Source organism: Talpa europaea (genome assembly GCF_964194135.1).
Source record: "Talpa europaea genome assembly, chromosome: 1".
Taxonomy (NCBI): Eukaryota; Metazoa; Chordata; class Mammalia; order Eulipotyphla; family Talpidae; genus Talpa; species Talpa europaea.
In genome coordinates, this window is record NC_140073.1 from 4503177 (window position 1) to 4563211 (window position 60035).

A 60035-nucleotide genomic window follows, 5' to 3' on the forward strand; every position below is an offset into this window, starting at 1 on the left:
GTGTCTGCCTTTTCTATCCACCTGGCTGCTTAACCCCAGCCTCAGGTCCCAGCCACCTTCCCTTTGGTGGTGATGGGATTTGGAGTTCCCAGTGTCTTTGGCTTTGGCCTGGGGTGGGGGTGGAGTCCACAAAGCCTGTATGGAATTAGCTTTAGGACAGCCTTTTCCCCCTAACACATGCAGGCCTCTCTTAGCAAACCCCGCTTCCTGGCCAGCCCCTTCTGCTCGCTGGTGTCTGTGCAAGTGTCCTTTATTCTTCTCTCCCTTTTATAACAAACCTGCCCTTTTGGGTACAACCAACGTTTCTGTCTAGTGAAGAAACTTGCCTGGGAAACTTGCCGATACCGCTGAAAGGGGAGCTGAGCCAAAACGTCCCAGAGTGAACCCAAAGACCCGCTCTCTGAAGACATGTCCAAAAATAATGATTTTAGTTATAAGACAAAAGTTGTAATGTAACAGGGTGGTCCCCAGGAAAGGGGGAGGTTCCAGGTTTCCTGCCCCACCCAAGGGAGGGTGGAGCTGAGCAGGGAGAGAAGAAGCTGCAGAAGAGACTGAGGAAGGAAGGAAGCAGGATGGAGCCTAGAGATGTAATTGTAACAGGGTGGTCCTAAGATTACACCATGAGATCTGTGCCACCATAGATATGGTGGAATAAAAATTAAAAGGGGGGATTGTAACAGGGTGGTCCCCAGGAAAGGGGGAGGTTCCCTGCTCCACCCAAGGGAGGGTGGAGCTGAGCAGGAAGAAGAGAAGCAGCAGAAGAGACTGAGGGAGGAAGGAAGCAGGATGGAGCCAGGAGACACCTGAAGAAACTGCACTTGTCTTTTGGTCGTGGACTGGGTGATACAGATGTGGGTGAGACCCGTGGGGAGGTGGGGAGGTGGGAAGGTGGGAAGGTGGGAAGGTGGCTGGGACCTGAGGGTGGGGTTAAGCAGCCAGGTTTGGTATAAAACCAGACAGGTGGGCTTTGGAGGGGGGTTCCCTTTTTGGCTCTCCACCAGCTCGCAGCTCGGCCAGCTCTGAGAGTGCCTTTGGGTTTCCAGGTCGGCGGATCGGGTAGGATGCATTAAAGACTTTATTTCCCTATTTTCTCCCTGTGTTGTACATTTCCTCATTTCCCCTTCCCTTGTAAATAAACCTTTTATGAACCTTTTGTGTGTGCCTGCAGTGGAGTATTAATAAGTCCTTTTTAAGCGTGTGGGTGAGGACCCACAGGCAGGCACCCCGTTTTATATCGGGGCTGCTCTGTAAGAGTGGGCCAGAGGAAAAGGATCGCAAAACTGTAGTGATAAGAGGGCAGCACAACCCACAACAGGAAGGGGCAGCTGCTGAGCAGAGCCTGCTGTTGTTAACTTGGGCACATGACAGTGCTGGGGCTCCTGGCGCTACTTTGGATAAGGGGGTGCATGTGTGGGCACCCAGGACCCAGGGTGCACTGTTGGAGAGCTGTAAGGGTTGGGGTGCACAGCAAAGATTACTGGCTTGAGCCCGAGGCTGTCAATATAGAATAACCAGAGCCTGAATTGGCCGGTCAGATCACCTGTGTCTCCTCCTACAAGAGCAGGCTACTTGAAGTGGAGGCTGGGATGTTGAAAACACCTGCCGCCCTCGACCCAGGGCTAACCCCAAATCACAAAGGAACTCTCATGATTAAACTAGAGCGTCAGCACCTGTTTATAGCAGGAGCCAATATGCCGCGGACCAGCACAGCGATGGACTATGAGGCCGTCTCAGGGTTGAGAGATTGTGTGTAGTGGTCAGGGAGTCGGCGAGTAAACGACACACAGACACACTTCAAGAGAGTGAAAATCTGAGTGTAATTTTATTTAAGTTAGTGGCCAGTATATATATGTTTTTCTAAAGGCATAGGATCGGTTATCAGTGCACTAAACCAGTTGGCTCATAGGTTTAACTTATCATTGACAAGGCAGTGATCTATGTCCAGAGTCACATTTGGATCTAGGCACATTCCTAAGCAGACAGACCATTAGTTTTGTCTTTTGTGTTACAGAATTACATTTTCTCCTCGCTAACCACTAAATTCCGTAATCATTATTAATTATAACAGGTGCACTTATTTTTTTACGCAATAACACTTTTTCATGAAGGATCAAAGCTAAGGAATTTTAACATAGAACAGAGCAATTATTGAACTAACAATTTTGTTGTTACACAAGGTTTAGTGGTGTTTCATTTGAGTCATCCTTGTTACTAGATTTCATGTTTCTTTCATTTAGCAATCAATGACCTTTATAGAAGAGCAGGAAGAAGTTTTAGAAAGAGAGTGAAGGGATAAAGTTTGTGGGTCTGAGGAGACGAGATAAGGCTCCTTTTGGTCAGTATTCTTGTGGTGGCTCCTGGGGGTCGTTATCTTTTGATAGGCGTCTGTCTTATCTGTGTCTTCAGGGAACTTTGCTGTACTCCCCTGCGAGCTGGTTCCTTGCCCAGCCGGACCTAGGGACCGTGGCGAAAACCATTAGCCCTAAAGGTCACTGCAGGGGGAGGTGCAGCAGGTCCCCCTTTGTTTTTAGAACGGAGCTGGAAGGCGTACATATCTCGCTGAAGATGATAGATGGACCTGTGAAGGGAGCGAACACAGAGGGGAATAAAAAGACAAAGGACAAGTAGGGAAAGAGCAATGAAAGAGAGAACAAGATGATACCAGTGAGTAGGAGACAAAGATTGGAGAGTGGAAGCCAGAGAATGGGCAAAGGAAGAGACTGAAGTATCCAGATGAGATTTACTGACAGCAGAGATTTGGGTTTGGAGAGATGAAAGGTCATGAGAGAGGTCATTGTCATGCCATATTCCCAATAGGTGATGTTTGGTGAGATTCCAATGTAAGGAAGAGTTATAATGCAAAGGCGTAACACAAATGAAACGAAATTGAACATGGCAACAAGTAGACAGTTGTTGTTTGAGAAGTTGAACCTCATCGCCAATAGCAATAACAATTTCTTCTAGGGCATTTAACTAATAGTCAATGTCCCGCTGTGTTGCGAGCGCCATGGACACGTTTTTGGTAAGGTCATTTACAAAAGAAGCCGTCTTAGCTTCCTGAATTAAAGCAATGGAGGAAGCAGCCAATGAAGTAACGAGGGAAATTAGAGCAGCAATGCCTAAAATAAGGGCGACAATGAAACGTTTAGGACGAAGAAGAGCATGTACCTCATCCAAGACTTGCATGGCAGTGTTATCATACCAAGGCATATCATGTAAATCAACAGGTAACATAACATAGGGGGGTCGTTTGAGTAAAATTACAACAGGATACAGACGAGCGAGAGAGGGGGTAATGCAATTAGTAACAACACAGCCAGAGCAATGGACGGAGTAAGAAGTCCCATGCAATTGGATGAGTGTAGCTGAGGCGTTCCCCAAAAGCAGAGCAAAGGGGTATGCAATGCAGGAGCGTACAGGGATTGTGGAGGTGTTGAATTCAGGTTGTTTGAAATGCACGGCATCGAAGGCAGCAAAGAGACAAAAGAGTTCCTGCTGAAAATAAGTCTTATTGTGACGTTTAAAGGCATGCATAGGAGGTACCTGTAGGGTAAAGAAAATATCAGGCTTTTCTGCCCTCCCGCCATCAGGATAGATGATGGATCCTTGTCCTGAATGCATGCCTGATGGCGGGCACCTGGAATAGGGTGTGGGCATAGGTAGATGGGATTCAGCTGAGCTAAGACTGTGCTTTTAAGGGTGGCGTCACGGGGACGCCAGCAGCAGCAGTAGAAGCCGAAGTCAAAGCCAAAAGAGAAGCCGAGAAGCAGCAGAACGAACTCCAGAGAGCTCAGGTAGAGTGAAGACTTGCTTTGGGCTGGGAGGCCTGCCAACCTCCGAGCCCCCCAGCCAGCACCCCTGCCTGCCATATGCCTGGTGAAACCCAATAAAAAACCTGCAAAACTACTAAGGACTCTGACTCCTCCTTTACCCGGTCTGCATGGGATCAGAAAACCTGCACTGTGGCCTGTCCTGCCCTTACAGTACCCAACCAACAGAAAATTTTCTGTAGTGGAGGGCTGGAACAGCAAACGAAAAATCATACACAGTAAACTGAGACATAAGAGGGGATATAGGCATTGCTTGAGAGAAAGCACAGTGTGGCCAAACTGGGTAAGAAATAAGAGAATCCCAGTATTGGTCAACATCCCGGTATTTTTTTTTTAAGTTTTATTTTATTTTATTTATTTATTTATTTTATTATTTTTTTAAGAGGCACGTATTTTTATTTATGATTTTTATTTGTTTGTTTTGTTTATACAAGCACTGGGTACAGTCAGAAGCGCGGGAGGGTGAGAGAATCCACCAGAGCCAGAGTGGGGAGCAGAGCAGGCAGAAGGACCGAAGGACACTGCTGAGGGGAGCAGCGGGCGGCAGGAGAGGTCTGCGCGCCATGTGGGACCCTCCTCCGGTGGCCGGGGAGCAGCCGGGGATCGAACCCGCGCCGCAGAGGCCGCAGGTAGCTTCGCAACCCAGCGCTCAACCGCTGCGCCACCGAACATCCCGGTATTTTTGATTACAGTTAGGAAAAGGGGGGGTAAAAGGTAATGTGGAAAAATTACAGATTCCATTATTAGCTGTTAATTGGTCCAAGGCCATGAACGTCAAGCCCCAAACGACACGGTCCTTGTAGTTTGAGTGGGATCCTCAGGAGGGCTGCGAGGCGGTGCACCAGCGAGCATGGAAACATAATGCAGCATCACGCAACCAGGGATGGCTGCAGAGTCAGCGCAGGCACAGAGTGGAGGGTCATCAGACAGGCCCTCATAATCAACAGAGGAAGAAACCATGTGTTCAGAGTGAAAATCAGCCAATCCACCAAGAAGGTTGGTGTCATTTACATAAACTTTTATGACGGAGTTTTCAGTCCCGGGGACTGGGTGTAGAAAAGGCGGCTCGGGAACGTAAGCCCAAAAATGAGCCGATTGTGCAGGCGTGGACTGAACCGCCAGGATGGCAAACGGGGCCAAGAAAAGGGATGAGGTCTCAGCATTCAAACAAGATAAACACATGCCATTTGCAGCAACATGGATGGCGCTGGAAGGGATCATGCTCAGCGAAATAAGCCAGAAAGAAAAAGAAAAATCCCGGATGGTCTCACTCATAGCAGGAATCTAGAAAACCTAAATAAAGGACCAGGAAAATGAATAACTGTAAGAAAGTGAAAATCAAAACCAACAAAAAACTATGAACCAGAGACACTTTTTGGGGGGTGGGAGGCGGGAGGGGAGGGATTGGGGTCAGAATGGGGGGGTTGCAATTGTATGGGGAATATAAAAATTAAATTTATTATTAAAAAAAATAAAATTCTGGGCCTCCCCGGTGGCGCAGCGGTTGAGCGCTGGGTTGCGAAGCTGCCCGCGGCCTCTGCAGCGCCGGTTCGATCCCCGGCTGCTCCCCGGCCACCGGAGGAGGGTCCCACATGGCGCGCAGACCTCTCCTGCCGCCAGCTGCTCCCCTCAGCAGTGTCCTTCGGTCCTTCTGCCTGCTCTGCTCCCCGCTCTGGCTCTGGTGAATTCTCTCACCCTCCCGGCTTCTGACTGTACCCAGTGCTTGTGTAAACAAACAAACAAACAAACAAACAAATAAATAAAACATGCCTCTATAAAAAAAAATAAAATAAAATTCTAGCAAGTGAGAAAAAAAAAAAAGAAAAGAAAAAGAAAAGGGATGAGGCAGTGCGTGGAGCAGAGCAGATGACCGTTAGGCCGGATGACGTTTCTGCACGGGCACCGCGGATGCAGCCCCCTCAGACTCCGTAGCCCAAAGCCCTGGAGCCTAGTCATGCACGCTCACACACACGCAGCACCACGCGTATTTTTTCACACTTAGAAAGCCTTCCCACTGTCTCAGACTGATCACCCTTTATCAGCGAGCTCCGGACGCTCCAGGGAGGATCCTCTCCCTGGCTGTTTAAAGAAGGTATTTTTGGGAGAAATTCACTCACACACTCACACTAAGCAGGAGAGGGCTGACCCACCGCAACCTCGTCACTACTCACCTCTCCTTTGGGTGGAAACTTAATGAAATGTAAGGTCGGGCCCCACGTTCGGGCGCCACCTGCCGCGGACCAGCACAGCGATGGACGAGGAGGCCGTCCAGGGTTAGAGATGGCGAGGAGTGGTCAGGGAGTCGGCGAGTAAACGACACACAGACACACTTCAAGAGAGTGGAAATCTGAGTGTAATTTTATTTAAGTTAGTGGCCAGTATATATATGTTTTTCTAAAGGCATAGGATCGGTGATCAGTGCACTAAACCAGTTGGCTCATAGGTTTAACTTATCATTGACAAGGCAGTGATTTATGTCCAGAGTCACATTTGGATCTAGGCACATTCCTAAGCAGTCAGACCATTAGTTTTGTCTTTTGTGTTACAGAATTACATTTTCTCCTCGCTAACCACTAAATTCCTTAATCATTATTAATTATAACAGGTGCACTTATTTTTTTATGCAATAACACTTTTTCATGAAGGATCAAAGCTAAGGAATTTTAACATAGAACAGAGCAATTATTGAACTAACAATTTTGTTGTTACACAAGGTTTAGTGGTGTTTCATTTGAGTCATCCTTGTTACTAGATTTCATATGTTTCTTTCATTTAGCAATCAATGACCTTTATAGAAGAGCAGGAAGAAGTTTTAGAAAGAGAGTGAAGGGATAAAGTTTGTGGGTCTGAGGAGATGAGATAAGGCTCCTTTTGGTCAGTATTCTTGTGGTGGCTCCTGGGGGTCGTTATCTTTTGATAGGCGTCTGTCTTATCTATGTCTTCAGGGAACTTTGCTGTACTCCCCTGCGCGCTGGTTCCTTGCCCAGACGGACCTAGGGACCGTGGCGAAAGCCATTAGCCCTGAAGGTCACTTCAGGGGGAGGTGCAGCACCAATATCCCAGGATAAGGTTCTGTGCTGGAAAAGAAAACAGCTGACCGCTGTATAAACTACAGTCAACAGAATACTAACAAGTCTAATTCAATAGTAGATTGCAAGGATGAGACACTGTGATCAAGTGGTGGGTGAATCCCTTATCCCAGGGATGCAAGGATGTTTATATATATATATATATATATATATATATATATATATATATATATATATATAAATCAATCAATGCAATACAAAGGTAGATAAAAACAAAGGTAGATAAAAATCATATATCAACAGATGCAGAGGCATTTGAAAATATTCAGCACCTATTTATTATAAAAACTCTAAGGTAGATGGAAATAGAAGGAATCTTCCTTAATATACTAAAGGTTATAGACCACAAATATATGAAATCACAAAAATATGAAGTCAAGACTAAAAGGACAATAGAAAAGATGCATTAAACTAAGAGACTCGTTCTTTGAAAAAGATAAACAGGGCCTCCCTGGTGGCGCAAGGGGTTAAGACGCAACCTATAAAGCTATTCACAGCCTCTGCAGTAGGAGTTCAATGCCCTGCCAGGGAGCTACCCCCATGGCGCAGCAGACCTCTCCTGTCTCGCCTGCTGCTCCCCTCAGCAGTGTACTTTGGTCAATCTGCCTGTCTCCCACTTTGTCTCTGGTGAATCCTCTCACCCCATACCTCTGGCCTGTACCCCAGTTCTCGTATGCGTAAATAAATAAATCTTAATTTAAAAAAAGAAAAAGATAAACAAAATCGAGGAAACGTTAACTACACTCACCAAGGAAAAAAGGAGAGAAGATTCAGATAGACACCAGAAGTGAAAGCAAAGTTACAATGGATGCCACGAAAATACAAAGGACTGTAAGAGGAGAGAATGAATAGTGACATGTGAACAAATTGGACAACCTGGAGGAAGAGGATAAATTCTTCGACTCATACACTTTTCTTAGACTGAATCATGAAGAATTAGAAAATGTGAAGAAACCAATAACTAGTAAGGAGATAAAATCAATCATCAATATTACTCAGCAATCAAAAAAGATAAACACATGCAATTTGCAGCAACATGGATGGCGCTGGAAGGGATCATGCTCAGTGAAATAAGCCAGAAAGAAAAAGGAAAATATCCAATGGTATTACTCATAGCAGAAATTTAGAAGACCTAAATAAGGGACCAGGAAAAATCCTAATTATAATAAAGTAAAAATCACAATCAACAGGCAACTATAAACCAGAGACACACTATGGTGGGGGGAGGCGGGAGTAGGATCAAAACAAAGAGGGTGGGAATTGTCTGGGGACTATAACCAAGATGAAAATGCATACATTGTGCAAAAATGAAAAATGATGTAAAAAATGTATAAAATAAAAAACAAATAAATTTTAAAAATTCAATTATCAACACCCCCCACTGTGGGTTCCCATGAGCTGGCTGCTAGCTGCCACTCATGGGCAACTGTGACCTCTTTGCTATCTACAAATCCCAGCAGAGCATCCTTGACCCCCTATGGAGCACAGCAGGCCCGGGACACCTAGGCCGCTGTTGGCCTGATTACGTGATGATCTCCACGGTGGTCCTGGGATGACTCTGCCTGGGATAACATCAAATACTTTGCTGACACAAATGTTCCTTGACGTAGGATCACGATGTCCCCATCCCTGTCCCTCGTAAAACTTCATCCCCCATTCTCATCCCGCCTGCCAGACTTTATTCCTCATACCAGTGTCGCATGACCAGCTTTTGGTAGCCTGTGTGCGTTCAATAAATGGCAGAAGAACTTCTGCTCAAGGAGCAGTCTTGCCTTGCAAACCTGCTCCACGACTGCTGTGTTTCACTGCAAAGCGGCAACAAAGTTCCACCAATAAAAACAAAACTCTGGTGCCAGAAGCTGCACTGGTGAATTCTACCATATATTCAGACGTGCAATACCTAGTCTCAAATTCTTCTAAAACTTGAAGAGGAGGGAGCATGTGCAGACTCATTTCTTGAAGCCAGAATGACCCCGATGCCATAAAGACGCACACTCCCTGGTGAGTACATAGCGATGGGTTCTGATAAGACTCAAGGTCATCTCCTGGGTGTTGATAATCATCTCATCAAGAACTGTGGCTTCCCTGGACACCTCCCAGAACTTTACGGTCACCCCACACCCCCTGCCCCCAGCTCTCCCATAGGCTGACCCAGCTAATCTGCAGCACAACAGCAATCACTGTGGGTGGGGGCGTTGGGTGGCCCCGGCAGAAGGGGGCTGCACACAGAAAGGGTGCTGCAGAGAGAGGAGCTCTGCAGGCACGCTCGCTCGCATGCTCACTCTACGTGGCCCAGCTCCCCAGTGCTCCAGACCTCTTTGGGCCAATCAGTGGGCTGCGGCTTGCTGGGCAGAATTCCAAGGTAGGAGAGGTCATGGGGGTGGGGTAGAGGAGTACAGCTTGAGTCCCAGGTCCTTCCCAGCCCTGCCAGCCTGGCCTGCAGGTCTGGAAGTTCAATACTGGTGCTGAGTGCTTGGCTTGGTGTCTCCCTTCCTCTTGGTCTTGGCACCTGCTGGCCGTCAGCACGGATGGTCTGCCCCGGCCTGCTCTGCCTGCTGAGTGCTTCTCATCCTCCGAGGGTTCCTTCAGGTATCCCCTCCTAGACAGAATCTCTCATTCTCCCCACTGGGAATGTGCGACATGGTTGACCCTAAAGCCTGTCTATTCCCCTTGCTGGACTTGAATGTCTGGGCACCTTTGCTTCCCTGAGTCTAGCAAGGGTCTATCATAGAGCTAAGTGAACAGATGATGCTTGCAGGTACAAGTGAAGGAATTAATAAATGGATAGGTGATGGGTGGATGGAGGGTGGATGCATGGATGGATGGATGGATGGAGGGTGGATGCATGGATGGATGGATGGATGGAGCGTGGATGCATGGATGGATGGATGGATGGATGGAGGGTGGATGGAGGGCTGGATGGAGGGATGGAGGGTGGATGGAGGGCTGGATGGAATCCAGACATGCTCAGAGGCATGGAGGAAGAAGCCACTGTGCCAAGGAAGTGGTGCCTTCCCTCTCTCTGTCCTCGACAGCAATCTCCCTTCCCAAGAGTCCCACTTCCTCCCATAAGCTTGGGACCCTTTCAGGATAGATACAGAGAATTCCTCTGGGTTTCCCTCTTCCTGTAGTTCTAGGGCTTTGCATTTTAGAGGATCAGATGCACAGGAAATTTACTGCATTTCCATTCTGTCCCAGACACTGGACTAGATATTTCTGCAGATCTGGGCTTGTGACATGAAAGCCGCAGTACAGTTTTGTGAAATAAGTTCTATTATCCCCCAGGCTAAGAGACACTCAGTGAATGAATTGCCCAAAGCCGCACAGCTTTTGCCCAGCAAGGATGGGATTGGAACTCAAAACCTGCTCAAGCAGCCAGAGCTGGATGACCCCAGGGAAGCAGAGGTTATGACTCCGAGGTCCAGTCTGCGAGACCCAGGGAGAGACCTTGTCCCTCTCTGGACCTCAGCATTCTCGTGTGGACTTGAAGGCCTTGAAGGGCCTTTCTAGGTGAATGACCTTGAGGTGGATATGAACAGCTCCTGGCACACCCTGCAGGATGCTCCTCACTCTCCCTGAGAGCCAAAGGGCAGGGACACCCATGGGGTAATGGTTAACTAGACCCAACACCCCATCTGTAAGGAGCCTCCTCAGCTGGCCCAGTCTCCACAGGATGCAGTGGGTGAAGGTGCTTGGGGGTGTCGTGGGGGCCACGGCCCTCTTGGGGCTGGGGATCATCGTGGGCCACTTTGCCATCCCCAAAGTCTCAGACTCACAGGACCTGGACCTGGACCAGAAGCTCCTTGAGACCGTCTTGGAACAGCTGGATGCCAGTAGGATCCGGGAGAACCTTAGGTGAGAGGCCTGTCTACCCAGCCCACCCTCTGCCAGAGGCTCCCACCTGACCCCGGCCTGCCCTCCCTCGTCCACCCTGTAGAGAACTCTCCAGGAAGCCACACCTGGCCACCAGCCCCCGGGACGAGGAGCTGGTGCAGCTGCTGCTGCAGCGCTGGCGGGACCCAAAGTCAGGTCTCGACTCGGCCCAGGCCTCCCAGTACGAAGTGCTGCTCTCCTTCCCCAGTCAGGAGCAGCCAAACCACGTGGACGTTGGTGAGGTCCCCCTCAGGCTTGGGGAAACCTGTAGGTGGGAGAGCTGCCAGGGCCAGCATGACAATGCCCCTTCCCCCCCACAGTGGATCCCACTGGGAAAGTTCAATTCTCCTGCAGACGGAGTGAGCAGGATCTGACTGGGGAGCAGGGGGGCCCTGACGTGGTGCCACCCTATGCTGCTTATGCCCCCCCGGGAACCCCACAGGTGGGTCCAGAACATCCCCTCCCCATTGCCCAGCTCCCCTTGACGCCTAGCCCAGCTTCTCCCATCTTAACCCAGGGGTAAGGAAAAGTTCCTCAACTGAGCTCAGCACTCCCTAGAATTCAGTCATCTCCATAGCTAGTCCTGTCGCCCATCACTTAGTCACTCAATAAACACAAATAGCACCTGTTTGAGGTCAGGCCTGATAAAGGGTACCTGGACACGGAGGACACCAGGTATGACTGTGTCCCTGGGGAGACTGCAAGCTCTGGGTGAGGTGGGGAAGCAGACTCGAAATCCCTCATCCTGCCACCCTGCCTTCCCTCTCCTTTCCCCACTCCACCCTTCCCTGGGCCTGGCTCTAAGGATCTTCTCTTCTTGAGACTAGGGCCTCCTTGTCTATGCCAACCGGGGCACAGAAGCAGACTTTAAGGAACTACAGTCTCAAGGCATCACACTCCAGAACACCATTGCCCTGACCCGCTATGGGGGTGCAGGGCGTGGGGCTAAGGTGAGCCGCAGCTTCCAAAGCAGGGGACTGGGTGGGGAGAAGGGCCCTCGGTGGGGAGAAGGGAAGGCAAGGCAAGCTGCATCCGTGCAATGCCAGTGATGGCTGTGTGACCTTGGATGCTTCCCCTAACCTCTCTGACCCCGAGGAAAGAAAGAGATGGAACAAAATTTTCAGCTTCGGTAATCTGGCAGTCTAAGCCCTAAATTCTTCTGACTATTCAGCTTAAATTCTTACTGTTGTCTTCTCCCCACACCCCTTTTTCTTTTCTTTCTTTTTTTAAAAAAAGATTTATTTATGCATACAAGAACTGGGGTACAGGCCAGAGGTGTGGGGGGTGAGAGGATTCACCAGAGACCGAGTGGGGATCAGAACAGGCAGATCCACTGAAATACACTGCTAAAGGGAGCAGCAGGCGAGACAGGAGAGGTCTGCTGCGCCCTGTGGGTAGCTCCCTGGCCAGGGATGGAACTCGAGCTGCAGAGGCTGCGGATCGCTTCATAGGTTGTGTCTTAACCCCTTGCGCCACCAGGGAGGCCTCCCCTTTTTCTTTTCAACTTAAAAATTGGACTAAATATTATATGTCTACGGTTAAAAAATATTTTTTAAAGATTTATTTAAAAATATTTTTTAATATAAAAATTTATAGTGGGAGAGAGGAATAGGGAGTTAGTGTTAAATAGGTACTGGGTTTCAGATTTACACAAGGAAGAGAGTTCTGGAAAAGGATGGTGTTGATGGCACCCTAATCCCACTGACCTAAACACACGTTAAAATGGTTCAGACGGGGCCTCCCTGGTGGTGCAAGGGGTTAAGAGCAACCTATGAAGCGATCCGCAGCCACTGCAGCACGAGTTCCATCCCCGGCCAGGGAGCTACCCACATGGCCCAGCAGACTTCTCCTGACTTGCCCGCTGCTCCCCTCAGCAGTGTATTTCATCAGTCTGCCTGTTCTGTTCCCCACTCTGTCTCACACACACACCCCTCCCCTCACCCGCACCTCTGGCCTGTACCCCAGGTCTTGTATGCATAAATAAATAAATTTTTTAAAAATCATTAAGATGATACATTTCAAGTGATGTTTATTTTACCACAACTTTTAAAGACATGCCCCTAAGAACTGCAGAAAGGAAGAAAATAAGAAAAAGAAGAAAAGAAAGGGGAACAGGCATGGCAGATGATAGAGATTATAGAATTTCCAATTTAATAAAGGAGGAAAAGCTCTCTGGCAGCGTCTCCCTCCAAAGCCAGAACTACTTTTTTTAGTTTATGGGATTTTTTTTTCCCACCTTTTACATCCTGGAGATCATTCTTGGTCTGCACATAAATTGTATCCCTGTCCTTTTACTTATTTTTTTCGGTACAGTTTTTTTTTCTTCTGTGCTGCAATATACATAAGGTGAAATTTACCCTGGGGACGGCTTTGAAGGGTACAATGCGGGGGCATCAGCACACGCTGTTTATGGCCCCCCATGGCCACTGCCTTCCTCCCCGATCAAAGTCTGTACCATTATTTTACTTATTTTTTTAAAGATGTGTTTTTATTGGGCCTCCCCTGGTGGCGCAGCGGTTGAGCGCTGGGTTGCGAGGCTGCCCACAGCCTCTGCAGCGCCAGTTCGATCCCCAGCCGCCGGCGAGGGTTCCCCCCCCAAAAAAAAAAAGATTTATTTTTATTTATGCATACAAGAGCTGGGGTGTAGTCCAGACGTGGGGGGGGGGGTGTGTGAGTGAATTCACCAGAGACAGAGTGGGGAGCAGGGACGTCTCCATTAAACATCACTTCCTGTCCCCGCTTTCCAGCCCCCACAACCTCGAATCTACTTTCCTACTCTCCGAATCTGCCTCTTCAGGGCACCTCATGGAAGTGAACCATACAATATCTGTCCCAGGCGTCTGGCCTAGTGTATTGGGCACGGTGTTCCCACGGGCCTGGAATCGTGTCAGAACTTCGTTCCCTTGTGAGGCTGAAGAACATTCTTTTGCGCGCACCCTGCCGCGTGCTGTTCTTCCCCGGGGCGGCCCCCCCAGCCGTCCCCGCCTTTGGGTCAGGGGCTCGGTGCTGCTGCGCACACAGGGGTGCAGGCTCGGCCCCGCGCCCCCCCTGGCTCACAGGCCCGGCCGTGTGGAGGCGGGCCCTGGGGGGCCGCCCAGAGGCGCCGGCCGGGCCTGCTGCTGCCTCCGGGGGACCGTGCGGCGCGTCCTCTCGCAGGCGGGGAGGTGGCCGCGTGCGGCTTCCAGCGCGAGGGAACCGTGGACAGGCGCCCCCCCCCGCCCCCCTGAGCACAGCCTCTGCTCCCGCAGGCCGTGAACGCCGCCAAGCACGGGGTGGCGGGGGTGCTGGTGTACACCGACCCCGCGGACATCAACGACGGACACAGCCTGCCCAGCGAGACCTTCCCGCACTCCTGGCGCTTGCCTCCCTCGGGGGTGGAGCGAGGTTCCTACTACGAGTACTTCGGGGACCCCCTGACCCCTTATCTTCCAGCCAAACCCTCCTCCTTCCGACTGGACTCAGCCACGGTCCCGGGATTCCCCCCAATCCCCACTCAGCCCATCGGCTTCGAGGACGCAAAAGCGCTTCTCTGGTGAGCGGAGCGGGGTCTCCTGGGGGCTTCCACCGCGCACCGCACGTGCTCTGAAGGGCCTGCTCCTTCCAGTCAGCTCCAGGGGCCCTCGGCCCCCGCGGCCTGGCAGGGCGCGCTGGGCTGTGACTACAAGCTGGGGCCCGGCTTCCAGGCAGGTGGTAACTTCACAAGGGACAGGTGAGAGGGCCCCCCCCCCCCGCACTGCCCCGTCTGCTCCCCCAGCTCCGTCCCTGACTCTGGGGTGTCTGTCTTGTCTCAGGGAGTGTCAGGGAAGCAGCCAAGCGGCCCAAGGGGTGTCCTCCTCCTCGCCTCAGCCCCCCACCCCCGCCTTGTTCCCAAAGCAGGGCCAGGGCACTTGCTGGTCCCTGTGCCAGGAACGTGCTTCCCGCCCCCCCCCCCACCTGCGGGCCCTCCCTCCTGGCCTCGGGGCCTGTCTCCTCCGCAGTTCTTCCTCCTGCTCCCTCTGGCTGGAGCTGGGGGCCCCACCAGGGCTGGGCCTCAATTTCTCCCGCCCGAGGGAGGGGCGGGGCTAAGCCACCTGTCGCCCCTCACCGGCCCAGCAAGGTGCAGGTGAGCGTCCACAACCGCCGGGAGCTGCGGAACTCCTCCAACGTCCTGGGGATCATCCGCGGGGCCGTGGAGCCGGGTGAGCATAGCAAGCCCCCGCCCTGCCCCGCGGGTCCCTCGCGCCTCGGGGTCCACCTGCCGGCCGGCCCCGCCCCCCTGACCTGGGCTCCTCCCCAGACCGCTACGTGCTCTACGGCAACCACCGCGACAGCTGGGTGCACGGCGCCGTGGACCCCAGCAGTGGCACCGCCGTCCTCCTGGAGCTGTCCCGCGTGCTGGGGACCCTGCTGAAGAAGGGTGAGGAGGTCCTCTCCCCTGGCCCAGGGACTCCCCCCGGGGTCGCCCCAGCCCGCCCCCTCCTCCCTGAGCAGCTGGCCTTCTTGTGCCACCTCCGCCCTCCCCTTGTCCAGGGCCCACTTGTGCCAAACTGAGCGCCCTGGGGGTAGACGTTGGCGGGCACCAGCCCTGGCTCCGTCGCCATGTAGCACGGGGAAGGAGCGCTGGCTAATCGGAGCCCTGGCCGCCGGGGGCCTCCCCTGGCTCTGGAACGAGCGAGACCTGCCCTGGCCCTGAGTGTCTGCGCTCCCTCCTTGAGGCAGGGACGACAGACGAGCATTAACTCAACAAATGTGTCTGGCGTGCCAGGACGATCTAGCTCCCCCAGATCCCAGTGAACACCCCATGGCCCCCGCAGGTAACCACACCTGTGCTGCCTGCTGTAAAGATAAACACCTCAGGTGAACTGGCAGCAGTTCAGGGCAAGGGGTTCTGAGCCAGGCCAGGGGCTCAGGGATGGAAGGCAGAGCCTGGCAGCCCAGGGCGGAGTTCGGTGCTCAGTCCCAGGGCAGCGGGAGTCAGGGGAGGGGTTTTAACCAGGACAGTGGAATGGTAACCAGCTTCCTCTGGCACCGTGGCAAGGGCGTGTGGGGGAGGGGCGGCCCTGCCTGGAGGGACCAGGGGGAGACCTGTGGACCTCAGAGCCGGGAGGGGTGAGGGGGCTTGTGCCACCCAAGGGGCAGTGGGAAGGAGGCTGCGGGAAGACCTTGGGGTGTGTGGGTGACTGAGGAGGAGAGGGTGTATGGAGGGCCCCAGGATCTCTGACTTCTGCTCTGAACCACCTAGTGCCTGGCAGCGCCATTTGGGAAGAACAGACAGGGTCAGAGGGCGGGTCTGGGGATGTGCAGCGGGATCTTCACATACTGATTTTTGTGAGTGGTCAAATAGACACATCATGCGCTTTATCCTCTTCGCTATTTTCCAGTGCACTGTGCAGTGTTAAGAACAGTCTCCGGGTACCAGGTCCCCATTATCCACCTCCAGGTTTCCACCTTCCCTTCCCGATAGCATTGCAAAGTTGTGGGTGTCTCACTTGAACGCTGGAGATTAGCTTCAGCTGCAAGTACAAGGCAGCCACAGCGCGGGGCTCCTGACTTCCCTTTCCGTTATGATGTCAGGGAATTCGCCAGCGCCCTGCTCGGGTTCTGGCTTTGAGGTGCCCAGGAAACCTTGCGGGGAGAGGGCACCCGGCAGTTGAAGGTGCTGATCTCCAGGTCAGAAAAGGGAGTCTCGACATCGAGTGGGGAGTTGGTGGCAGAAAGGGCGTTGGAACTGCAGGTGTGGCGGAGATGACTGACAAGGGGGAGGAGCGAGAGCCTGGCCTTGCTTCTGGCAGGAACTGGTCTGAGGAACTCGTCTTCATGATTGTTCCAGGGTTTTTTGTTTTTATTTTTTTTAAGATTTATTTATTTATGCATACAAGAACTGGGTACAGGCCAGAGAAGCAGGGGGATGAGAGGATTCACCAGAGGCAGAGTAGGGAACAGAACAGGCAGACTGACTGAAATACACTGCTGAGGGGAGCAGCGGGAGAGGTCTGCTGCGCCATGTGGGCAGCTCCCTGGCTGGCCAGGGATCGAACTCATACTGCAGAAGCTGCAGACAGCCTCATATTGCTGTGCTTAACCCCTTGCGCCACCAGGGAGGCCCCTGTTCCAGGGTTTTATTTTATTTTATTTTTTTTAAATATTTATTTATTTATTTATACAAGCACTGGGTACAGTCAGAAGCGCAAGAGGGTGAAAGAATTCACCAGAGCCAGAGCAGGGAGCAGAACACGCAGACCGATGAGATACACTGCTGAGGGGAGCTGCAGGCGTGGCAGGAGAGGTCTGCGCGCCATGTGGGACCCTAGCCGGCAGCCGGGGATCGAACCGGCGCTGCAGAGGCTGAGGGCAGCTTCGCAGCCCAGCACTCAACCACTGCGCCACCAGGGGAGGCCCCCTGTTCCAGGGTTTTATATTGAAATATTTTCAGACTTATAAAAGAGTGGCAAGTCCAAAGAAGCTGGTCTGTCTGCTGCTTGTGCAGACACTCCTAATGTGAATGTTTCACCACTTTTGCTCTCTTTCTGCATCTTTTCCTCAAGTATTTCGAGTCTCAACTCATAAGTTGCAGGAGTGCTGCACTTTTACCCATAAACACATCACCGCAGTCTTCCTGGTTTTTTCGTCATGACTATAGGACAGTGGTAGGAGAATGTGTGGGGTTTAAATTTTTTTTTTTAATTTATTTTTGCATAGAAGAACTGGGGTGTAGGCCAGAAGTTGTGGGAGGCGGTGGGAGGATTCACCAGAGACAGAGTGGGGAGCAGAAAAGATGGATCTACTGAAATCCACTGCTGAGGAGAGCAGCAGGGAGACAGGAGAGGTCTGCTGTGCCAAGTGGGTCAGCTCCCGGGCTGGGGATCGAACTCAAGTCACAGTGGTGACAGCACTGAGACTTAATCCCTAGGCCACCAGGGAGGCTCTGCATGGGAATTTATAATTATGAGCATTTAATGGTTTTATACTTAAAAAAATATTTATTTACAACCAAAAGGAGCAGCATAATCAAAGGGGGCTGTGTGGCAGAAGCGGACCAAAGCCAGGAGCATATGGTGCAGGGGAGGAGGAGTCTGGAGGAAGTAGGGGACAAGCAAGTACCCCCAAGGCTTTCTGGAGGTGCCTCGGGACCTGACAAGTGCAGTGGAATTGATTAGCTCCTGGATTTGAAGTCTGGCTCTGCTGCCTACTAGAAGTGTGACCTTGGGCAAGTGTTCTGACTTCTCTGTGGTGCTGTGCTGAGGATTGGCTGCACATGGATAAAGCCCAAAGGAGAAGGTTAATATGCAGAAAGCGAGTGAAGAAAGGTTGTGGGAAGTTTTGTCTAGAATGCGTGGCCGAGAGAGGGGGAGGGGGAGGTCTGGAGTCTTCTCAAAACATGCCTGTAGAGAAGTGGGGAGGCAGGGCACTGGCCGAGGTACCTACCGCCGGGAGGGCGGAGGCTGGGGATGGGGGTGTCCCATCAGAAGAGCAAGGCTGGGGAAAGGAGGATGGCGTCTCAGAGAAGGCTGGGCTGAAGGGGCGCTGGTCCCAGAAGCTGTTATAGAGCAACCCCGATATTAAACGGGTTCCTGGCTGTGGGTCCTCACCCGCGCGCTTTAAAGGGACTTATGAATACTCTACTACAGACACGCGAAAGGGTTAATAAAAGGTTTATTTACAAGAGAAAAAGAAATAAGGAAAAGGTACAACTCAGGGAGAAAATAGGGAAATAAAGTCTTTAATGCGTCCTACCCGATCCGACGACCTGGAAACCCAAAGTCACTCTCAGAGCTGGCCAGACGCTGCAAGCTGGCCGAGAGCCCAAAATGGAGAGAGAGCGAGAGAGAGCCCCCCAAAGCCCACGTGTCTGCCTTTTGTATCCACCTGGCTGCTTAACCCCACCCTCAGGTCCCAGCCACCTTCCCTTTGGTGGGGATGGGATTTGGAGTTCCCAGTGTCTTTGGCTTTGACCTGGAAATAGCTTTGGGACAGCCTTTTCCCCCTAACAAACCTACCTTCCGACCGCCCCTCCTCTCCCCGTCCCCAGCCTTTCCCCCAAGCCACCCCAGGATGCGGGGCCCGCCCTGTAGCCTTTTCTCTCTTCCCAGGCACCTGGCGTCCCCGCAGATCAATCGTGTTTGCGAGCTGGGGGGCCGAGGAGTTTGGGCTCATTGGCTCCACAGAATTCACGGAGGTGAGTGGGCCCCGCAGGGGAAGGGGTCGAGGGGGTTCTGGCGGCCGCTGACGCCCCTCCCCGGCAGGAGTTCTCCAGCAAGCTGCAGGGGCGCGCGGTGGCCTACATCAACGTGGACATCTCGGTCTTCGGTAGGCGGGGTGGGCTGCCCGGGGCTGCCCGGGGAGGCGGGGAGGGAGGGGCTGGAGCTCGAACGGCGTCTTCCCTGCTCCTCCCACAGCCAACGCCACCCTGAGGGCGCAGGGGACGCCCCCGGTCCAGAGCGTCATCTTCTCCGCAGCCAGACAGGTGGGAAGGGCGGGGCCGGGCGGCGGGGCCTGAGCGGCAGGTGGGCGGGGCCGGGCGGCGGGCGGGCGGGGCCTGAGTGGCAGGTGGGCGGGGCCTGGCGGCGGGGCCTGAGTGGCAGGTGGGCGGGGCCGGGCGGCGGGCGGGCGGGGCCAGGCGGGGCGGGGCTGGACCGGATGCTTCTGAGAGGGCCTGGGGCGTGGGACTGAGACGCGGGTGGGGCCAGGACTGTGCGGAGGCTGCATTCTCGGGTGTAAGACCCACCTGGTTGTTGGGCCAGGGGAGGGGCCACCCCGAAACTAGATTCCTCCCCCCACCAGATCCCCGCCCCGGGCGCCGAGCACCTGAGCATCTACGACAACTGGATCCGGTATTTCAACCGCAGCAGCTCGGTGTACGGCCTGGTCCCCAGGTGAGCCACGGCTGGGGCGGGTCGGGAGCCCCGGGCTGGCAGGCTGGGCCAGAGCCCCTCAGCGGGGTCCTCCTCCTTCCCGCAGCCTGGGCTCTCTGGGCGCTGGCAGCGACTACGCGCCGTTTGTTCACTACCTGGGCATCTCCTCCATGGACATCGCCTACACCTATGACCGGGTGAGCGGGCACCCCTCTGTCCCCCGCCTCAATATTCTCCTCCACCAGCCCCCCTCCTTCGCGCTGCTTGGAGCAGGCTGAATCCGGTCCCATCACTCAGTAACAACGCTGCCTCCACCAAGTTTCTTAACCTCTCTGAGCATCCACTGATGCTCATCTACATGGTTTCTTAAAATGTAAGATACTAATGATTGTAAAATGCACCATTGTGATCTCACCATTGGGGGGAGACACCCGCCACCAATTCCTTATAGCATGATGGTCTCTGAGAAATATCCCGATTCCAGAATTCTTAAAATGTGAAAAAATATTAATTTCAGAATTGATTAGATAACAGTATAAAACTGGCAGGATTCAGAGCACTGGTGTGAGGGTGGACTGGGATAAGGGGTACAGAGCACCCAGCCTGTGTCTCCCTGGACAATGCTCAGCCTCCTAGCCACACTGCCCCCGGGCGCTAAGCTGGCATTTGAGTCCTGTATTTGACTCCCAAGACCCAGATTCTTCCCCATGCTAGATGGAAAACTGGCACCTGCCCTGGCTCTGCTGGGTGATATCAGGTAGGGTACTTTACCTCAGTATGAAGTGGGGATTTTAGAACCAAATTCACAGATGTGGCAGTGATTGGCTTGAGATAACACCCCTACATTGTAGCTCACTGTTGGCATACCGCCTCCCACTTCCCACCCCAACCCAGTCACCGTGGGGCCTTGTTCCTGCAGAGCAAAACCTCGGCCCGGATCTACCCCACTTACCATACAGCCTTCGACACCTTTGATTACGTGGACAAATTTCTGGATCCTGGTGAGGAGGGGCCCCTGGGCCCACAGGCATCCTGAGGCGGGGGGCTGAGCTCTGACTGAGACTGAGCTCTGACTTTGTCGTCTTCCCTGCTGTCGCCCCACCAGGCTTCAGCAGCCACCAGGCAGTGGCCCGGACTGCAGGGAGTGTGCTTCTTCGGCTCAGTGACAGCCTCTTCCTGCCTCTCAACGTCAGTGACTACCGCGAGACCCTCCGCAACTTCCTGCAGGCTGCCCAGGAGGAGCTCGGGGCCCTGTTGACACAGCACAACATCAGCCTGGGTAGGAACCTGCCTGAGTGGAGGCACTGGGAGCCCTGCGTTCCCAGGGCTAAGCTGCTGGCTCTTCCCCACAGTGCCCCTGGTGACGGCAACCGAGAAGTTTGAGAGGGCAGCTGAGGCCTTGGATCGACACAGATCAGAGCTGCAGATGGGCCAAGCAGAGTGAGGAAGGGCAGCGAGGGGTCTGGGAGGGTAGCCTCATGGCAGGATGCAGGCTGGCAGCTGGGCTGCTGGCCCCAGGGTGACCAGCAGGCCCTGTCACCTCTAGCCCCCTGCAGGTCCGGATGCTCAACGACCAGCTGATGCTCTTGGAACGAGCTTTTCTGAACTCAAGAGCCTTCCCAGAGGAGCGATACTACAGGTGAGCCTGGCTCAAGGCTCCTGAAGGTGCCATGGGGTGAGGATGGGCAGTGGCCACCCACATGCTGAGAATGTCAGTTTCCCTGGCCTTCGGGGCACAACCCAGCCGTTTGGGAATATGAGACTCACAGAGGGGAGGCAAGGCGAGTCAAGTCAGTCAGTGTCACTCTGGAACCAAAACCCACATCTCTTCCTACTTTGCTCTGTAAGAACCCCCCTTTCAGAAGTGGTGGGAAGTGCTTTCGTGCTTCGTTGTAAATAGGAGCTGAGCCTGTTCCCTTTCTCCTGCTAGCCATGTACTCTGGGCACCCCGCACCGGCTCCACAGCCACGTTCCCAGGCCTGGCCAACGCCTGTGCCAAGGCCAGGAACACAGGCTCTGGACCTGCAGAGTGGGCTGAGGTGCAGCGGCAGCTCAGCATTGTGGTGGCCGCCCTGGAGGGAGCAGCGGCCACCCTGACGCCTGTGGCTGAACTCTGACCCCAGCCCTCATTCTTCAGCTCTTTATCCTAATCCTTTCCCACTGTAGTCTCCCCTGATGCCCATAGAGGGTGTGACCACAACGTCCCTCAGGCTTCTGAGGCAACAGTAAGGGTTCCAGCAGTTGTGGACACTCAAGGGGAATGACAAGCCAGGATAAAAACCTCCCACTTCCTGGTTCTTGCTGGCAGAGGATGGAGAACAGAAGATGGGGGTGGGGGGCAGCAAAACTACCAACTGTGCTTGGTAGTGGGCGGGTGAGAATGAGAGGCCCAATGCCAAGACCAGCCCTCAGGGACCTGTAGGGAAACTGAGGCCCAGGCTGGATAGGGCTCAGTCTGCAATCCTCTCCTCCCATATTCCTTGTCCTAGTTCCTCCTTGCCCTCCCCCAAATAAAACAAGCCTAGCTGTTGTTCCTACAAAACAAGTTTCTTTTATTATCTGGGAATCATGAAAAAAGAAACACAAGCTTTCTGCTTCAGTCCTGGGGCTCCGGGAGGTCACACAGCCCCTCCTCATGATGGGACTTGGGTTTGTCCACACTCACATCTTCTTCCTCTGCCATGACCACCTCCTCCAGGGTGCGCCCTCTAAGCTTGCTCCCTACCAACAGCGTGCAGGCCCCAGCGGGCAGCAGTTCCCTCTCACTGTAGAGACCCCTCTGGAACACCACTCTCTCCTCTCCATCCAAGGGCAGCCCGTGGGCCTGGCACAGGTCCCGGGCCTCCTCCAACCCATCCAGGGCCAGCAGGTGCACCACAAAGTCCAGAGGCAAGGCTTGGCCCTTGGGAGTGCTCAGGGCACGAGCCAGGCGGGCCAGGGCTCCTCGGCGGGCACGGCCCACATGGCACTGCACTGCGCAGCTCTGCAGGTAGGGCAGCGCCCGGAGCAGACGGAAGAGGCGTGCAGCATTGCCTTCTCGGAAGGCAGCATCCACGGCCAGGGCCATGCGCAGCGCTGAGCAGGAACGCAGGGCGGCAGGCAGCTGCAGAACTTCGTGAAGGGCTTCCATGGAGCCTGCGTGGGTGGGAAGCAGGGATGAGCATGCAGGTCCTTCACTGGCCGGGCTCATCTGCCATCCCCGCCTCTGCCAACATCTCCCTTCCCACATCTCAGGGTTACCGCCCAGTACTGGCCACACGCCTGCCTCAGGGTGAGCCCACCTCTTCTACCCCTTCTCCCTATCAGTACCTTCCTAATAGTATTAAAGAGAGGGGGAACAGGTCCCACACATTTAACCACTAGCCTGGGCCTCATCCACACGATTCCAAGTTTTCTGATTTCAAACCCAGACCCTTCTCTGCACCCTCGTTGCCCCACAGACTTGGGAGTTGGCGCGGCCACACCTCCCCTCTTCCCTGTCCAGCCGCGGAGTCCCTTGCTTCCAGACCACTGGTCCCCACTTCCAGAACACAGCACTGCAACCCCGGGCTGCTTTTGTAAACTGAGGCTTCTGACCCACTCGAGGGTTCTGAAGTCAACAGCATTTGTTTACAATTAAAAGGAACAGAATTTATTGCATGCATCATCCAGCCACGGAAACGTCTCTCATACTCGTGGGCAGATGTGTTGGCTGCTTTGCTTCCCTGACTGGGGGCGGAGGTTTAACAAGTTTGAACATCACCGTCTGGGCCTACTTTCCCGCTCCAAACTCGACCCCTCCACCCAGAGGTGGACAGAGGGTTTCCCCAGCACTTGCTCCACACACGCTCAGGGGGTAAGGGCGGGGAGGAAGTAATGGTGAGGCTTTAAGGTTTCTCTTTTCTGACCCGCCTCCCCCGGCCTCCCCAGTCGACAGGAGGATCCCCGGCCCCGCCCCGTCGCCCGGGCTCGGACTCACCCAGGTTATAGAGCAAAAAGAGGCTCTGGAAAGCGGCCTGGCGGGGGTGCGGCCCGGCGCTCTGCGCGTAGCAGCGGCGAAGCGAACCGAAGCCCTCCTGCACCTGGGCCTGCAGCAGCACCGGGTCCGCGGGCCCGCCCGCCGCGTCGGGCCCGAGCCGCGCCACCACGGCCAGCAGCACGGCCAGCGCCGCCTCCAGCACCAGCGCCTTCTCGGCGTCGCCCGCGCGCTGCAGGGCCAGGTCCAAGCGCACGGCGCGCAGGCGGTCGGCCACGAAGCTGGCCACCTCGGCGCGGGACGCGTCGGCGCGCGCGGCCACGTCGCCGGCCAGGTAGCGCACGGTGGCCAGCAGCACGGCCGGCGGGCGCAGCTGGCTCGGCGGCGGTCGGCGCTGGCCCGCGGCCGGCCGGCTGTACTCCTTCACCGCGCGCTGCGGGTCGGCGCGGGGCGGGTCCCCGCGGCCGCCCGGCGTCACCTCGAAGCGGTGCAGGCGCCGCTCCTTCTCGCGCCGGGCGCGCTCGGCGGCCGGGCACATGTCCGGGCAGGTGCCCACGGGCAGCTCGCCGTCGGGCATGGGTGGGCTTCGGGCAGAGGGTGGGCGCTCGGCATGCCGGGCGCGGCGGCGGGCGCTCGCCCCATTCCTCCCGCGGGCGCGCAGGCGCGGGGGCGGGGCGGGGCCGAGCCCGGCGGGGATGGGCCCGCCCCCCCCGCCGACGTCTAGGCAACCGCCCGCCCCGCCCCCGCCCCGCCCCCGCGGCCCGCCGGCCCGCCAGGCCCCGCCCCGCCCCTCCGGCCAGCCCGGCCCCGCCCTCCTCTCCCCGACCCCGCCCCGCCCCTCCGGCCAGCCCGGCTCCTCCCTCCCCGCCCCGTCGGTCAGCCCGGGCCCGCCCCGCCCCTCCGGCCAGCCCGGCCCCTCCCCGCCCCGCCCCGCCGGTCAGCCCGGCCTCTCCCCGCCCCACCGGTCAGCTCCGCCCGGCCCCGCCTACCTCTCTCCGGGTCAAAAGCCTCAGCGGGCCTCCCGAGATGCACCGCGCGGCAGTCTCGCGCGCTCGCCTTCCCACAATGCGCCGCGCGCACCCGGCCTCTCCCAGGACGCTCCGCGCTGCGGCCTCTCCGCGCCCAGCGGCCGTCCGGGGGCGCCCGGCCGGCCTGCGGGGACCGTCTGAGCCTTCGCTCTCTTTGGAAGGAGCAGCCCCGTCCTTTGGAACAATGGATACCTGCACTCTGGGTGCCCGCATCCTCCCCTTCACCCCGGACCCTGGCCCGGTCTTTCCCAGGAGACTCGAGCCCGCGCGGCCCGCGGGCGGTTTGCGGAAGGCCGCTCGCTTGGGGTTTGCGGGCCCGGTCTGCCCGTCACCCCCGCAGGGCGGCAGAAAAGCGGCCGCAGCCAGTCCATGAATGAGCCTGGCTGTGTTCCACTCGCATTTTATTTTTAAATACTTAAATTCCATATAATTTTCACCTGTCACGATATTATTCTTTTGGTTTTATTCAACCATTAAAAAAATGTAAAAACCACCCTAGCTCACGGGGCTTACACACAGGCGGCGGCTGGGTTTGGCTGCGGACCCATTTGCAGACCCGGGTTCTAGGCGGGGAAAGGGCAGTTTAGTGTTGGGCGCTGCTGCTCCCACATCAAGAAAGAGGCAGAATCAAAAGTGTGAGTCCCCGACCCCACGGTGGCAGGTGCGGTCAGGGAGCCAAGAATGTATTCAAATATTTTTCTCATTCTTGGTCCAGTTCCGTACAGAAAAGGCCCCTGGAATCAAGACCAGAAGCCAGGGCCAGGCACCAGGGAGAGGAGAAGGGGTGACTGGCAGTGCTGGCGCTAGAGTCCCGGGAGGGTCCGCTTCCTCTCAGGGTGGGAGTTGGGACAGGTGCAGGTGCAGGATTTCCTCCGCCCGCTTCAGGTACTCAGCTGCCTTCTTCTTGACACCCTCCCGGCGAGCAGGGGACGGGTCACCTGTGGACAGAGAATGGCGCCCTTGCTGAAGTGCCTGGGCGCAGGTCCAGCCCCTTATAGGATGGGTAGGAGGCTGGGCTCATCCCTTAGGATTCACAGAGCATCAAGTGGTCTTTTCCCCATCCCTGAAGTCAGTGCTAGTCTTCCCGTTCACAAATAAGAAAACAGCCACCAGAGTTTAAAAAAAAAAACTGCCCGTTTACAGCCGGTCAGCCAGGCACAAGCCTGGTCCTCCAACTGCTTGTTTCTCCCCTGCCCCACCCCACCCTGCACCACCTGGAATCCAGGCTTGACCCTCCAAGCTCCAGTTCTACTCACTGGGTGCCCCCTCCAGCAGGATGTGTACCCCGTCCCGGTATCCCTGCAGAGCTGCGGGGTAGGCTCCGGCCTTCTCATCCCGTAGGGCCTGGGTGATGAGCTCTGTGGCGTGGTTCAGATAGGCAGGAGTGGGCCCTGCTTCCCCATCCTCTTCCTCCTCCTGCCCTCCTGGCTCCCAAGGCTCCTGGGCCAGCCTTTCAGACTCTGCCTCCATCGCAGCCAGCTCATCAACGTGAACAGGACTGGTGCCTGCACCTTCTTCAATCAGATATGGAACACTCACGCCAGTGCTTACTGCCCTCCTGATTACAGCTGACCTATAAATCCAAGACATCCTCCGCCAAGTCGCCCTGAACAGCACCAACCCAACCACACCTGGTCAAGGATGGCCTTGGGAATCGTAGGACAATGAGTTTGAGACTCTCAGGGCTTTTTTTGAGGTCTTAAAATTTCAGATAAGGCCCCAAATGTGAAGACAGACGTATCTTCAAATTCCAGAGAGAAGGGTTTCTTGTATCCCCCAGTGCTGGCAACACAGGAAGGTGAGAGATTTGGTGTCTCTTTGGGGAAAGCTCTTTGGGGGGTAAGGGGCAGGAGTAGGAAGCATCATGGCCCTCCACTGTCCTGGAGAGGGAAGGGCGGGCATCCCTCCACTCCCACTGAGAGCCCCCATGAGGAGACCAGGGCCTCCCAGCTCCACTATAGTACTCCGTGTGTGGCTGGTGGAGCAGGAGGCAGGAGGGTTCCTGGGATACCCTAATACTGGAGTTGGGGATTCTGGTATATATGCTGAAAAGAGATGAGTACAGGCCCCTCACCTGGAGAATTCTGGTGGTGCCCACACTGGAGCTGCTCACATTGGCAGGGCAAGCAGTTGAGCAGCAGCTAAATAAAATGCTATACCAGGTCTTGTGGGGACCAGAGTTTAGGGGTTTTCCCATAGATGGAGAGGATGTCTCATGGGAACCACCCTGACAGGTTCCTGCCCAAGCAGCTGCCACAGGAACCCTAGGGGGCTAAGGGGGGCAAGTCAGAGTATATGGATGCCCGCCTCTCCCCTCCAGTCTCCTCTTCCTCTCTGATCCTGCAGGGACTAAGGGGGTGGAGGAGGGAGCAGCACAAGCAGAGCAAGGGGACACTCCTCACACCCCAGTCACCTCAGCCAGGCCACCAGTCATGCCTGACGGGGCAGGGGGTGAGGCTGAAAACTGGATGAGAGACGAGGGTCCTGGCTGAGATGGGACCACTTGAGATGGGAACTCAAATGCCTGGAACCGACCAGAAAGCAAAGGGTCTGCCCGGGAGGTGGGCGACAAAAACGTTCAAGGAATCAAAAATGAAACTGTTTCATGACAATTCTGGCCACTTGCACACCCCAGCTGCAGTAACAGCATAACTTAGAGACTTCCAGAATGAAAAGACCTGCCTCTCTCTGGGACGGTGGGGTCCCTGGGCCTCAGAGCCAGGCGCGCAGGACCTGGCCCTACGTGGGGAGCCTTCTGTCTCTGGGGAGCAGCTGCTCCCGGGATCCTCTGCTGCTCTTGAGCCCAGGCCTGCCCCTTGGCCCAGACCTGCCGGCCCTCAGGCTTCTAGTGGAGGAACTAGAAAGGCATGGCCACCCCTGCTGGGTACAGAGAGCTCAGGGAGAAAGCCCATCATTGGGGGTGGCTCACTCCTTTCTCAGAGGTTGCTCCCAGTCCAGGAGCAGCGGGCAGGGCTGTGGCTCCTGTTTGTAATTCTCCCTCAGGCTGCCAGTGGCCTGCAGGGGGCGCTCTCTGCCAGATACAGGCAACACACCTGCCAGATGATGGCTCTGCCAGTCTCCCTGCTCCTCTGGGCCCAGTTTGTTACCTTCCTTGGAGAAAGGGTCAAAGAGGGCGAGCTCAGCCTCGGTGAGGGGGCCGCGGGCAGGGGAACTGGATGCTTCCTCGGTGCTCCCACAGTTAAAGAGCAGGTCCAGGGCCTCCTGGGCAGGGCTGGATGGTGGGGGGTCTGCTGCGGAATAGATCACAGGGGACATTCATAACTGCCCTGATCATTTCCGGGCTTTCAAGATGGAAAGACCCCTCCCTAAATCTTTGCAGCAGGCATGCGCAGAGACAGGCCCGTAGCTAGGGTTTGTGCCCAGATTAAGAAGCTACAGCTGAGGAACGACGGGACGGATGCCTCAGCTGCTTGGTGGGAGAGGAGCTGGGACACACCCTGGGCTTTTTACCAAGATCACCGCCTTGGGCCCTCCAGCCCTGGCTCCTCCGTGCACCCCAATGTACCTGGCACCTCCAACTCCTCGAGGCCCCTCCTCTCTGCAGGGAGCGGCTGGGGCAACCGGGGATCATCCAAGGGTGGTGTGGGGATGAGAGGGGGTGGCAGGATGTGCAGGTCCCTGGGCACCTCAGAGGGCCGGGTCACCTCCCCACCCTGTGGGAGACATCAGCCAAGGGGGGGTCACAGTTTGCAGCCTGGTGGGCAGGTAAGCTTCCCAGGTCCTGCGGGAGGAAGAGCGGGCACACATACCCGAAAGAACTCCTTGAGTTGGGGGCTGTTGTTGAGCGCAGGGATGTCCACTGTGAAACGAAGCAAGTCCTCAGCCCCCTTTCGCCGCTCCTCAATCACCGAGGCTTCGAACCGGCCTACACCCCAGGATAAGGGGAGAGAAGCAGTTACCCACAGGGCATTCTGGCCCCTAGGCCGCTTTTCCTGGCTCTGCCTCGAGGATGTGAGCAGCCGTGGGTCCCTCCCCACCCCAGCCATCTGCCCCGGCCCCTTCCTAGTCATCCTTTCCCCAGATGTTTACTGGGCATGTACTATGTGCTCAGTTCAGAAGCCGAATGAGAGAGAGGCAGAGTCACATCCTAGAAGTGTGGAGCGGGGAGGAGAAGGCAACCCAAAAGAAGCAAGATAAGCTCATGGCATTGATGGGATAGGAGGAAAGTAAGGCTCAGAGAGGGGAAGTGACCTGCCCAAGGTGACACAGCAAGTGGCATCTTTTGTAGTTGCACCGCTCTGTTCTAGGTATTGTGCAGAGGTGCCTCGTTATCTGGCCTAGTTCCCCTGCCACCAGTCAGCCTGCACCTTGCTGGGAAAGGCGTCTCCCGTGAGTCTAGAGAACTGAGTACAGGTCAGCCCTGCCCCCTCGAGCCCACTGCAGGAACACTGGATCAGGAAGATGTGGGCTAGCCACACCTAGGAATACTCTTCAGCTACAAAGAGTGGCAAAATGGAGGGCATGGTCCAAAGCAAAGTTAGCTAGAAAGGTAAAGACAAATATTGGTGAGTTCATATAGAGGAGTAATGTAGGGGAACAAGCAGATGAACTGACAAAGCAAAACAATTATAAACCAGTGGACACTGATAATCAAACTGAGGCTTCTGAGGTTAAGAGGGAGGAGGCGTGGGACATGGGCCAAGGAGGGATCTGGGATGGTGGTGGAAAACATAGAAGAGCTAAATCAGGAGAAAAACGCCAAATGAGCCATAAAGAAAAAGACAGGCCCTGCCCCAGAGAAGATAATGCGCCTCATTTGTGATTTAAAACTTTCTGATAGCCACATTTAAAATCCAAAAAGAAAGAGGTGGTTGTTTATTTTTGATTACATTAGTGTTTTTTCCCACCACCATCTCGCATCCTCCTCGGCTCTTTCTCCGGCTAACCTATGGCCTGAGATCCCACTTGTTTATGAGTGCGTGCTAATTTATAATTATTTTGCCGTGTCTATTTATCTGCTGTGATTCCCTAATTTACTCCCTTATGGGAAAAGGTCCAATATTTGTCTATCTTTGACTTGCTTTGTTTCACGTATTAGCACAATCTATCCAAAATATTCTCACCTGAACCTGTAACCAACGTGTAAATGAGATCGTTTACATTCATATTGAGAGTGCACTTGACCTAACGTGCAGCTTAGTCACACCTGCCAGTCTCCACTGGTGCTGTGGGGGCCCCGGGGTCGAGGGAACACTGGCTGGTTCTGCCTCATAGGAGCCAGTCCTCTAACCCCTGGACCTCTGCATCCTCATCTTGAAAATGGGGCAAGTGTGAGATGATAAAGGGCCCGACATACAATAGGGAGCGGCAGCTGGGAGCCTCCGTTTCCCCATCTGTAAAATGAGGCCATCTTCCAGGGCATCTTGCTGGGTGTTTCCTGACCCTATGTCCAGTCCTGTCAGCGGAGGTCGGAGGTCCCCTGTGCCCACCTCTCCCTGCATCTCTGGCCTGAAAAGTCCAGATCAATGCTCACCAAACACCTGCGCGCGGGGGAAGGCGGGGAACTCCTCCAGGCGCCGGAAGAGGTTGCGGTGGGTGTAGGCCAGGTCTCCGTGCAGCTTGCGGAAGTCGCTATACCGCTTCCAGACCACTACCTAAGAGGGACATAGGATTGTCCTAGACCCGCCACTGTGAGTGGGGGCCTACCCCACCCCCAGTTCCACCCCAGGTGTGTGCCCACTGGGGTGCAGCTCCCCTTCCCCCTGGGCCAGAAAGGAAAAGCAGGGTCTGTCTGCAGAGTCACCAGCTGTTCCTTTACTGTTTCCAGGACTGGTGCCCCCTCCTTGCAGGACCCTCACCTCTTTGATATCGTCTGGGTCCCTCTTTGAGATGAACTGAGGATGAAAGAGACGCAGGTGAGACCAGAGCCGCAAGCCTGACATCTGTGTCCCTGTAAGTCCCAGGTTGCCCCGCACCTCCCAGCCCCCCTCAAGGCACTGCCCCTGGGCCAGTGGCCGCCGGTGTCCAGGCGTCCTGGCTTTAGGGCTCTGAGTGGAACTTTGCGCGCTTTCTCTACCGTGGGCCTCAGTGTCCCCAAGGGTGACAGGGGGGAGGGGGGTCCCTAAAGGCCCGTCCAGACTATGACGTGAGATGGAGACTCAAGTTCTTTGAACTGTATTGAGTTTTTGAAGCCATCGACAAGCAGATCTTCAAAAATTAAACCCTTTAAAGGGCTTTAATGTGAAGATCAGACAAACCAATAAACAAAACAGTCAAGTGACCGGCGAAGTCACTAACATTAGGGTTGCACTAGAGTTTTCACGTTCATTTCGAGATATTCGCAGCCCAACGCCCCGACACTACCCGCTGGGGGTGGGCACCCGCACCTCGCGGGGCCGGCCATCCACGCCCTTTTAAAAGGACAGCGCCCTCCCTCGGCCCCGCCCCTTCAGGGCCAAAGAAGGAAACGACGGCACGGACCGCGCCCTCCCTTAAAGGGAAAAATGCATTTCTGTCGTCTAAAAAGGGAGCTTCTGGCGGTGCCTTGCCTTAAGGTAAAAGACGGCCCCTCTCTCGTTAAAAGGGTAAAGGCTCCCGCTGGGCCCCACCTCACCTGCGCGGTCACTTTGTACTCGGTGTAACCCTTCGGGTGGGTCCGCGGGTCGGAGACTGTGTAGTGCCGCAGGAAGTCGTCTTTAGCCTGGCGGGACATTGTAGCCGCGCTGGCGCGGAGCTGACCGCCGGCCTCTGTCTCCTCCGAGGCTCCCCCGCCCCTCGGGTCAGCCGCCGCCAGCCGCCGCCTCACTGGGCCTGCGCGCTCCGTCCTCCGGCCCAGGGAGCGGGTCGCAAGTGACAGCGCAGGTCTAGGGCCTGACACGCGGTCTAGGGAGCGTCTAAAAAGTTCTCGTCGTCATGAAAGCGCAAACTAAGGGATTCGCGAGCTCGATCTGGGAGGACGCCCCGAGCCGCCGCCCGCCCGCCCGCGGGCCGACCCGGTTCCCTTTTTTCGTGCAGCGACTCGACTTTCACTGTGTCCGATTTGTACCAAACGTGTCCTTTTCTCCCTCCATAGCATTCGCGGATTTCATGCTTTTGGAAAAGTGGGGGAAGCCAAAAGGACCCCGGAGAAGCGGGGTGGCGGCGGGGGGTCGGGGTCGCACCCCCTGGAGTTTCTTTCTGCAAAGAACCTGCATGAACCTGCGCCGCGGGTGCTTCTTTTTACCCTTCGCGGGTCTGCGGGCTCTGGCTGGCTGGATCTGTGTTCCAGGCGGCTCTCGGGTGCCTGCAGCCCTCCGCCGCCGACCCCGGAGTCTCAGGTGCAGGTGCCCCTCCTCACCTGGTCCCGGGTCGGGGTCGCTCTCCTGAGACCTCGCTCGAATCACCGCCGAGGGACGGAGGGCACACCCTGGCAGCCCCGCGGCACTGCTCTCCAAGCCTGGCTGCCCCACCTCCATCGGGATGCCCCTCTGGTCCCTCCTTTCTTTCCAAGAAACGGCCTCTCCCCTGAAGGCGCCGCAGTCTGTGTCTGGGCCACCCGCGACTGCCCCCGCCAGGTCACAAGGCTTGTCGAGGGTCATGAGCTCCGGGCAGTCTTGCTATTGGGGCTCCAGAGGGCTGGGCTGCTGCTCCCAGTCTCCTCCTTGCCCATCGTTCCCTCCCCTCTCCTCCCTGGCCCAGCAGCTCGCAGCTCCCCTCCCCCCCCTTCCCCCACCTCTCCAGGCCCTTTCCAATCTCAGTCCATTTAGCCCCGGGTCTTCTCCAGCTCTGCTCCCCCAGTTCCATCATGAGAAGCAGCCAACAGAAGAGCCGTGTCAGAAGGCAGGGGAGAGGGAGACAGCTGCTGGGCCAGCACTGCCCCCCATTCCCACAGGCTCACTTGACCATGCGGTGCGGACTCTGCCACAGGGCATGCTCCCCACCCACAGGCCTTTGCGAACATAACCTTGCCATGTTCTTGTCTCAAACCATGAATAATTCACTTGTTAGATGGAGGCCCCTGCTAAGAGCCCCTAGGACTAGAGCACTGGCTGACTCACCTGGGCCTGTGAGTGGCTGTCTTGGCATTGGTTGCATCAGTTTGAGCCCCTTGTGGTTCAGCAGCGATCAGGATCGTGACCACATATATCACACACATGCTTATCACACACCGTGACCGTGCTTATCACGCACAAGACACCAACCCATGGTCCTCATCCCAACCCTGGCAAGTAGGTGCCATCCGCCTGGCTGGGGAACTGAGGTATCAACCGACATTTCATGCTGTGAGGTGGTCTCCCCAGCATCCAGTCCCCTCTTATGACCCTAAGAGAACCCAGATTTTGCACAGGCCTCTCCCCCTCAGGAAGGAATGCTGGTGCCAGTTCAGGAATAAATCTTGAGTCTCTTCCTCGCCTTTTCCTTGGGAAAACCACCCTCCCCTCTTCAGTCAGGCTGATCCCCATCAGTAGCATCTGCAGTCCAAGCAGAGGCAAAGGCTGAAAGCAGTTGGAAGGATGAGCGCTGGTCCAAACGCCAGCTCTCCCACTTCCTAGCTGGTTGCTTGGGCAAGTCCCATAACCTCCCGGAGGCTCAGTTCCCATGTACACGGGAGACGAACAGTCGATACTGCATAGGCCAGTTCAACATGGGAAAGGTGGAGCCCCTTCTAAAGAACCCTTGGAGTGAGGGGTCCCTGCAGGACCACAGCAGGGGGTCTGCGAAAACATCTGTCTGTCCTGCCTGGAGTGGCAGGGGGTCACCCTGGCTCCCAGCCTGGCCCTTGAAGTGTCCTAAAGCCCTCAGGGAAGGTCGCTTCCCAGCTCTGCTCCCAGTGAGCTAGCCCTCCCCGCTGGCCGCGTCCTCCTCCACCTGTCCTCACTCCTGCCCGTTTCCCAAGGCCCTTCCCTTCACTCCTCTGCGGCGTGATTCCCTCTGCTTGAACCAACGCTGCCTTGGACAGTGCACAGTTGCCCACTGCACATGGGCTGCTGGCTGCGGCGGGCAGTGGGAGCTGAAGCCCAACACGCCGTGAGCCCTGATGTGGGGCGACGTCCTTTTCTAATCCACACCTCTGAGGGTAGCAGCCACCCCGGCAACTCCCCGCCCTCTCCTTCTATCCAGAAAACCACTCGTCAGCTTTGCCGTCACATCTGGGAAGCCCACCTGAACTCTTCCAAATGGAATCAGCTGTTGCCCTGTCCTGTGGCTCCATGGCTCTTTGCCCATCCCTCTGACACAGCAGCGAGTCCCGCCATCGTCACCCACTCCCCCCGGCCCCCTGCTCGACTGCAGGTGCCGGGTCATCTCTAAGCAGTTGAATCAACAAATGATCTGACCAGGAAATCAGGACAATCAGGGCCAGGGAAGGTTTATTCTCACAGCTGAGCAAAGGACAAGGCGCTCAGCCTTGGTAGCAGCAGAGGCAGCCCCTGCCCAGCCCCTGCCCTCCCCCGGTGGTACGGCAGCTGCGCGAGGCCGGGTCAGGAGCCGGGGCAGCAGCCCCCCCACCATGGGAGCTGGCCGGCCACGGAGCAGCAGGAGAGGGCGGCAGTAGCAGCAGCAGGTTACAGAGTGGGGCAGGGAGTGTTAGTGGAACCGGTGGAGGACGCCCACCCCCCCGTGGATGGTGCTTGGTGAAGACCTGGGGCTCTGGACTGCGAGGTGGGGCGTCTAGAGCACTTCAGTCAGTCGTGAAGATGCGGCTGGAAATGTCATCCAGGAGCCAGTCGATGCCGAGCAGCAGGTTCTCCCCGGTGAAGGCGCTGCAGCCTTGGATGCACCAGTGGTGGCTGCGGATGGAGTCCAGCTCCAGGGCCTGGGGATGGCGAGAGGTGCCCGTGACCACAGGCCCTACCTGCCTGTCGCCTCTTGCCTCTCCAGGCCTGAGAGAAATCCACGCCTCCCTCTAGGTCCTGCGCGGACAGCCCCTGCCCCTCGTGGCTCCTGGTCTGTGCACTGACAAGCCAGCATTGCCCCTTAGTATTTGGAGAGAAGCACGGGCACCCGGGCCTCTGCCAGGACCCAGGCACTGTGCGCCAGGCCCGAGATGCGCTCTCATCCATTCCTCCCGGGGCCCCGCGAGCCTCGGCTGTGACGGCTATTGTACTGAGCAGGAAACTGAAGGTCAGAGAGGTTCCGCAACCTGCCTGAAGCCACACAGGCAACCAGTGGCAAAAGCAGGATTTTCACCGCCTTCTTCCTCATTCTGGAGAGCAAGCTCCGGAGTAACAGTTAAGATACAGGTCCTGACCTGTGTTCGAATCCTGGCCTGTCCACTTACTAGCTGTGTGGCTGTGGGACCGTGACCTCTCTAAGCTGGGGTAGGCAAGGTGTTCAGGAGTTAACTGCTGCACAGAGCCCAGCTCACAGAAGGCATGACTTGCCCTCTGGAACACTCTATCTGCAGGGCAGCCTCCCCCCACCCCCCGGGGAGGCACCGCTCCATCCTAGTCATCACTGAGTCTCCAGGGCCTGCACAGGTCCTGCCACCCAGCAGGCGCTCGCTCATAAATGCTTGTATATAAACCAACAAAGCAGGGCTGCCCCCGTCCTCTGCGCGCCTGCGCCACGGCCAGCACTCACCTCGCGGATGGCGTTAGAAGACAGCGCTCCGGGCAGGTCTTGCTTGTTGGCAAAGATGAGCAGGGTCGCTCCAGCCAGGCGCTGGGGGAGAAAATGGAGGAGCAAGGGGGTGGGGGCTCAGAGGGCACCCCGGCCCCTCCTCTGCTGGCCAGAGCATTTGGGGTCCGGGTCGGCCCGGAAGAGTGGGGTCAGGCCCTGTCCTGCGGGGAGAGGCCAAGTGTGCACGTGGCCTTTCGGGCTGCTCCTCTGTGGGGCGAAGGGAGCCCCGGGCCGTGCTGAGGGCCTGGCTCCACCCAGCAGGCACTTCTCTCCTCAGTTTCTTTCCTCTGCCATAAACGGGCAAGGTGACCCCTGGTGACCCACACTTTCCCCTGTGGTCTGCTCCCCTCTGATGACTTGACGTTCACAAAGAATGTGACCCTCCCAGGGGCCCATGGAGACCTGCTGGAAATGACCCTCCCTCTTCCAAGTTCACAAGCCATTTAACTGTTTCGCTCCCAGCAGGCCTCACTCTGCCTGATTTCAGCTTTGTCCATGTCAGTGTTTGTGGCTGGGAGTCCCTCCACTGAGCTGGGTGGACCCAGCACTTCCAAAGGGTACCAGGCCTGGGCTGGGCACTGGACAGCGAGCTCTCGCTGGTCCCGCTGTACCTCTAGAAGGCAGCTACTGTTCTGCCTGGTGACCCGATATCAGTGCTCAGAACAAGCCTGTGGGGGCCTCTGTTCCTGCACAATTATTAACAACTCCCTCTCTCACTCTCAAGGGTCCTGATTTTCAACTAGAAATGCAGTTAGGAACCTGGATCAAACCCTGCAACAGAAAAAGGACACTGATGGGCAAACTGATGAACTCCAAATAAAACCTATGGTTAATAGTAACCAATGTTAGTTTCTCAGTCTTGACCAATCTCCAGCGGTCAGGCATGACGTTACCATTGGGAAGCTGGTGAAGGGTATACATGCGTGTCTTCACAGTCTTTGCAACTTTTCTGAGACTCTAAAATTTTATTTAAAGAAAAGTGTTTTGGTCCAGAAAATAAATGAGAAGATTATCCTAATTATCTTAGAGATGAGGAGGTGGAGGTTTCAGTGAAGTTTTCAGTGAAGTTATGTGCTGACTCCTGAGCTCAGCACCTCTGCCTCCCAAAGCTGCACACACCCTTCGAGTCATTCTCCCAAAGCCAAAGCCAGGTAGGGAAACTGAGGCTCGGGGTGATGAAGTGGTGACTTTGAGGGATGTGAACCCAGGTCTCTTTCTGCAAGTGTGACCTGCCTGTGCCTTGGGCCTCCCTGCACTGGGTACACAAGTGGTTTCTGCTTCCCCAAGAGTGCTGGGCATGTGGTAAGGGCTCAGGGAAGGAACAGGGCCCACCCTAGGTGGCCCTCTGGGGCCACAGAACCCTTGGGGAATCTGCTGATGAAGACGTCCACACGTCCACCTACCTGCATGAAGTATTGGGGTTGTATGCTGATGGAAGCCTGGCTACCCCCCCACTCAGTTGGGTCCCATGCCCACCTCCTCCACCAACAGGCTCTGGAGCTCCCGCTGACAGTCCTGCATGCGCTGGCGGTCAGCACTGTCCACCACCCAGATGAGGCCGTCGGTGCTTTCGAAGTAGTTCCGCCAGTAGGACCGCAGGGACTTCTGGCCACCCACATCCCAAATGTTCAGCTTGAATCTGGGTAGGGAGGGGGGTGGTTGGACTGCCAGCCAGGCTCCTCACCCACCCTCCCTGCCCTGTTCTGGACCAGCCCCAGGGCAGGTCCCTGCTCACCCTCGATGCTCCAGGGTTTTGATGTTGAAGCCTAGCGTGGGGGAGATGGTGTCAATGTCCTCCCCATTGAACTTCTTGAGGATGGTTGTTTTGCCAGCATTGTCCAGGCCACTAGGGGGCGCCAAGTTAAGGAGCAGCCCTGGCATTCTGAAGCGTGGTGACATCACCAAAGTGCCCCCCTTTAGGGGACTCCTCACCTTCCACCATGTAGCAAAGCAATGTGCGGAACCACATGTAAGTGTACAGTAGGACGTGAATGTCTCATCCTGACCCTTAATTCTTCTCACAATATTATCGGAACACCTACTAAGTGCCAGGCCCTCTTCTGGTGCTGGGGGTGAAGGGGTGGTGGAGACAAAGTCCCTGCCTTGCACAGGTGACACCGGAGTGGGGAGACAGTGCATACACATCAGGCCCGTTGAGTGTTAGAGCTCCCACACAGAGGCCGTGCTGGAGGCCGGCGGAGGGGCTTCCTCTCACTTGGCTGTCAGGGAAGGCCTCTCTGAGGGTCTTGAAGTGCGGTAAAAACTACAAGGAGCCAGCTCTCCAAAGAACTGCGGGAGAGCGATCTAGCCAGAGGAAACAGCGAAAGCAAGTCACCCTCACCTGTTTCTGGAATATTCTAAACCCTTTGCTGCTGCATGAGTAAGCAGACAAATGGGCGAACCTGGGTTCTGTAACTGTCCACTTTCAGGTACCAAGTCCTGTTTGTGCGGATGACTCCAACGGTTCAGGTGCCACCCGCTGCCCCTGCTCACGGCCCCTAGACCCTGGGCCCCCCGGACATGCACGAGCTGACTCCGGCATCTCACGCGCCCCCACCGGCCCTCCCGCATCCTCACTCGGCTCCGGCTCCCCGTCAGCTCAGCAAGTGGCCTCCTAGGCCTGTCTCTGCCTGGCCGCGCCCTCCGCTGAGCCAGGTGCCCCAGGCCTCCAGCACCGGGGACTCAGCCGTCGCTTTCTCACGCGCGCTTCTCCACACGGACCGCGCGCCTCGGCGGTGTCTGCTGGCCCCTCCCCCCTCCCCCGCACCGCACCAGTGCGCGGAGGTAGGGTTTGTTTTGCTGTTTCACCCTCGCCCCAGGACGGTGTCCAGCACGCGGCAGGCGCTACGGAAACCCTGGAGGCGAGAACTGTTTTGAAAACATCGCTTTTACGTGATTCGCGCGCATAAACGTGTGCTCGGCCGAGCCGGCGGGGCTCGGGAGGCCGAGGGCGCCCCGGATCGCGGTCGCCGAGGGGAGGGGCGGAGGCGACCGACGCGCCCTCGCGGGGTCGCGGGGTCGGCGGGGCCCCCGGGACGCGGCCTCGGGGCGGGGCCGGGCCCCTCTGACGGGGCTGGGGGGGGGGTCCGAGCCCGGGGACAGCGCGGGCCAGACCCACGGCGGGGGGCGCCCAGCCCCCTCCGCGCCCCGCTCCGCCCGGGCCCCGCGCCTCAGACCCGCACCTCAGGCCGGCGAGCGGCCCCGCCCCCGCCCCCGCCCGCGCCCGCGCCCCCGCCCCCCCCGCGCCGCAGTGTCGGCGCCGCGCGTGACGCACGAAGGGCAGTTGGCGCAGGCCGCCCAGCAGGGGGCGCCTGGCGCCGCCCGTCCGCCGGGGCCCCGCTACCCGAGCGGCTGCGGTTCCGGGAGGATACAGCATGAGCAGGCGCAGCTCCCGCTCCTTCTGCTTCATCTTCTTCAGGATGGTCAGAAGCCCCATGGCCCCAGCAGCCCCCTCCCGGCCGCGCTTCTTCCTCGTCCCGGGACCCCCCCCCGCTGCTCCTATTGGCTAGCGCGCCTGCCGACGGCGCCGCCTATTGGTCGGGCGCGCGGCTGGTCCCGCCCTCGCTTCCACGTGACTGCGCCGCGCCGGCGGGGCCGCGGGGGTCCCCCTAGCGGTGCCGGGGCCTCCTGCGGGGCCGCCCGCGCTAACCCAGCGCCGCCGCGGAGTCGGGGCGAGGGCGCCGCCGTCCTGCCTCCCTGGACGCCGGGCTCGACCGGGAACGGACGCCTGGAGCTCCTGGCTGGCGTCCGGGCCGCACGGCGCGGGGCCGCGCGGGTGTTCGCCCCGAGCCCGCGCCCACGGCCCGGGGTGGCGCCTGGACGCCGGGACCACGGCCGCCCCGTTCGGCACCTCAACCCGCCCGTTCCAGGGCCTCCCCCTTTCCCTGCTCCGGGCATCGGGGCGGTGGCTTTCCTGCCCGGGCAGCGTGTCCAGGCGTGCGGGCGGTCACGGACCCGTCCGTGGCGCGGCGGCGCCCCGTCCCGTGCGGAGAGGGCGGGGGCGGGGCCGGCCGGCGCGAGGGGCCGCCCGCTCGGGGCGCCGCGGGGTCTGTTCCCAGACGCACGATTCTTCCTCCCGCCCGGGGGAGGACTGAGGCTCGCCGGGCACCCGGGGCGGTGACTGGCTTAGTGAGTGTTGGTTGTCAAATGAAGGCCTTTACCCGAGAGTTTCGATGCCTTCCCTCAGCGCTGGCGTCAATAAAGATGAGGAAACTGAGGCCAGGTTGGCCTCTTGGCGGCTTGATTTGACCCCTTCCCCCAGCCTACCACCAGGTAGAGGTGACAGGCACTAAAGCCAGCAAAAGAACCAGCAGCACCAGCTGAGGATACCTGAGCGCTGTGTCATGGTTTGCAAAGCGCTCCACGCTTTCTGCCTCATCCTCCTGGGCAGCCAGGGGCGGCTTGCTTCCTTTTGGTCGGTGGGAGGAGTTCAGAGTTCAAGGAGCTTGCACATCAATTTAAATCCAGGTCTGTTGTCTGGTGAAGGATGGAATTGGACTTGTAGTGAGCTTATATATCCAGGTGTTGATTTACAATGATGCACCCCTGAAATGTATGTTATAATGCACTGTTGCTGCAATGAAAAATTATAAAAAAAATTCATGTCTGGCGGACAGACAAGTGCGCTGTTTTTCTGGGTATCTCCATGGTGTTTGTCTAGAGGAGAAGTATTCTGTGAACTTGACCTCCCATTCTGCAGAAGAAGGCAGTGGGTGTGGCGGGGGAAGGTGGTGGATAGAACGGTTTGGACAGAACGGGGTGCCGAACTGGACCCCCTCAGTCAGTACCATTTGCCCTCCCCCAGTGTCGGGTGAATGAAATCAAATGAGGCTTTTCCCCCGCCTTCCCGCTGCTAGCCTTCAAGGCAGTGTTATAGAGCAGCCCTGATATTGAACGGGTTGCCTGGCTGTGGGTCCTCACCCGCGCGCTTAAAAGGGACTTATTAATACTCCACTGAAGGCACACACAAAAGGTTAATAAAAGGTTTATTTACAAGGGAAAAGGAAATAAGGAAAATGTACAACTCAGGGAGAAAATAGGGAAATAAAGTCTTTACCGCGTCCTACCCGATCCGCCGACCTGGAAACCCAAAGGCACTCTCAGAGCTGGCAGAGAGTCAAAAATGGGGGAACCCCCCCCAAAGCCCACGTGTCTGCTTTTATATCAACCTGGCTGCTTAACCCCACCCTCCGGTCCCAGCCACCTTCCCTTTGGTGGTGATGGGATTTGGAGTTCCCAGTGTCTTTGGCTTTGGCCTGGGGTGGGGGTGGAGTCCACAAAGCCTGTATGGAATTAGCTTTAGGACAGCCTTTTCCCCCTAACAGCAGCACCTGAGGTCTTGCACTGCTCCTAAGCTGCGTGGATGCCTGGGGCCAAGGGGTGTGGGCGTGGGGCATGTGCACCTATGATTACAAACACCTGGGCCCGTAGAGCATGGGCGTGCGCATGTGTAAGTGTGCACACCTGGGCCTAGAAGGTGAGGGGGTCAAAGGGTGGCATCTCTGAGGCGAACACTACAACTGAAAAGAGACTTCACCTGGGCCTACCCGGTGGCGCAGCGGTTGAGCGCTGGGTTGCGAAACTGCCCGCGACCTCTGTGGCGCCAGTTCGATCCCCGGCTGCTCCCCGGCCACCGAAGGAGGGTCCCACATGGCGCGCAGACCTCTCCTGCTGTGCCCGCTGCTCCCCTCAGCAGTGTGCTTCGGTCCTTCTGCCTGCTCTGCTCCCCGCTCTGGCTCTGGTGAATTCTCTCACCCTCCCGCGCTTCTGACTGTACCCAGTGCATGTATAAACAAAACAAACAAACAAATAAAAAAAAAATGCCTCTATTAAAATAATTAAAAAAAAAAAAAGAAAAGAGACTTCACCTATGAGATGATGAGATGAGACAGAGGGAGAATGCCAGAGAGAAGAAAGAACGCTAAGATCAAGGTGGACTGGGAGGCTCGGTTGCTTCCTGAGCCTGCCGGCCCCCCTGCCTGCCTGGCTTTGCATGCCAGCCTCCCTGCCTTGCCGGCCTCCCCGCCTGGTGTGTCTGTGTACCTGGTTCCCTGCTTCAACATTAAAGGCCTGTAAAATCCCACCGAAGGCTCCCAGATTCCTTTACCTGTCTGCCCGAATCCGCAGTGACCCTGCCCAGGGTCGGCTTGCCCTTGACCCAGGCACACATAAGAGAAGCTCCTGTTTGAAGATGTGGAGACCCAACTCAGCTCCCAGTATGAAATGCCCAGACCCTTGGAACCTCTTTCCTGCCTCCCTGAGCCTCCGCTGGTGAAATTCTTGCCCCAGCACATAAACATGGACGTGGACAAGGCAGTTCACTGCCACATGGTTTGGAAGAAATCTGGGTGCCCCAGTAGGGGTTATCACCTGAGCTGGGGTTGTGCCACACGTGGCTGGTGCATTCCATGAAGCCTAAGGAAGAGTGAGGTGGAACTGTAACATACCAGTGTGGAGAGATGGCCACGCTGTGAGCTGTGGATGCAGGGAAAAAGCCAAGTTTAAATCCCTCTTAAATTTAAAAAGTAACCCATTAAAAAGTGTTTTTCAAACTTCGATGCAACCCACTAAACAGACTGAGAAATTAGTGTCTCCAGTAAGTTGAGCCATATGAAACCACTGGTGTTTGTCCTTGTAGGGTAAGTATCCGGCTTTTCTGCCCTGCTGCCATTAGATGAAATGCATGCCTGATGGCGGACACCTGGAGTAGGGTGTGGGCATGTATAGGTGGGTGCACCTGGGTTGAGAGACAGGGCTTGTAAGAGCGGCGTCACGGGGACGCCAGCAGAGTGAAAGAACCACGAGAAAGAAAACCAGCAGAGGAGTAGAGGCCTCGAGAAAACGCCAGAGAGCCCAGAAAGAGCTAAGACTTGCTGGGGGCTGGAAGATCTGCCAGCCTCCCGGCGCCAGCCCCGCCCCCCCGCCATGTACCCGGTCAATTCAATAAAAAGCCTGCAAAAGCCATCAAGGGCTCCAGGAATCCTCCTTCACCCATCTGCTCGGGTCATAGAGATCCTGCTGCTCTGGCCCTTCCAGCCACTACAGTCCTTTTGACCACAGGGCTAGCGGCTTCACGGGCCTCACGCTTGTAGCAAAAACTGAACAGAAAGAAGAAATTACTGCCTTTGTCCGGTAGTAAAGTGAGTAATGACTGAACAACATTTGTTTGGGTATTTCTGTGAATGTGTGTCTGTCTCCCTGGTTGACAACCACGAGAGTTTGAAAATCACTGTCATTCCACCGTAAAGTCTGGCCTGTAGCCCTGCGTCACGAGGAGCACTTCGGAATTGTGCTACTTTATCACGCGCTTTGAAATTCTTGTTTAAACGTCAGGTTCACAACCCTGTCCTGTCTGGGTAGTTGTAGTTCCCCAAGGGCCACATAGAATTCCAATGAATATCAGTTGAAAAAATCTCAAAACTCTGTGAAATAGGAGATCAGCATGTAATTATGTGTAACTTCTAAATAATAATTGCCTGTAAGTAGAAATTGAGGTGGGAGGGCTTTTAAAGACAGCTGTTGGGGCCGAGTGACAAGCTCTATTTTCAATTGCCTCATGGAAAGGAGGAAAAAGTGCTCTCAGGGAAATAAGGAATATCCGAGGAAAGAAAACTGGGAAAAGTCTGTAGAGATGTGTATGTGAGAATTAGCTGTAACCAGGAGTACATGTCTTCACGAGAGAGAACCATGAAGTTAAAATGCCTAAATCCTGAGGGCTTGGAGGAGATCTTGGTGCTCAGAAGGGTGTTGTAATGTCGGGAGAGAATTCTGGGCGCCTTGGAAAAAAGCATGTTAACTAATGTGGGGGAGAAAGATTAGATTTATAGTTTTAAGACATACAGCTTTTTGATCTAGCCAGTCTGCTTCATATATCACTGTTACAATCCTGAGGACAACTAATGAGACTTTTTATTCCAGAACAATCACAGTAAAAGTCAGGGGAGAAGACCTGCTTAAATTATTATTCCTGATCATGAAACATTGGCACGGCATACACATAGTTATTTTTATTTATTTGTGTACATAAATATTTTTAAGTTTGGTCTAGATGAAATTTCTGATTCTTTTCAAGTGTAATGTCCATATTAAGTTGTTTCAAAGAAAGTTACAGTTTTGATGAGTAAAATCCTGGTGATCTATGATGCCAGTTTAATTTTTGGATCACAGGTGCATGACAGGCGCCAGCCAGCACTTGGTGGCAGCATACCCAAGTGTTTACAATTTGTCCTACTAGATAGTAAACAGAGACTTGCCAGGGCAAATGTGCAACCTAATCACTGCAGAGGCAACTGCCCATGGACCACAGCTGTGCCCTGGCCTGCTCTGGGACTGCCAACGCTTATGTCCTTGGAGGCGGTAAGGATCTGAGGGTGGCCCTAACTCCAGTGGATATGCACAACATTCGGGTCACAGCCAGGTGCCTCGAGTGGCCATCCAGAGCCCTCAAGCCACCTCCTTACAGTTCTCAGCCCAGCTGCCTCTCGTGGGAGGCGGAGGCGGTATCCTCTCCAACTTCCAGATGACAGAATGAGCCGTTACTCACCCCTGCCACCCTCCCTAGGGCACATGACATCCTTGGCCCTTTCCAGAACCTCAGGAGTGGGGAAGGGCTTGAAAACCTGAGCTCTTCCAGTGACTGCATCCACGTCTACCCCTCCTGTGCCGGCACCATCCTCAAGAGCAAGGCGGTGCCGACGGCTTTGTGCCTCCCCCAGTCTGGGCTGGTGAACAGAGAGGGGAGGTAGATGCTGTGTCTTCACTGAGCCACCCGAGAGCAGGTTCCACCATTCCCGCCAATGGACAGGTGAAGCAGCGGCTCTGCTCACTGCACTGCTGCAGCCGCCTCTGAGCCGGCTTCCCTGTTACCCCCACCCCAAAGGAGAGCCGCCTTTTGTGGTGTCTGCTCCCGGAGGCTTCAGCCCTCTGAGGCTGCTCCCTGTATCTTTCAAAGTTTGAGCCCAAAATCTTCAGAGACCTACACGGTCCTGCACACATGGTCCTGCGGCTCTCTGCCCCCAGGCCTGCTCCCGCCATGGCCAGCCCTCCAACCAGCCGGCACCAGCCTCCGCCACTGCCCCAGCGCACCCCTCCCGCCACCGCCGCCTCCCTCCTCACGTCTTGGCGCAGGTGTCTCAAAAACACTTTTGTTCGGCTGTCTCAGGGAGGCCCCCCCACTACCCTTATTTGAATTTCAAACTGCTTCATCCCACACCCCCCAAATCCTTTCCTCAGCTCGCCCCATCCCCGGGGCTGAAGGCCTTCAACCAGCCGCTACCATTCGCGGGCTTGATTGCCTCCGTTCTCCCACCCTCCGCCCCACTGGGACGCACACTCCGTGAAGGCAGGGATTCGGGTCTTTTCGTTTTCTAAATCCCATCAGAGGTGACCTGCCACATTCCTTCACTTCACGGGTAGGAGCCACACCCGGGGACCTGCTGCCCTGCCCCGATTCTGCGCATTCGCAGAGGCCTGGAGTCTGGCGGCACTTGAGTGCAGTGAGCCCTGCTCTCCAGGCCCCTTCCCCAGCCTCTCCCAGGTGAGGGCCCCCTCCTGGCTCCAGGAGCTCTGGCTGGGAACCTGAGGTTTGCCTCCTGCCGGCTGAGGCGCCCTGCGTGGCTCCACTGCAGGGCGAGATGCCAGAAGGGCACGCTGGAGCAGCGCAGAACCTGATCTGCCGGTTCTGCCTCCGCCTGGGCCTTGGGTCAGGTGCCCTCCTCTGGCTCAGCCTCAGTTTCCTCAGCGGAGACTGGGTGGATGATATTGGATTATAGTATCCTGGTTGCCAACACGGAGCTCCTAAAACCCTCGTAAATTCCTAGGTGATAAGAGCGCTCGGGCATCTTCTGTCCTGATGCTTGGTCTTTGACCCCGTTCCTGACACGACTCCTGAAGGCGTGGTCATTTCCTGCGCAATGGGAGTGTCTTTGTCTAATGAGACAACACGGAGGGGGGCTTTCCTGGGTGGCCCCTGGGTGAGGGCAGGGGCCCAGAAAGGCCCTGTTATGATTAAAGCTTGGGATTTTCAACCCCGCCCCCATTCTCTTCAGAAGGCAGAATGTGGAGCTCATGTTCTAGCACACCCACGTGATGATTCCTGAAATCCCAAAAGTTTGGGTTCAGAGAGTTTCCAGGCAGGTGGACACATCCACACCGGAGGGGCACGCACCCCACCTCCGTGGGGATGGAGCTCCTGTGCGCGGCTCTCCCTCTGGGTGTCCACCTGTGTCCGCTGTCACACCCTGCGTGTCCCCCTGAGTCCTGTGAGCTGAGGTAGCTTGTTCATCAAGGCCAGGGAAGCACAGGCGACCACCTGGGCTGGGACTGGGGCCCAGTCCCTGTGGGATCTGACACTATCCAGTACACGTGTCAGGGTCCAGGTCAAGAGTAGGATGCTCCGTTGGTGTCTCACAGGACTGCTTGCTGTGGGGTAAAATCACTCTGCCCACCCCCGTGACCTGAAGAGACGTGTGCTGTGAGACAGGCGACCCCAGGGGAGAACTGGGGTTCTCCCTACCCAGGAGGGCTGGGGGTGTTTCCATGGAACAGTCTCTAAATCACTAGGTTCTCTGACCCATTTCTGAGCTGCCAACCAAAGCTCTGGACACCCTCCCTCAGTCCAAGTCTTCGGCGCTGAGCAAGCCGCCTCTCGTCTGCGGCCTGCCCTCTGCCTCCCCCTTCCTTACCCCATGGCCCAGGCTGGTCACTTTTGGCACCAACCTCCCAGCGAGGCCCTCCTGTCCCTCCAGCTTTCTGGGAACTGGGGAATGAACAGATAAGGGGGTGAGGCCTGGAGGAGCGGGAGGGCCTCGCCAAGGCCCCTGACAGTTCCTTCTCACCAGCTTCCAGGATCTCAGCAGGGTGCCAGCCTGGGCTTCGCTGGCAAGGGTTTTACCTCAGGTTTATAGACATGGATGCCAGGGTCTGCCCAGGGTCATACAGAGACCAGCAACTGAGCCTGCCTGGGACTCAGACCACCACGGTCACATCCCACAGTGCGCCAGGAGGCCGCGGGCCCTTCCAAGCTCAGCTGTTTATTATTCATGCTCCCTGCCCACTTCCGAAAGTTCCAGTCGGCTTCCAAGAAAGATGTGCATGTTAAAGGAATAGCAGAGAATCGAAAGCACCAGCTTTGGAGGTGGCAGGGGGCCTAGCTGTGCCGGGAACACTGGGGACGGGACCGGGCGCCAGCTCCTGCTAAGGACCAGGCGGTGATGGTGTCATGGAGCCCGAGTGAAGTCACCCAGTTCCCGGGAGGTCGGCTCTTTGCAGGTTCTAGCTTTTGTGACTGCTCACGAGGGATTGTGGTAAAAATCGGCCCCTCAGCGGGACTTGGCTGTCCCGTGCACATGGAACTTCCTCCCCAACTTGGTCAGCTGCGAAACTGGGCAGAGAGCCCCAAGAGAGGCGGGTGTGCTCATAGCTGAACCCCAGCCAAGGTGGCGTCAGCCCAGCATTTGCTTCTCCTTGTTGGGCCCCTAGCACCCAATGCCCCGGAGTTGCTCCTTCTCACCCTGCATCCCTGTGGTTGAGACCTGGGGTGGGCCTGGCTCCTGCCTGTTAATTTTACCTTATCTCTTGGCCACAGTGAATGATGTCAGGAATGGCCTCCTGACTCAAGCTGGACCAAGGAGACCCCACTGGGTTGGAACTTTTGGGAAAGCGGCAGAGAATGCACCCTCCTCCCAGGGCAGCTTGGCTGGTGTTTCTGATGCCACCTTACTAGCCCGAGTGCGTCCTGCCTGAGCCTGGAGCCGGCCCAGACGAGAGCTGATGCGGAGACACTGACTGCTGATGATGCTGTTTGAACATCATGATCCAGCCGTGCCTGAAGCTGGGAACACTAGTCTTGTCACCAACTTAGATCCTGTAATGCCAAGAAGGGAAATCCTGATTTCCCTTCCCTTATTGGGACACCTTTGTAAAGATGAGCAATTTTGAGTAATTTACATCAAATTTTAAATGCTCTGGGCCTCCCTGGTGGCCTTGTGGTTATCTCAGTGCTATCACCGCTGTGGCCTGGCCTGAATTCAATCCCTGGCCAGGGAGCTGACCCACATGGTGCAGCAAACCTCTCCTGTCTCCCCGCTGCTCCCCTCAGCAGTGTATTTCAATCTGCCTGTTCTGTTCCCCACTCTGTTTCTGGTGAATCCTCTCACCCTCCGTACCTCTGGCCTGTACCCCAGTTCTTCTACACAAAAATAAAAAAAATAAGCTTTAAATGCTCCCTTATACAGTTGGACACAATCGTTAACTTTTTTTCTTTTAAAGATGTATTTCATTAGGATGGCGCGGCTGACCTCTCCTGCCGTGCCCGCTGCTCCCCTCAGCAGTGTACTTCGTCAGTCTGCCTGTTCTGTTCCCCGCTCTGGCTCTGGTGGATCCTCTCACCCTCCCGTGCTTCTGACTGTACCCAGTGCTTGTATAAATAAATAAATAAATCTTTAAAAAAAAATGTATTTCATTAGAAAAAAAATCCTGTTCTTACATTCTACCATTTTTTTCCTCAAAGTAAATAATAATGAAATCAAACCTGTAGTGAACAACAAAATCATCAGATACTTGTTAAGCACCTTTTTTAAAAGTCTAGCACATATTTATGTGACTTGTTCTGGGCTGGCTCTGCTCGAAGCCTTTGCATATGTTGCTCATCACAGCCTTACATCATTATCCCCATTATCCCCATTTTACAGCCAAGGCATCAAGAGGCTAGTTAAGTCACTTGCCTGAGATCAAGTACCAGGCCCCAGGATCAAACCTGATTCCTGGAAAGCTGCCTCTGACCTCCCAACAGGAAGTCTCCCTCCAGCCTGCAGCCACCCTCATGGGCAGGTGGCCTCCTGCCCTCCCTGCCAGCTGATGTGCTGGGTGTGAGCCCGACTCTGCTGGGTTGTAAACTCCTCCCAGCTGAGGCACAATATCCACGCAGGCCCATAGCAGTTGGGAGTGGGATGTGGACAGCCAGCCTCGAGCCCCCATCATCTGAAGCTCCCTAAGGAAGCCAGGCCTTAAATGAAGGGTACATATTGTAGCAGGGCTAGAAAAAGGGGTCCTCATCCTGTGCAACTGGAGCCCCCACGTCTCTGCAACCCTGGGAGGTCGGAAGGAATCAGGACAGGGCATCAACGCACCTGGCTTCTCCCAAACCAGCTGGGCAACCTCCCTTCCCTGAGCCTCAGTTTCCTCACTGGTAAAATGAGCAGGTTGATTCAGGAGCCTCCCAGGAACCTGGGATAGGCCCCGTGGGAATGAGTAGAGCAGAAGTGCTTTCGTTCATCCAGGAAGCGTTTAAAGCTCTCAGCTGGCTGGACTTAGGTTCGTGTTCTCATTAATTGAACACCTGCCATGTAGGGATGCAGGGGACACTTCAGAGAATGTGACAGGCTTCCAGCTAGGCCTGCAGGATTTGGGCTTCGAGGACAAGCCCTTGGAGAAGGACCGAGGGTGTGGGGGAGATTGCTGTATCCTCCCTCCAGCGATGCCCCTTCCCGCGGTAGCCGTGCCTCTTTGGGCACTGGTTTCCTCCCCTTTTGAGGGAGCACATGGACTGGATGGCCCCGGAGCCTGCCCTGCCAGCCCAGGGAGGCCTCCGCCTCTTTCGGGAAGCCTGGCACAGCCGTTCCTGGTTAAACATTACCTGCTCTGTGCCCCTCCCTCCCTGCCACTCCTCAGGGAGATCAAGCCATAAATGCTGCCTTCTGGCTGCTTCCGTCTTCCTCCAAGGTCATGGCCTCCCTGGAGTGGCCTCAGCACATTTCCATCTGCCGTGGGGTCTGGAGAGAAGACGGGGGTCCAGGGCAGGGCCTGGGGGTGGACAGGGACATAGGGCCCGAGCCACCCTCCCCCAGGTGTTTTTTCTTGGTTACATCATGCTCTGGCTGCCCCATCCTTCCCTGTGGGCCTCATGGGCTGGGTTAATGAGCCCCTCAGGTGCCCGCCTCAGGCAAGAGGCCCCAGACCTCCTGGTTTCTGGGAAACAAGTGTATTCAGAGACATTGGGGCAGCCTTACTGCATGGGGTACCTCCTCAACTTCCTTAGGCCAAGCAAGGTAGGACAGGCCCAGCTATCAAACCCAATCCCACCCACATGGCCATTTTCAACTATGAGCCTGTTCATGGGAATGGATTCTCAGCTGGTGCTACTTGATAACAGGTGAAGATCTTATCTCCTTTTGGCCCATCCTCCAAACAGTGTTGTAACCCTAGCGCATGTGTGTATGATTTCTCTCTCATCCCCAGCGTACGTGAGGGAACACAGGGGCTCCTGGCCATTGAGCTGGTGGGGAGCGTGCCAGGCATCAGGGCCAAGTCTTCTGACTCTAAAGCCCAGATTGGGTTCATGTCCAGTGCCAGGTGCAGTAGGGACTGTAATTGCCCTGCTCAGGACAGACATTACCAACCAATCCCAGCATGGCAGACATGGCTAGTCAATTGCAGCTCTCTTCTAATAATTTCAGGGGCAGCTGGTGAACTGCTGAACACGATGCACCAGACACCACTGCCCAGCAGAAGCTCAAGTCCACTGTATCTGCCATTCCTGTGACCTCACACCCCTGGTCCTGAAACCTCAGGACTCAGACACGAACCCCAGATGCCCTAATTGCCAGGTCAGGCCCTTTTTGCTGCACATCAGCCGCTGCTGGACAGGGCGCGTGCCTCCTCAGTCCTCCCAGTGGGTGTCCTCTCTATACACCAGCTCCCAGAGAACCACCTCGTTGGTTTGCCCTGGGGCTTCGGGGTTCAAGGTACTTAGTAAAAGTTTTTACTAAGAAACATTTCAGGTATACTCCAAAGTGTGGATAAAAATACTGTTACAGGGCCTCCCCGGTGGCGCAGTGGTTGAGTGCTGGGTTGCAAAGCTGCCTGGAGCCTCTGCGGCGCCAGTTCGATCCCCGGCTGCTCCCCGGCCACCAGAGGAGGGTCCCTCATGGCGCGCAGACCTCTCCTGCTGCTCGCTGCTCCCCTCAGCAGTGTACTTCAGTCCTTCTGCCTGCTCTGCTCCCTGCTCTGGCTCTGGTGAATTCTCTCACCCTCCCGCGCTTCTGACTGTACCCAGTGCTTGTATAAATAAACAAATCTTTAAGTAAATAAATAAATAAAATACTGTTACAGAGGGCCTCCCTGGTGGGGCAGCGGCTGGAGTACAGTGCTGTGGAGCTGTCCACAGGCTCTGTTGTGCGGGTTCAATTCCCAGCCGGCCAGGGAGGTGACCCACATGGCGGGGCAGACCTCTCCTGTTGCGCCCGCTGCTCCCCTCAGCAGTGTTTTCGGTTGTCTGCCTGTTCTGTTCCCTGCTCGGTCTCTGGTGAATCCTCTCACCCTCCCGTACCTCTGGCCTGTACCCCAGTTCGTGTATAAATAAAATTAAAAAAAAAAAAAATTGTCACGGAGAACTGTACTCCCAGTTTAAGCAGTACAACACCAGACACATGATCGAAGCTTCTGTGTGTCCCCTGCAGCAGCCCCCATCTCTCTTTGAACTTTGTGTTTCTCATGTGAGTGGTCCAAGTCTTTTTGCTGTACCTGGGGACCTCACCTGCCTTCATTCATTCAGTCTTTGCAACAGAGTCATTTTTATCTTCAATTTACAGATCGGAAAACTAAGGCACAGAACTGTGGACGTCCACTCTGGGAATCACAGAGTTGGGAGCCACCCTGGCTGCTCCCTGCCGGCCGCCACTCTCCTGCTGGGAGCCTGTTGTCAGAAAACCCGCTAGTTCATCCATCTGTTCTCCTAGTGAAGGGCACTGCTTATTTTTGCAGATATGCTCAATGTTGGTCTCAGAGGGTTTGGGGGTGGTTTGTTTAATTCCTACATGAAGTCTGTGAGCAGATATTTGTATCATCTTCCCACACTCTCTGCTGATGAGGAAACTAAGGCCAAGAGAGGACAAGGCACCTCAAATATGCACAGCTCCAAGGTGCCAGAGGCGGGCTGTGAACTCTGGCTCCCCAAACCACAGCCCACATGAACCCTCTGTCCCCACTGGCTTCTCCTTTCGGCTCTGTCCCTCCAGAGCCTTCCCCCGAGCACCCTGTCTATACCTGGCTACCTACCTCCCCTTCCCTCCCAGAGAAGGGGCTGGCCGGAAGGCCAGTTCATGTTAGGAAGTTCCAGACACGTGAGCTAACCCGAGCCAGGGATTCTGAGCAGCCGGTGCCTTTAGGAGAAACTGAAACTCGCCTCGTTGGGGGCGGAGTGGTCACTGTGGATTTAAAGAGCCGCCACTTCCTTGGGCCCCCAGAGGGCACTGGGAGGTCACAGCGACTGAGGGACGCCCCAATCCAACGCGAGCTCCTGCTCCCCTGCTCTAAGCCATGCACCTCTGCGGGAGCGACGGGCTGCTGCCCGGGACAGTGAGTACAGGGGGCCAGGGGCAGACTGAGAAGGGGATCCCCAGTGTGCCTGAAGGGAGGGATGGGATCAGAGCTCCTTGCCCTGGCTCTGTCCCCATGTGCTGTGTGACTCTGGGCTCCACATACCCCCTGTCTGGGCCCCAGTTTCTTCTCCTGGAAAACCAGGGGGTTAGAATGAGGGCTTTCCAGCTCTGGGGGTGCAGATCCGGCCTCCATTTAGAACCCCTGGAGACTGCCCTCTCCTTCCCCCCTGTTCTCCCCACTCTGCCTTGAGGAATCTTCTCTTTCCTCCCCAAAGGATCTGGCCATGTTCCCCTTGGAGGTCCTGGCCCTCTCCCAGGGCCAGGTAGCAGGGCCCATCCCTCTCTCACTGTGGGCTCCCTGCCCCCAGCTCTGGTCCTTTGCTCTCACCCGCCGCCCCTCCCCCACCCCCACCCCCCAACACCTGGATAGGCCCTGCTGTGGCCATGGACTGGGGAGCTGAGAGTCCTCAGCAGGGAGCCAGCATCTCCCTACCCTCAGAGCTCCCCTCCCCGGGCACTGGCTGGGGGGCTTGGCCTGGGAGGTATTCAACATTCCCTCTCCCTGGACCCTCCGGAGCTTGGGGAGTTTAAGTATTTCCTCCAAGCTTCCTGGACCCCTGGGTCAGGGGGAGTCACACTGGCTGCTTCTGTGTCTATTCATGAATAACCTGAGGGCAGGGGCTTTGCCTGTTTCCTTTGCTGCTGTGCCCACCTCGCTCAGTGCCTGGCACATGTGGGTGTTCAATAAATGCTTGTTAGGTCGATGAAGTGAGGCTCTGGGCCTGCTCTGGACACAGGCCAGTAGAGCCCAGCCAGGCCGGCCCTGCCCTGACGCCCACACAGCCAACACCAGGCAGAGGTGCCAGCAAGTGCGGCGCTGACCACCCCACCCCGGCTACTGTTCTCTGACCTTGAGGAAGGCACTTCCAGGCCTCCAGGGTACAGATGAGGTGGCCCAGAGCCGCACAGCTGCTCAGGAGAGGTGTGTGGGTGTAAAGTCAGTATGGTTCAAATCCGAGGTGCCCCGCTGCCAGCACGGCCTCCCCAAACCTGCGCTGTCGGCGGGACATGTGGATGAGGCTGGCAGGCCAGGGAGTCTGCTGTGCCTGCGATGGGGGTGTGGGCGCACAGGGAGGCAGAGGTGGCTTTGGGAGAAAGTCACCCCCCAACCAATAAACTCGGGATGGGTTGGCCTTTTGGAACAGCTGCCCCTCCAGGCCCCTGAGGCCCTGCCTCCCGCCCTGCAGGACCCCTTGGAGCATCAGAAGCAGCTGAAGAAGAAACAGAAGAACCGGGCGGCGGCCCAGCGCAGCCGGCAGAAGCACACGGACAAGGCGGATGCCCTGCACCAGGTGGACTTCTCCCCCACCCCCGACTCCCCCCCCCACTTGCCCGCAACCTCTCTCCACCCTGGCTCTAGGTGCCAGAGTTGCCAGAGTTTGGAGGGAAGTCTCTGGGTGCACCGAGTGTGAACCGTGTGCCAGATAAGCGTGGGGGCCTAGGGACACAAAGGCGGCGGGGGCAGCAAGTAGAGGCCAAGAGCCAGACTCCAGCGCACTGATCTGCTTCGAGTCAGCCCCTGCCCCCTCCCCGCAGTTCCCACCTCCTGAGGCCCCATCAGGCCCCGGAAGGGAGTGGCAGTGCAATTCATCACTGTCTGCCAGGCTTCTGAGTGGGTGACCGAGACCACACAATGAGGGGCTGGCGTTGGGGCTCCAGCAGTGAAGCTCATTAGCTGCAAGTCGCTTCCTCCTTTGAGCTCTGCTGTGCTGGTCCGAAGACAGAGGTAACCGGCCCTGCCTGCTGGGGGACCCCGTGGAGGCTGAAGGAGGCAAAGGAGCCCAGCGGGGGAGGGGCGGGCTCGACTTGACTTTGCTGGTAACCTGACCCTTGGCCCCCACTTCCTCTGCGAGGAGAAGGAAGGTAAAGAGCTGGCCCTAGGGAGGGCTGCACGCTCCTTAGTCCTTCTGCTCAGGAGTAAAATTCACAGCCCACCCGCCCGCCCGCCCGGTGCTCTCTGCACCCCCTCCCCTCACTGCACTCCCCCTGGACTAATATCCTGCACCCAAATCTCCCTGTTCCTCACTGGTCAGCCTCAGGGGCTCTGCCCTGCCTGTTCCCCTGCCCTCAGACATAGCCCAGTCAGATCCTCAGTCCTATTGGGTTTTGCCTAAGAAAGGCTTTTCGAAACCGTGTGAATAAAGAGACCCCCTTGGGTTACTCCCAGTACTTTCCTTGTTGGCACCAACCTCTTACCTATTCCATTGCTGGCTGCTTGTCTCCAGCACCAGATGTGAGTGCCAGAAGGGCGGAGAGCTGCTCCCTGCTGTTTCCCTGTCAGCCAGAACAGTGCCTGACAGACAGAAGAGAGAATTCCCGGTGGAACAAATGATAGAGTCAGAACTCAGTGCTCTGAGAACACAGGCAGGGCCCGCAGCTGAAAGTTGGGGAAAGTCTGACCTGGCTTTGAAGGATGAGCAGGAGTTTTCTAAAAACATGAAGGAAAGAAAAGGTCTTATGGGCAGATGGAATGGCCCTGGCTCCAATGAGGCCTGAGGCCCGAATCGCCCTGCCTGGCACCAGGCAGACCCTCTAGGCCTCACCCTCCATTCCTTCCAGAAGAGCCTGCTGAGTGGCGCCTGCAGCCAGGCACAGCTGTGAGCAGCGGGCATGCAGCTGTGAGCATAGCAGACAGAAGCCCACCCATAGCCCCGGGGCTCGTATTCTCATGGGGTTCCCCGATAGACAAATGCTCCAAGAAATATTTGGGATGTCGCGTGGTGATAAATGCTGTGAGGAAAAACAAAGCCAGAGGAAAGAAGGGAGTGGGTGATAGTAACTTCACGGGGGCGCTTTCGCCGAGTGGGTGGCATTCAAACAGTCCGAAGGCGGCAAATGAATGCACAAATGAACAAGTGAGTAGGTGACTCAATTTCTGCAGGCGAAAGCCTTAGAGAATTTAGGTGCAGGGGGATCTGGGGACGGGTCTTTAAAACATCATCCCACGTGCAGAGCCTGGGATGGGGCTGTGGGGCCCTGAGGCCTGTTGGACCTTGGCGTCCAGGACCTGAACACCCTGCCGTTTCTTTGCAAACCTGTCCACAAAGGGGTGAGGAGGGGAAGGAAGCCAGGGGCCGCGGGGCTGGCCTTTGGCCCCATGGGCCGGGGCACTGAAGCTCTGTCTGTGTTTTCTGTCATCCTAAATGGCTGCTCAGATGTGCACCTGGTGGCTGTCGGGCTTCTCAGAGTCCATGCTGGTTCTGGGACATGGGGCTGGGCACACCCCTGGCTGCCAGCCTGGAGGACAAGCTCCTCCCCAGGCTGTGGTGGGCAGTTCTGGGTGCCCAGACGTCCAGCAGGAGCATAAGGGGTCTAGAGGCGGCCAGGACAGAATGACACCTAAGTTGCGGCATCTGGATTTGCCCTGGGCGGGGGCGGGTGTGTGTGTGTGTGTGTGTGTGGTGCTGCATGAGCATCCAGACAGAAGGGACAGGAAGGGTGTTGAGGAAGCAGCGTCCCTTTGAGGGACAGGAAGGGCAGGGGGGCAGGAGATCAGCCCGGAGGTGTGAGAGGTGGTTCGGGCACGGGGAGTCCACAGGACCTCTAAAAGGCCTCTAGTGTGCAACAAACGACACAGGCATCCAATGGCTCCCCTGGAACGAGGGGGGTGGGGCACCAGTGAAGAGGCTGATGGAGATCCCAGGCTGGTGGAGGCAGAGGATGGAGAGCAGGCAGATCTGGGCCCGACTCTGATGTGGAATGGGGGAGCCTGGCTGGGTGGTGCAGGGGGTGGCTGGTCAGAGTAGTCAAGGGCTCCCCATGAGGACGCTTGGATGGTGGTGGTGGTGCCTTTTCCCTGAGTTGAGGGCCCTGGGAGTGGGGACAGGCTGCCTCACTCCCCCATCTGTTCCCAAACCCGCAGCAGCACGAGTCTCTGGAGAAGCATAACCACGCCCTGCGGAAGGAGATCCAAGCCCTGCAGGACGAGCTGGCTTGGTGGAGCCGGACCCTGCACATGCACGAGCGTCTGTGCCCCCTGGATTGTGCCCCCTGCCCTGCTCTGGAGCCCTCTGGCTGCTGGCGCCAGGCTGAGCAGCCCTCCGGCCCCAGGACCCAGGGGCAACCAGGCCTGCTGCCCTCCCCCGGCTCCTCTTCGTTGGCTCAGCAACTCTCTCCAGACCCGCAGCCGCACAGTCCCCCTGGCCTTCTCCTGTCCCCTCCGCCCTCCGTGCCCCTTGGCCCCACTGCAGTCACCACACCTGCCCCTCAGGTCTCCCCCAGCCCTGCCGCTCAGCTGTCCCCCAGCCCTGCCCAGTCAGCCTCATCCCCTGGCTCTAGCCTGCTAAGTCCTTCCTCTCAGTTCAACTCCCTCCTGTCCAGTTCACCAGCCCAACCTGCCCCCCCACAGCCCTTTGGGCGGGAGCACCCCACGAGCGGGAAGCTGGGGACCCTACTCCACTGCCCCTCAGCTCCTCGGGGTCAGGGCAGGGACGGTAAATCTGCTTTCTTGGTGTCTGATTTGCAGGGGCTGGAGCCCAGCCCCCACCCCCTCCTGGCCTTCCCCATGCTGGCCTCTGCTCAAGTCTACTTCTAACCGGCCCTGGAGCTGGGCTGGCCCTTCCTCGGGCTCCAGAAGCAGCTGCAGCACATGGACATCTCCTCCATGGCCACTGCAGACTGCCCTCTTGGCTGACTGACTGGCCCAGAGTTTCCCCAGGGGAAGGAAGTCATCATGGCGTGCTCACCACTCTGCCAGGCCCTGTCCTGGCCACGATCTTATTTCAACCTCATGGACATCCTTCAGATAAGGACATAGAAGCTCAGGAAAGCCAAGTGACCTGTGACCTGTCCAATGTCATGCAGCCTTTCTGGGACCTAAAACAGCAGCCTTGGCTTATCCTGGCCCAGCACAGGCCCACCTGGGGCCAGAGTCCTGGAAGCCGAGGGCTGGGCGAGCGGCCTTAGGTGCTGAGCTGGGGAGCGGTTCTCCCTCGACTTTGTGACTCCCAGCCCCGAAACCTACCCTCACTGGGGCTGGTCCGGAGCCCAGGCCTGGGTGGGGAGATGCCCAGCAGGAGCTGGAAGGGGTCTCCAGTGCCAAGGTAAGCGTTGGCAAGAAGCCTGGAGCCATACCCAGGCCTTGGGAAGATTCTGCAGAGTGAGCGCTCCAGGCTATTCCCAGAGAGCTCACTGGCCCTGGCAGGTGGGCTCCAGCCTGTCATTCATGTCACACATAGGAACAGCCCAACGACAGACGAGGGGAGCACCAGGAGCACAGGTGCAGGCTGTCCAAGCAAGTGCTAGACTTGAACCCGGCAGCGGGGAGACTGTGTCTCTCTAGTACCACCTCTGTCCTGGGCAGCCCCAGACCTGCATTACCCTCAAGCTCCCAGAGCACCACCCCTCCTTGCTCTTTGACCTGATGGCAGCTGGGAGAGCAGGAGCAGGGAACAGGCGGGAGCTCAGCTGCAGCGTCTGCTCCAAAGGCTTTTCACTCCCACCCAGCCAGGTGCTGTGAGGGGCTTGAGAGAGAGACTGAAGCTCTTCACCCAGACTTCACACGCAAGCAAGCAGACACCAGGCTGAGTTTCACTCACCCCAGGCGGCTGAGCATAAGTCTCAGCACATATGTTATGGTAAAAAAATTAAAGTGTTTTCCAATTCTGTTTGCCTTGCCTGTTGTTTAAAGCTCTAGCTGTGCTCTGGAGTGTTGAAGCCCAAGGACCTTTGAAAGAAGAGGGAACCATCTAGAAACTTAGATGTGGGAATCCCTTATGGACTGCCTAACCCACCCCTCCCCCACATTACAGGTGAGGAAACTGAGGCCCAGAGACAGGAAGGACTTTCCCAGGGTCACACAGCAAGAGGGGGTGTGGTGATCCCAGGATTTGGCTGGCAGCAGAACTGAGGTCACCAGTAGGGCCAGGGAGAGCAGTTTGGCGGGAAAGAAGCCAAGACACTGTTGATTGGGGGTTGGCTGGAAAGTCTGGGACAAAAGTGGGGGACCAGGACTCAACGGGGACATGAGGACTCTGTGGCCAGCTTGGGTCTGTGTGCCCTAAAATATGCCCAGTTCTGTGCTGTGTTTTACTTGGGTTCGGGCAATGAAGCCTCTAGTAACTCTGTGACGTAGGTATAGTTATTATCTATACCTAGAGTAGATATGTTCAGAAGGGGAATCTGAGGCCCAGGGTTGAGTAACAAGCCAAGGTAACACAGCAAGGAAACGCCGGCCTCCTGCCAGGCCAGGCGCGCTTGACCAGGTGCTCCTGCTTTCTCAGCCCTCGCCTGTAAGTGCTGCACAGAGAGGGCAACCCAGGAAGACGCAGCCCTCCCTTGAGATCAAAATAAATCAGAATGGAGGGAGGCACCCACCCTCCCAGGCAGGCTACAGCTCAGAACAAAGAATATTTTGATGCGCATTTAATGGGGTGAGAAAATGCTTACACTTAAAGCAGAAAAAAATAGAATGGGCTACTACCATTATAGTTTGATAAGAGTTTTTTTAAAATAAAAGCTGGATAGGGGCCTCCCTGGTGGTACAAGGGGTTAAGACGCAACCTTTGAAGCGATCCGCAGCCACTGCAGCATGAGTTCGATCCCGGGCCCGACAGGGAGCAACCCACATGGTGCAGCAGATCTCTCCTGTCTCGCCCGCTGCTCCCCTCAGCAGTGTACTTTGGTGGATCTGCTGTTCTGTTCTCCACTGTGTCTCCAGTGAATCCACTCATCCCCCAGCACCTCTGGCCTGTACCCCAGTTCTTGTATGCATAAATAAATCTGTAAAAAAAAGCTGAATAAAAGGAGTGTGAGGAGGTGCTGTAGAATCATGAGGCAGGATATGAGCTAGCACCCATGAATTCCCATATTTGTAAACACAGCTACCAACATTAACCTTCCACCTGGCTGACTATACCTAGAATCTATTTTTTAAAAGATTTTTAGTTAAAAAAATTTAAAAAAATATTTATTTATGCACAAAGAACTGGGGTACAGGCCAGAGGGGCAGAGTGGGGGGGATGAGATGATTCACCAGAGACAGAGTGGGGAGCAGAACAGGAGGATCTACTGAAATCCACTGCCAAGCGGAGCAATGGGGGAGACAGGAAAGGTCTGCTGCGCCCTGTGGGTCAGCTCCCTGACTGGGGATCAGTTTGATCCCTGACTGGGGATCAAACTCAGGCTGCAGTGGCCAGGGATCAAATTTGTGCTCTATAGCACGAGTCTTAACCCCCGGGCCCTAGAATCTATTTCTGAGTGCGCACTTTTCAATTGCCTCAAAACAAATAAATGCGAAGCTGAGTGATTCGAACAGCAAACAATCATCATCTCAGTTTCTGTGGCAGGGATCTGGGTGCAGCTTAGCTGGACGTCTTCGGCTGGGGGTGTCTCACAGGCTCCGATCTGTGTCAGCTGGGACTGTGGCCACCTGAAGTCTCCCCTGGGCGGGTCCACACCCAAACTTGCCCACCAAGGTCAGGCCCAAGCTTGCTCGCTGCCTGTTGGCAGAACTCGGTTCCTCAGGGCTTTGGACTGAGGACCTCAGGTTCTCGAAGGCTGTTGGCTGGAGATTTTGGTTCTTTGCCGCCAGGGGCTCTCTGTCAGGCCGCTCAATATGGCAGCTGCCTCCCTCAGAGCAAGCAAGCTAGAGAGGGAGAAAAAGGTGAGCAATACGAAGCCACAGTCTTTTTGTAGCTCAATTTCCACTCAGCAGAGGCAGGATCCAGCCACACTCAGGGCTTAAAAACCAGGAGGTGGTTGCACTGGGACACCATCTCCGGGCCCCCTCCATTATGGACGGGAAGCCACGCTTTCCTGGACCACTTCCTTCCCCTTTCATCACCAGCACTGCCGCTGGCTTTCTTTGGGAAGCCCATTTGTCAGAAGGAAACAAGCAGGACCCCTGGGCCCCTGGGCAGTGCCCCCAGCTGTGAGCAGAGATCTGCCTGGTCAGGGGGCTGCATCAAGACCCCTGGCAAGAGACCCACAGCTTCCAATTAGCCTGGCAGCAAGCATGATGCAGCTGCCCCCCACCACCCCACGTGACCTTGGAGACGATGACACAAGGACAGCAGAGCTGCAGTAGCAGGCACGTGCCTACCAAGCGTCTGCTCTGCTCTGAAAAGCAATCACTCACTGGAAGAGTAAAGTTAGACTCAATTTAGACTCTTTTAGTTCTTCTTTTTCCCCTAGTATTCAGGCCTGTAGTGGGTTGAGTGGCTCCCAAAAAGGCATGTCTACCAGAGCTTGTGAATGTGACCTATTTGGAAAAAGGGTCTTTGCAGACGGAATTCAGTTAGGGCTCTCAAGGTGACATCCTCCTGGATGACCCAGCTGGACCCTAAATACAGTGACAGCAGAGGAAGAGATGACAGAGGCGCTCACGTGAAGATGGCAGCAGAGGCTAGAGTTCTGCAGCCCCAGGGAAACATTTGGAACCACCAGAAGTTGGAAAAGGCAAAGAAAGCTTCTCTCCTAGGGTCTCTAGAAGGA

General features: G+C 56.3%; 5 protein-coding genes across 6 annotated transcripts; 2 read left to right on the forward strand and 3 right to left on the reverse strand.

The window, feature by feature from the left end:
* Nucleotides 1–10592: 10592 nt before the first annotated feature.
* On the forward strand, nucleotides 10593–21740 carry NAALADL1 (N-acetylated alpha-linked acidic dipeptidase like 1; the record flags this gene model as incomplete). The annotated part of the gene is made up of 18 exons (XM_084244152.1): nucleotides 10593–10774; nucleotides 10857–11029; nucleotides 11113–11234; nucleotides 11620–11742; nucleotides 14041–14324; nucleotides 14397–14501; nucleotides 14885–14970; nucleotides 15069–15188; nucleotides 18862–18947; nucleotides 19015–19078; nucleotides 19168–19235; nucleotides 19553–19644; nucleotides 19730–19820; nucleotides 20543–20624; nucleotides 20729–20902; nucleotides 20976–21063; nucleotides 21170–21262; nucleotides 21554–21740. The coding sequence occupies 18 exons, from the start codon at nucleotides 10593–10595 to the stop codon at nucleotides 21738–21740; spliced, it is 2220 nt and encodes a 739-aa protein (XP_084100278.1).
* A 438-nt stretch (nucleotides 21741–22178) lies between these two features.
* SAC3D1 (SAC3 domain containing 1) lies at nucleotides 22179–24155 on the reverse strand (the record flags this gene model as incomplete). Its single annotated transcript, XM_084243242.1, has 2 exons — nucleotides 22179–22758; nucleotides 23582–24155. 2 exons carry the CDS (start codon nucleotides 24153–24155, stop codon nucleotides 22220–22222), a joined length of 1113 nt encoding a protein of 370 aa, XP_084099368.1. The 3' UTR covers nucleotides 22179–22219.
* Nucleotides 24156–25437: 1282 nt separating this feature from the next.
* Nucleotides 25438–31279, reverse strand: SNX15 (sorting nexin 15; the record flags this gene model as incomplete). 2 transcript variants are annotated; one of them, XM_084239845.1, is made up of 8 exons in its annotated part: nucleotides 25438–25544; nucleotides 25863–26120; nucleotides 27714–27857; nucleotides 28133–28280; nucleotides 28377–28492; nucleotides 30101–30221; nucleotides 30426–30461; nucleotides 31181–31279. In XM_084239845.1, the coding sequence occupies 8 exons, from the start codon at nucleotides 31277–31279 to the stop codon at nucleotides 25438–25440; spliced, it is 1029 nt and encodes a 342-aa protein (XP_084095971.1). The 2 variants fall into 2 exon arrangements, with proteins under 2 accessions (XP_084095971.1, XP_084095972.1); XM_084239846.1 differs by lacking the exon at nucleotides 25863–26120.
* Nucleotides 31280–33897: 2618 nt separating this feature from the next.
* On the reverse strand, nucleotides 33898–38620 carry ARL2 (ARF like GTPase 2). The gene is made up of 5 exons (XM_084236015.1): nucleotides 38538–38620; nucleotides 36902–37012; nucleotides 36643–36805; nucleotides 35128–35208; nucleotides 33898–34360 (listed from the first exon to the last, which is right to left on the reverse strand). The coding sequence occupies exons 1-5, from the start codon at nucleotides 38600–38602 to the stop codon at nucleotides 34226–34228; spliced, it is 555 nt and encodes a 184-aa protein (XP_084092141.1). The 5' UTR covers nucleotides 38603–38620; the 3' UTR covers nucleotides 33898–34225.
* A 12860-nt stretch (nucleotides 38621–51480) lies between these two features.
* Nucleotides 51481–56136, forward strand: BATF2 (basic leucine zipper ATF-like transcription factor 2; the record flags this gene model as incomplete). Its single annotated transcript, XM_084252426.1, has 3 exons — nucleotides 51481–51519; nucleotides 52790–52894; nucleotides 55465–56136. The coding sequence occupies 3 exons, from the start codon at nucleotides 51481–51483 to the stop codon at nucleotides 56134–56136; spliced, it is 816 nt and encodes a 271-aa protein (XP_084108552.1).
* Between the last annotated feature and the right edge of the window lie 3899 nt (nucleotides 56137–60035).

Bases quoted from the DNA above. Each gene is read 5' to 3' on its own strand.
- ARL2 (XM_084236015.1), bottom strand. From the start codon at position 38,602: ATGGGGCTTCTGACCATCCTGAAGAAGATGAAGCAGAAGGAGCGGGAG. The intron at 36,806-36,901 runs GTGAGCAGGGAC...CTCCCTACCCAG, and splicing joins AAAACCCTGGAGCATCGAGG to ATTCAAGCTGAACATTTGGG. The intron at 34,361-35,127 runs GTGAGTGCTGGC...CGCCATCCCCAG, and splicing joins CTTCTAACGCCATCCGCGAG to GCCCTGGAGCTGGACTCCAT.